Consider the following 60,948-nt stretch of genomic DNA (forward strand, 5'->3'; position numbering starts at 1 on the left):
AAAAACCTACAAAAAGTGTCATACACATTTAACTTTTGATACATTTGGTGTTAAATAGACAAGCAATTTAAAGTTAAATTACCCGACGGCTCGTCCCATAATATGTTTCCTTTGCAACCACATTTGGCCTTGAGCATACAGACCTCTATCATCTTTTGGATTGTTGTCTCCTGCAATGACATTATAACCAAATTATTTTAATCAACTCCACTTATTATTTAAAAAAAATGATATTGTTGAATTGATTTACCTTTTGTAAGGACATCAACTTCTCCATCTTCATGTTCATGAACCTGCAGAATTATATATTAGTGATTACACATTACTTTAATAATATCAGAGATGACCCGTTAGTCCATAGTTCAAATGATGAATGCAACATTTGTAACCGCGCAAGATAGACTGAAGTTATGGTTTTAACAATAGCAACAACATTGATTCAAATACAGTTTATTCCAGTTTATTCGAATACAGTTAATTCATGTTCTTGTTCATTCATTTAACTTTAACTGAACATAAACACGAATAGTAATCGGACAAATATTTTTGTTCATGTTCGTTTGTTTAAAAAATACACATGTTCGTGTTCGTTCGTTAAGAATCTAAACACACAGTTCACGAACATAAAGGAACATAAATGAAAATAGCTGAACGTACAATGAACATAAAATTACATAGTTGGTTAACATATTACATATCTAATTATTTTAAAATTTTATAAAATTTACATAGTTAATGAGTTAAACGAACGGGCATAAAAGAACGTAAATAAACGAACGAACAAAACATGTGTTCATGTTCGTTTTATCAAATAAATGAACATAAACGAACTTCCCGCCGAACGGTTCACGAATATTTCACTCAGCGTTCGGTTTGTTTACATGCCTAATCCGATTTGAATATAGAAAAAGCAAAAGAGAAGATAAACGCCTTCTGAAAAGCACATACCTTAATCACTCGATGAACGATTGGAATATCACGTCCCTGCATACAAACAACAAGAGCACAAATAAACAACGGGAAAGTTAATTCATATATCAAAAGATTGTGATGCTAACAAGCATTTAAAAAGCTTGGTAATAACAAAAGAGAAAAACATATTAAGAAGCATACCTTGACATTGAAGACCACGATTTCACCCGCACGAATTGGTTCCTTACTCGTGTGCAAAAATAAAATATCACCCTGCAAGTTATAACTTCAAATATAACTGTCAGTTTAACTAACTATAAAGTAAACGATAATTTAGACGGGTAGCCGTTCACTTGCCCGTTTAAAGCCAGGTTCCATACTTCCAGAGAGCACAACAACGACAGGTAATTCGCTACCAGTAATGCACATCAGTCCTTTCCATATTATTAATGCTGATGTCACAATCATACCTGTAAACATTATCATTTATCAAATGAGCAAGGTTCAATAATACCACCTTTATCCAAAAACTAAGATATATAAAGCCTGCACATAGTCTAAGTTAGGGGTGTAAATTAGACGAACCACTCATGAGCTACTCGAGATCAGCTCGGTAAAACGCGAATGAAGCCGAGCTTAAATGAGCTTGCGCCGGCTCATGAGCCTAACGGAGCTTTTATTTATATAACTATTATTTAAAATATGTATACAATAACTATTATTATATAAAACATATGATAAGAATAATTAACCAATATATATTATTATATATAAAAATCTTAATTATAAATATATGGAAATAATAATAAAATATATATAAATAAACAATTAATTAAATAATAAATGAGTCGAGCTCAAGCTTTAGAAATACAGCTCTAAACAGTCGATCTCGAGCTTGACAAACTACTCACGAGCATACTCAAGCTTCAGAGACACAGTTCTAAACGAGTCAAGCTCAAGCTTAAATACAGCTCTAAACGAGTTGAGTCGAGCTCGAGCTTGGTAAAATACTCCCGAGCTGAGCTCGAGCTTTAGAAATACAGCTCTAAACGAGTCAAGCTCAAGCTCGAGCCCTCTTAAACATACATAATGACTAAAATGGCGCGAATTCGAATACTTATACCGGGATTCTTATAATTCAGTTACGAAGAATCATATTCTAATCGAAATAACACATATTGAGATTGCATTTAACCAGTTAAGTGAATTATCGAGTAATTTAACGATTAAAACATAAAAATGTATGATGATCTAAAAGAGAATCAAGAACCGAGGGTAATGGCTTGAGTGACGAATTGTCTGAACTGCATTGATTTCAACGAATCGATTTGCTTTTCGATCAATCCCATTTTTTTTGGAGTGATTTTGTTTGTTGATTCATTCATTGTTCTGTTAAAGGTAATGAATGTTTTGTGAAAGTTGACTGGTAGGTAATAGACTTTTGACTTTTCAAAAGTTAGTTACAAAATCAGACCGTTGACTACGTGTTTCTAGAAGTCAAGTTTGAACTTTCCTGAGCAAGCAAGCAAGCATTCACATGAGACCCGGTACCGGTAACGGTACCAACCGGATATTTTTGGTAGCCATTCAGTACCGCTTTTAAAGGTTTTCGAGACCTGTAGGTACTTTACCGATTATTTCCCTTTAAACACCGTACTGTACCGGTACAAGAACTCATTTTTGGCGATTTTCGGGATTGGTACGGGTTTGGTACCGAGCTCATCCCTATTCATATGTTATTTTTGTAAGAAAATCCATAAGACTAAGCTTTTTTGCAAATCGACGCATCAGTTGACACATAAAATTTACTTTATTTAAAAATTAAAACATTAGATCTTTACAAACTCTATTATATATATTAAGATAATGTGTGTGTGTGTGTGTGAGAGGGGGTTTAACATGTAAATTTGAACAAGGTTTGTGAAATCCGTGAATTTGGATTTCAAATACAGACACATGCATGCCACAAACCAACTCCACATTGCATCTTGTCTGCCACATTGGAGTTTGTGGATTCGGACTTCCTCCATGAAGAGGCAGGTCCCAGCAGAGCCCAGTTGGACCCGCAAGACTCACCTTGAACAGGGACGTCTGCGCAACGACCAACTGCTCCCGCAGGACCCACCATGCTCAGGGAAAACCTTACGCGCAGTACGCCAGCTGTACCCGCAGGGAAAGCCTCCCAATGGTGAAGTACCCCGCCTGTTCCCACAGTTGCGGATACAAGCCATCAGGGAAGGCTACCCGCACTAACAGCAAAGCTACACGCACAAGGCACTAGCTACTTCAGTAGTCACATGAAGGAATGAGCAAGGCGGGAATACTCCCGCCTAAATGAGCCAGTCCGTATGCTTCTGGAAGATCTTTTGTACTATACCTACTAAGGTATTGGCAGAACAGACGATTTGACCAGAACAGCCCATGAACCAATCACAGGGTGACAGCTCACCGACAACAGTACGAGGAGGAGCACCCTCTAGTACTGTTTGTCACTATTAGCCGCTGCCTACTCACCAACCCTTACGATGGGACGTGCGCAGCCTACAGTTGGTGGAACAGTGCGTAGCCGGCAGTAAAGGAACAGTGTACAGCCGACCTTGTTACTGTCGGCCGTAGCCTATCCACCAACCAGCATGGCCTGTGCGTAGTCCACTGTTGGTGGAACAGGAATACTATTCAGCCGGCTGTACCTTCTAGGAAACCTACCTTCGGCTATAAATACTCCAACACCTTGGAATGGTAAGGACATCATCTAATATCTCATTATCTTATCTAGCAATCTCTTAATATACACTTATATTCAGAGCAATCTAGTCTGATTCTCACGCCGGAGGGTGGTCACAAGGAGGAACCCCCCCTTCTCAGTGACGAGCTTACGGTGTCTGTTTTGCAGGTCACCTGAAGAACAACCTTCTCTGCTGGACCTCATACTCGTGGGAAACATTACTTAACCCCCAGATTATCCGTAATCTGCCCCGGGTCACTTAGTGTTTCTTCACTCCACAAACTTAATGTGGTATGTAGTGGCGAAGGCGCGGAGCTAGGATGAAAACGCCCGAGGGAGGGGGAGGGTGGGTCCCTAGGTTTGGTTGGAAGTGGCCTAATTGGCCAATTTTACGTCTAATTATCTATAATTGGAATTAATTTCAAAATTCACTTTTTATTCTATATATTTATTAGCAATATTCAATTCTCATGTGTCTAGGAGTGGTTATAAATAAAAAGATAATAAATAAAGATACAAAGAAATATTATTGAACTTAATAAAAATTAATACGTGGAATGAAATGTGAATTCTTTTACATTCCTATAGTAGTGATAAATTTATAGATGGCTGCCACTAAACACAATGCAATATAAAATTACGGACCAAATAGCACGATTGTTATTAAAAAAAAAGTTTGCCTATGTTTGTATGTTTGTTCCTATTTAATTAATTGTTTTATTACGTAATAATTTATTTTTTAATGAATAGACTGATATCTATTAATATATAACTAGGGTATAGCCCGTGTTATACACGGGTGAAAAAATATGTCAATAAACATAATAAATTTAAACAAAAAATTCATGCAGCATAAAACTTCTTCAAACTTTTAGACCAAAATGTTAACCATTTACATTGTTTAGATATTAAAAGTAAAAAGTTACAATAAGTTAATGCACATCGAACAACCAAAAAACATCAATAAAAGACATAAACATGTTCTTTCATATTAAACCATTATCAACTTCTTCAAACATTCTATCAAAAGAAACTTATTTTGCTTCACCACCTGAAAATATAATATAAACAATAGCATCCAAATTAAATATACAATAAAACATATTTAGTAATGAGTAACATTTGAACATTAATAAAGTTGTTTTTATTAAATTGTTGTTTTTATTAAAACAAAATAACATATAACAACAAACAAAGTAAAATGACAACATAAAACATCTTTCTAACTTAAACCATTAAACCAAAAAGATATATCAATAAAAATCTTTTTTTGCCGTCATTTTCTAACTAACAAATTTGATACTATTTCAAAACAACCCGTTTTGAAATATTTTCAAAATAGTTACAAAATATAAAACATTGGAATTAGTCAACTTCAAAAAATTATGAAATTGTTTTTGATTTTTGATCAATCTTGTAACAAACTTTAAATCATTGACATTAATATGTTGTTAAATTTGCAAAACTGAAAAACGTTTTACAATAAATGAATTCTCAAATAACTTTGGAAAGATTAAAAAATTTTTATGTTGACTTCGAAAATAATTAAAGCTGAAAATATATGACTAATTAATTTAGAAATAATTACAAAAATGAAAATCAAATCGGTTAATTTGAAAACTTAAAAAAATTATAGAAAGATTTTGAAATGAGTTTAAAATTATGGAGAGTATTAAAAGGAGTTTAAATATGTTAATTAAATTTTGTAGCTTTTAGTTTAAATTTTGTCTTCCATGTAAAGATAGAAATAATTTGAAATATCTTAATTCATGGGAATAATAATATTAATAAATTATGAAAAGTTGTCATGTTTAATAATATTCACTAAATCATATGTGCTGAATAATATTTATAAATGATGATAAAACGGTTATTTAATTTATGATATATTAAGTATTAAATTATTAGAAATTATGTCAATTTGAATATTGTGTTCTAAAATAACGCGGTTATTATTTTAGTATAAATTAATAATTAATATTCAAGTAATTTAGGGTAAGATTACATTACAATTATGTATAGAAACTTTCTAAACATTTTTGAATATAATTAAAGCGGTTTATTGTAAATATTTTTTCCTAAAATAACATTATATTCAAAATGTATTATTAGAATGTATTATTATATTATAAATTTTATATTTCAATATTTAAGGTTAATTAAAATCAATTAATATTTAATAATAATGCGTAGCTTAATTTAGGAATGAAATAATGAAATAATAATAACAATAAAAAAACATAACTTTTTGCCTTAATTATCATTATTATAGTCAAACCTTTAAAACATAAATTATATTCAAAAAATCATCTCCAAAAATAAGCGACTGATTATAAAAAAAAGTATTATTAGAATGTATTATATAATAAGTTTTAATATTTCCATGTTTAAGGTTTTTCAAAAATCAATTTATATTTAATAATAATACATCGAAAATACTTTAGGATTGAAGAATTTTAACCCAATAAGTTTAGAATGTTGACCATAACATGACAGAATTCATATATATAAATTTGAAATATGTCTATAAAACACTTACCAGCTGTCATAATGAAAATCATAATTGTATTAAATTTATGGAAAGCTAAATTTTAGGTATATATATAACAACTTTTACCTAAGGTAAGTGAGATTATGGAATGTTTGACTATTTTTAAAAAATTAAAAATTACGTTACATCTTATAATTTTACAACTCTAAAATAAATACATAAATTGAATTCAAAGATAATTTCACGAAGGTAAATAAAAAACCATATTAAAATCTATTGACATAGTGATTACTGTGAATGTGAGATATATACTTTGGTATATGACATTTATTTTAGCTGCTTATTGGAGGTGAATATAAAAACCGGTTTGTGGACTTGGACCGAAAGCGATTGTGAAAACTAATTAAAATGAACCGAATCTCACCCTAATATTCAAAACATCACGATGTGTAACACATGGAGGTAAATCAAATATGAAAAATAAACAACATAAAATTCAATAAACAAAACTCAAAACATACTTGAATGATTTTGGAGAACGAAGTATTGTAGCCAATTCCTGCAAAAAGAATACCTTCCTCCCATCTTGAAATCTTCGAGCGGCTTCGTTTGGTCAATTGCTTATTAGAATTAGGGAAACGATATTAAAAATTATATCACAACATAATTCTTGAAATCAAAATTCGACTGAGAACATAAAGTTAGGGTTTTTCGTGGAGGAATTATGAATCAAACCTATGGATTATCTTGAGATCCTCAACGAAAAGAAATCCGATTGTGAAAAGATGATGTTTAGGGTATATCTTGGAGCGACGACAGAAAGATGTGAAGATGAAGTTGAATCTAGTCAGATTGCTTCTTAGGTCCGCGATTGATTTGAACAGATTAATTGTGAAGAAGATTTGATGTTGTTTGAAAGTGTTCGTCAAGAAACTGGTAGCAAAGGATGGTGGTTTGATTTTGAGAGGGTTTAAATGTGAATGTTATAATCTAATGAGAAATTGGCAAACGGGTCATAGGGTTATGAGCCACAAATCCGGGTCAGTGTTTTTCCTGGATTTTGTAAGATTTATTATTAAAAAAAGAGAGTTTATTATCTGGTAATTGTAAAAATGGTAATTGTCCACATGTCATCTAGGTAGCCTCCTATATGGATGCCCTAGTTGAATGACATGTGTACAATTGTATTGCCTTAATAGTATTTAAATATATAATCAAATAATAATCAATATATCGACCACTGGTGACATATATACATACAATTAACCGAATCTCAAACCTCGGATTGAATCCTACTCTCACGTGGCGCAATATTTGAAGTTAAATTCATCCCTTATTCACATTATTATTTAATTATTTATGTCCATATTTTTGGTGTTTTATCCAGTGATTGTTCGTCAAGAACTTCTGTTGACATGGCATCTAGAAAATTGTTTACTTAGATCTTTTTTAAATGATCAAGACATTTGTTAGGTTTTTTTTAATACGTATAGGGGTGTTCGGAATTCGAACGGACTCGAATAACTCAAAATTCGATTCGAAACGCATTCGAATTCGATAATTTAGAAATCGAATACGAATTTATGTTTTTGAATTCAATTCGATTCAAAATTCGAATTCAATACATTTTATTTTTTTTATATATAATTACTTATGAAAAGATAAAACCACATAAATCTTTTGAGTTTTGGATATTAAAAATGGAAGTTTATCAATTTGATCAATAATTAATGTAATTGGACATATATTTAAGATGTGATAACTTTAAATGATTTATGTATTTTATGTGGTTGTACTTTTGGTTCTTAAAACTCAAATTTGTAGTGGTTTTGAAACTTAAATAAATTTTTTAACTGAATTCGAATCAATTCGAATATCATTCTTGAATCGAAACGAATTTCGAATTAGCTTTTCTGAATTCGAATCGAATTCAATCCAACTTCAAAATTTCAAAATTCGAATAATTCAATTCATTGAACACCCCTAAATATGTGTACATACTACATAGTAACCTAGTAGTTGATCATGGATTCATATCTTGTCAAATTATTGCGTTCTTTGTTATAGGTCAACTATGGATACTATGTTCGTAAAACATAAGGTTTTATGGGTTGCATACAAGGTGAACGTTGGATATTTTCATACTTATGCCAAATGATGACATGCAATAATAACATATTTTGATTATAAATGCGTTGTATTATGTACTAGATATTTTTGTAAGTCATTTAACTTGTAAGAAATTTCCCATATAGGGTATCTAAACATGTATTATACCCAACAAAGTACAACACGTAATATATTTTAATTTACTTTTAAGAGCAGTAGTTTAATGTTCACAATTATATATTCAAGTTTCTAATTTGTATGCACTTCAAGATAGATTTCAACGTATTATTTTTTTAAAGATGTAAATTCATATAGACATTTTTCAAGTTTAATAAACATTAATATAGCTTATGCTTATGTGTGATCTTTACCGATGTGCATCTAGCCTAATAGTATCAAGGTGTTGGACGATGTTTTGTTTTTCCAAACAATGAGAATTTAAGTTTCGTAGTTGTCAAAAGATGTGTAATTTAGAAATAACGTTAGGGAGTGCGTGATTTATCGTTCTAAAATAACTGGTGACATCTAATAATAACGAGGAATTATTTATTGAAGTAATTAATAAATAGTTTGATCAATTTATATTTTCCCTAAATTAATTGTTAAAGAAATTGTCATAGACTTATAAATATACTTTAAAATTTTAATCAACAATCTTGAAAATTATAATCAAATACTTGAAAACCAACCATTCTATAACTAGGGATGAACATTTTTTCCCATACACGTACCTGTACCTGTTCAGTACATGTATCTGTACCCGCACATGTCTATTGGGTACAGGTACGGGTACCAAGATTTACTGATTTTAGGTACGGGTACTTTCGGGTACAGGTACGGGTATGGTCCCGAAACAGCACAATCACATAACATTTGGTTAAACATGTGACTTCAATCTCAAAAATCAATTGCGAGTGTCTAAGCGACTGAAAAACGGTAGCAAATCCATTTTTAGAGTGATAATTTATGCTCGAAAATGTAAAAAGATAAATTATCTTTTTAATAAATTGTATATATAGATGTTTTTTAATCAGAATTCACTTCTTTTTTGGGGGGTTCTTGTAATATTCTTTTCAATGGTATAAAACATGTCCAAGTAGATTGTGCAAAGGTGTTGAGTCAACACATCAATCATCAAAGAATATTGAATTCTAACTACAAACTTTGGTGAAGAAAACCAATCATTCTAAGCATCTTTAAAAATCTTTCAATTTGGCTCCATTTACATTTCATTCTAATACAAATACCTCTTTGGATCCTCCGTAACAATCACCACTTGTTTGATCATTCCAAAGCAAACCATGGCTAAAAGACTCACAAAACCCTCCCTCAAAATCTCAAAAAAAGAACACACCCATCAATTCAAAAGTCTCATAAAAGCCTTGAAGCCAAAGGTTTACATTACCAACTCGTCCGATTTCAAGACCTTGGTTCAAGAGCTTACGGGCAATGGTTCGCAATCTTTGGCACAATCCTCTTTCTCCCCTCCTCCTACGAGGTGTGCTGTATCACCAGAACCGGCTCATGTGGATAATATTAGTGATTTTAGTGTCATCAATCTAGATAATTACATGTTCATGCAGTCTGATGATAGTAATTGTTCTTCTGAAGAACTAGCGTTTCAATGGCCTCAGGATCAACTCATAGACTATGATAGCTCTAATCCTAGCCTTGGTTATAGTCCAGATCCAAGTTTAGATAACATGTTCACGCAGTTTGATCACTATAGTAATTGTTCGTCTGAAGAATCAGGGTTGCAATGGTCTCAAGATCGCGATGTGAATATTGAAATTGAGCTAAGGAACATTGAGTCATGGCTCCTAGACTTTGATTCATCGGCTTGTAGCCATGATGCACCATTTGTGCCCATGAGTACATACGAGTATGACTACAACTAGCCTCCGTCGATCATATGATTCATGAGCGTGTATAGATGTATATATCTATCTACTCATCATATTGTATATCTTATTTATTACTTGTATATGCATGGTTGTATATTCTTTCTCTAGTGTTATTCAATGTTATTTGTATTGTTTATTTGATACATAAATACAAATTTATAGATTCATGTCTATTATTAATACATATTTATTTCACTTGTTTGGCAGAAAAATATATACAAACATAATGGGGGTGATGATGCTGTGTAATTAGACTTGTAGCCATTGTTGTAACTATCCCACCTAGGTGTCGATTAATCGCTAGTCGGTACACCGCTGACTAGTTGCCGATTAATCCATATTTGGTCAAAAAATAAGTCAAAATTTAAAAATTCATATATAGAAAATTTGGTATACCTATGTATATTTGAATGATTACGTATAAATTCCAATCCGACTAATCGCTAGTCCCTACACCACCACATGACTAGCGCTTAGTGATTTCTACAACATTGTTTTTTGGTGTGTAGATGAAAAAGAGCGCGAATAAAAAAGTCTTAAGAGTGTTAGGATAACAATAAAATTTAAAAATAAACTCATATATCGGTTTGATTTTCAGTTGAGATATTTTTGATATACGAATTTAGTTTTTTTTTGGAACAATCACTGACGCACTCGATCATCTCCATTTCATCCGAAACAACCCGAAATCCCTTTTTTTGTTGTCACGAGTGAGACTTAAATCCAACAAATCCTACTTTATAAATTGAAGTCTTTGTGTGTCTCGTCTCAACCGGATCATTTTCATATTAGGTTTTGGTTATAAAATATTAATTGTTATTCTTGCAAAGAAAGCAACACGGTAAATGTCACTATACCAACGGCCCATTCACTTTGTTCATCGAATTTGCTAGGTTCCAACCACGTCACTCTTTGGCTTTTAGTTGTCTTGCAACTTTCATACTACAAAACGGCCCCGTTACGCTTTTAATTGCGGCTAAAAAAATTTAAAATACTCAAATTATTCTCTAATTTGGCTTATTTGATTATTACAAAATGGACTATTAATTTTCTGAAAAATATTTACCCAATTTCGTGTAAATGATGTGCACAATGTTAAGAAAATAATATATGTTTTACATGGAGTTTTGATTCTAAAAAATTAGTTGAATCATATGTAATATGTAGTATACTCATAATTGGAGAAAATATAGAATACAATAATTGTTTAACGTACATTAGGTACAAGAATACTATACTTATATTTATGAAATCGATCCATGAAATCACATCACAAGATCTCGAAATCGTCAATACATATCCAATTAATCATTGGTTCACCGAAATAAACAGTTTTGGATCGTTAATCGATCAATTTTTTACTTTTCTTCACGAAAACCATTTTTGAGCGTTTTAGGTTTTTGGCCGAGCGTTTTTAGTTTTTTGGCTGAGCGTTTTAGTATTTTTGCCTTTGAGCGTTTTGTTTTTTTGCCTTTGAGCGTGTCACGTACCTATCGTAAATTAAACAATTATTGTACAGTAACATCACCCCTCGTATTTGCACCCATATAAAAAATAGAGGAAAAATACCAAAATAGACAATATTGACTTTTTTTTACCACCATATTTTATCCTACACATTTGTAGACACTTTATTTCTATTTTAATGAAAAGTCCTTACGTCAGACTAGCTAGCTAAGGAGGCTTAGTCGACCTTTTTGGGGTCTAGAATTGATAAAATAATGTTAGTGGGACCCATTTTTCAACCAAGTAGGAGTTGACGCGTGTCACATGTAGCATAAGACTAGATTAGCCTACAAAAACATTTCCTTAGCCTTCTGTACCACGTCCACTTAAGTCCCCATTCGCGCATATGTACCGAGAGCCATCATAGTTGGGTGCAACAACGCAATTATCAGGGGACTAACTAAAATCAAGTCATCAAGATCGTCTTTTCCATTACGCTAATGCCTTAGTTGATTCTATAACTGATTTCAGTTTCAACCTATTGGTAGTTGATGAGATGACTTAACAACATTGGTATTGATAAATGACAACTTTTACACCATTAATATATGCATATATTTTGATTATTACCTATGTAACAATCATATACTTCGAATAATCATAAGTAGTGTGACCAATTATAGTTTAAAAATATGAAAACAACCGTCTAGAGTTTATGTAGAACTAAGTGAGCACCAAACTGAGGCTGCAGAGTGATGATGAGGTGTGGAGCATGAGAGTACGAAGGAGACAACTCAAAAGAGAAGCGTCGAAGAATCATAACGAGCGCCATTTTTGCTTCCATCATGGCAAAAGTTTGTCCAATACATATGCGCGGCCCCCCTCCAAATGGAACATATGAGGCTTGGCCATTGGTCGCCTTTGACACACCTTTAGCAAATCTCTCGGGCTTGAACTCCTTGGCGTCGACTCCCCATAGATCATAGTCATGATGTAAAAGAATGGTGTTTAATTGGATGTGTGTTCCGGCTGGTAATGTTATGTTCCCTAATTTTGTTTCTTCATGTATCATCCTTCCTAATGCCGCCCCAGGTGGATATAGTCGAAGAACCTCGTTTAAAATCATATTTACCTACAAAAATGTACTAACTTAGAGAAATCTATGCACATATACCATCATTAGAGAGGCATAAAGCTTATAAGTAAATGATAAGTAATCACAAGGGATTTGAAGAAATATATCTATTTATACACTTCAGAATAGAACATGCTTTCTTTTACACTGGTTATGTTTGAGTTACATATATATCTCGTACTTACCACCTTTAGACGACTCAGTCCATCGATATCCGGTTTTCTCTCTCCAAATACATCTAAAACTTCATTTCTAGCATTTGTTTGCCAATTCGTGTATTGACTTAATAAAATCATAGTCCAAACAAGCAAATTTGTGGTGGTCTCTTGACCTGCAAAGTAGAAAAGTTTACACTCTTCGATAACTTCCTCTATGCTTAGTCCAAAATAACTGTTCCCATTTTGTTTGATCTCTTTGTAGTTGGAATCCAATAGAATCCCCAAAAGGTCTTCATTATCAATGTACCCATCTTTCATCATGGTTACTCTCTTGTCGATTATACTTCGTATTGAAGCCCTTACTTCTCGTTCGATCTCATTAATCCTCACGTTGGATCGTGTCGGTAAAAATCTATTAAACCGATATACTTTATTAGATAGAATATATCAGCTAGGATTTATTTAATTATCTTTTTTGGAATACAATTTGATAAGATTTTCTTTGTGATTATTCAGGTTAATTATATTTCTACAAATAGTTGAACAATAATACATATTACGTTTATAGGGTTTGATTGGTCTTATTATAGGAAATTTACTCACCTGGATCCTGGAATGTAAACCGATTGTTCGGCCATTATGATAAGTTGTGCTTGTTCTTGTTGAAGTCGAGATATTCGTTTTCCTTCCTCAAAACTACCACCAAACGCTGTATGCGAAATCACATCGCTACTAAACGACTGAAGATGAGGCCATACATCCACTTCCCATGAACTTTGATCATTGGTTAACAATTCTTCCCATTTCTTGATCATCTCATTACATCTCACATAAAATGCATGTACCATGTGCTGCTACCAAATAATAATAAAATAAATATCTTAAAAACCATGTTTAATTTCAACTCAAAAAGAAAATCTAGACAATAACAAAAAATTAACCTTGAGCTTCTCAACATGGAATGCAGGATTAATGATTTTCCTATGTTTGACCCAACGATCAGCATCAGCGTCGATTAATCCTGTTGCTAGCAGTTTAGTTAAGGGATTATTTACACTTGGTTTTTGAAACTGATTATAGTTAGCCAATATCTCTCGTATCATAAGCGGTTCGGATATTTGCACAACCGGTTTGTTCCCCATCCATGTAAAACAAACTTTACCTATGCAAGTAAGACCAATATATGTTTGAACCTATTTTAGTATTTATACTCTTATATTTTGATAACTGCATTATATTAGATAACAAATTATTATTAAAACTATTACAAATGTAGCATCATGCTTATTTATGTACGAGTGGATCACTCTTTTATGTAATAATGCTCTACATCAAATATCCCATTAGAAACTACAAGCACTTGCAGATATTGCACATACCATGAGTAGCGACGGCCTTATGGACGAACGGCAAGACACGAGGAACTATATCATCGGTTACACCAATGGGTTTAGCTTTAGCTTCAAGTATCACTTTCACCATCTCTTTCAAATCTCCAAACAAAAACTTGTAAGAGTTACCATCAAGACCTTGTTCTCTTAAAAGCTTCTCCATTTTCTTAGGTTTGAACCACATCAAGTTCAAAAAACTCAATGCACATGAGACCAATATTACTACTATAAACATAGCATAACACATTGTGATAATAATTAACTAGTGGTTTTAGAATGATTTGGTGTTCTAATGGCATGTGGAGAATGATAATACTTATAGATATGCTACTAAAGATTGGGGGATTTAAGTTAATATGATTTCAAAGTTGAAGGGTTGGTGTGTAAATAACTTATAGTAGTTGGTGAAGAGAGTTCGATCTCCCAACTTATCAAGTAAAATATAAATATTCATTTACTAGAAAAGTTAAAAGTAGATATATTTTATCATCTTGTGATTCCTTCTTGTAGTAGTTTAACATGGTTTATTTATTTGATAAGTACCTTATATCTTACTGTACAATTATATTCTTATAGGTATACCAATATATAAAAATAACCATAATTTTATTAAAATCTTATTTTACTAAGAAATACAATAATGTTATGTGATATGGTGTGCAATTATATATATATATATATATATATATATATACATAAACATTAGAAGTGAATTTGATGCATATTATGCAACGTTATTAAAACCCGATCGTACAAGTTAGATGGACCAAAAACCAGTTAGGTGGTATGTGTTAAACTGGTACCGGTTGGACCTAGCGGATTTTTACAAGTGGTAGTGAAACCTGTGACCCGGTTGACTAGTTAAACCAATTTAAGTAAAACTATTATTTATTTATTTTGTAAAAGATAAGATTTGAGCTTGTGACCTCTTATAAACAACTGAAATGTTTGTGAACTAATTTATAAATGTTTGTATTTTTGGATAACTAATATCAATATTCCCTCATAAAAAAAGGTCTCCTATTTTTTTTTCTTTTTTTAATGTAACACATATATTTTTTATTAAATATAACCAACACAATGAATATAGTTTTTAAAGTTGCTTTTCGAAATATTGATATTTACTTGATATTTACGACCCACCAATTTATAGTGGATTTTATTACTTTTCTTAGGTTAGACTCTCAACCAAAGTTGGTAAGCTTTCCACCAAAAAAAAAAAGAAATCGATTGATCTACTTATTTTTCACCTACGGTGTTCGCTTATTTTTGTGTTGTTACGTTCTAAATGTCTAAAGCCACAAATATAAAGAAACTAGTTTGATCCTCCCGTGTTACGGGAGTTTATTCAAGTTTTGGTTTTAATCGTTTTGCTATTTTATGATGATTTATTTTATTTTTTAACATAGTTTAGTTTTAATTTAATACATACTTATTAGTTTGTTATTATATTTATTAGCGTTTGAGTTTTTTCAATTGAGATGTGTAAGTTTTTAAATTTTTAACGAACAAACATAAACGAACACGAGCATGTTGATTTTTCTAAATGAACAAACATGAACACAAATATTTGTCTAATGAAAAAGGGGATGTTAACGTAGTTGACAATGGTGGGTAGTATTGGAAGTTAACCGGTGATGAAGATGATAGACAAGCAACAGAGAATATGCAAAGGAGATAAATTAAATTAGGGTTTAATGAAAGTGTTTACCGATAAATGAGATCTTATAACTCATTTGAGGACTATTAGGGTTTTGTAAGACCCATAACTCGTGTAAATTATTCTTTGATGATGGGGTTATTTCACAAATAAATGAGATGTTATAACCCGTTTAGGAGTATCTGGGTTTGGTGAGACCCATGACCCGTCAAAATTATTGTTTGATTATGAAAGAGTTTCATAAATATATGAGATGTTATAACCCATTTAAAGACTATCCGGGTTTGGTAAGACCCATACCCGTGAATTCGGGTCAAATGCATGAGAAGCCTCCATTAAAAAATCAAACAATCTGGTGGCTCTAGAGAATTGAAGAAATAACCTGAGAGCAACAGATAGGATTTCATAGTAGACAATTACATAGATAGTTAGATTGATCGGTACTCGGTAGGCCCTGAAATATTGGGAGAGATAGTAAGCATTTTTTTTAAAAATAAAATAAAAGATAAATAAGATAATATTATTTTAATACTTGTTTTTTCAACTAAACAAAAATAAAATAAAATAAAAGATAAACAAGATAATATTATTTTAATACTTATTATTTAAACTAAACAACAATATAGTAAATAATTAAGCAACAATAAACATCTAAGTATCTAACCATGGTCATTTAAGTATGTACGAGCTGAGCTAGGGCAAGCTCGAGCCAACTTGACTTGGCTCGTTTGTTTTAGTGAGCTAAAAATTCAAGCTCAAGCTTGACTCATTAAAAGCTTGAGCTAGCTTTTGACTCATCTAGTCTGGTAGTTATATTATTCTATTATACAAATATTGATATACAGAAGACAAAATATATTAATGTTATTAACAAACACATAATTAATTTATAAATAAGAGAATTTGTAAAACTATGGGAAAATTCCCAAAATTGGCTTTTTTGACCAAGTTTTTCCAATTATAGCCCAAGACGTAACAACCACCAAAATTACGTTTCAAAAATGCCAACTTTTATTAGTTGAAGAGCCAAAATGTATTACCCAATATGGATAAGTGGAGTAACTATAAGGTATGCTCGTTTCTATAAAATGAACTCATGTATATTCAAAATATTATTGCTCGGGCATTTATTAGGAGAAATGATAATTTGAGTTATGTAATATATCTACTCGAACGTTTAAAATTTCCAAGCATCGTTAATAATTAGAGGTGAATGTACAACTAATATCATATTTATATGTATATATAGTTACTATTATAAATATAGGATACGTTTAATTTTATTAGAATTAATTGTTGTGTTATATACTATACAATTAATATATAGCTTATATATAAACTAAGTGTATGGTAAAATATGATGAGCCGCCTTATGTGAATATACTAAGCAAAAGAGAGAAGATATGGGGATTAACATCACAGCTTATATAGCCAAAAGAAATGCCACGCCAATATACATGCCACTAATATGAAAGTTATGAAGACATATGTGGATTTAGATATTTATTCAACACAATATATACATGAATCTTTATGGAACATTTCTCATAAAACCCAACTTTGATGATCAAATAATTGAGTGAGAGAAAGAGAGTTTTTGAGATCTTATTACTAAAGTATACTAATGAAAATCAATTAGTTATGACAAGATGACCAAAAGAATAAAGGAGTGGAGAGTACTTGTTTTAAACAATTGGGTGAAGTTACCAACGAGGCAGCAATAGGCGTAGCGATGAGTCACTTCCCGATGGAACGATAGGTTTATCGTCAATAGTCTCGTCGTGGCTAGACGAGCCCTCGGGCCTCAAATTTCGTGCCACGCTCCGACGATCCGACCCGCCCGTTGCATCGTAGTGCGTGCAAGTATAGAAGTTATTTCGGTTCATTCCCTCGATTATCTGACGATAAGTATGAGTGCTGCCCGCGTCAACCTAAGCATTTTTTATAAAATACCCGTGTAAGGTAAGGGTTCTGCCTAAGTCATTATTTTATTACTATATTACATGGCTTAGACCATAGTCAGGGGTATAGCCCAAACCTTGATCATAATTATGATTACATAAGCTTTTAAAATACAAAGGATTATAATAATGTTTCTTTACAATTAAGAAACACATGATTTTTCATTTATAAAGATATAGTCAGAATATAGTCTTCACGATTAAGAAACGTAGCATTTCATATACAAGGAATATAGCTAAAACATTGTTTCTTTATGATTAAGAAACATAAGATTTAACATTCAAAGCTAGCAGTCAATGAATGTTTCTTCTTGAAGAAGAAACGGATTATAGATGTTTCTTCATGAAGAAGAAACTCAGTATATGATTAGTAAATAAACCAAAAGACTACATATCTCAATATTTTATTCAAACAAGTGATCAATCAAGGTTTAAAGCTATCAAAACCAGACTAAAGGTCTGTAGCCGGATCAAAAGATGATCCGGATATTTATATAAACCTATTTTATTATAGGTCAATCATCAATCAATCAATCATTCATAGTCAAGGTTTCAAATGAGATCACCATATAATTCAAAACAGACAATCACAGGTGAACACGTTCAAACCTTTTATAACGTGAATACGTTAACCTTTTTAATCAATCAAAATATATTTATACTCGACAAAACATGAACGGGTGTTTGTCTTAACGAGCCGGTCAATGATTTCATGAGATTACATGATCTCTAAAACGTTATAATACAAAGTAGGGAATAAAATCAACTCAAACCGAATATGCATGTGTCTGGATCCAAACATAACTGTTAAAGTCCAATCAATCAATCAAGGCGAGGTAGCCGAGGACTGAAACGGTCATGACTAGTTCTCTGTTCAGGGCCCTGTGGCTCGGAGAATACCGTTATGTGTGTTGGGCAGTGGTACATATACCGGAAGTAGAGATACCTCCTCTGAGATTGTCGAGAAAACTATGTTTGTATTGTAATCGTCATTCAAAATGTTTTATTGAGTCATACGTGTTCACCAGCATATAACTGACGTATTTTTCCCCACATTTCAGGGAAACAGATTAGCACAGGTAGCAAGACATTATAGACATTCATGGAGTTAGATACTTGCAAGGTATTGATGGCTCAGTTTAAGTTATTAAAATATTGCAAACAGTATTTAAACAAGATTTATAATCAAACACCGGGTATTTATTATCCGAGAAGTTTTTCAAATAAATTAATATTTTATTCAATCAAAGTCTTCCGCTAAAATAAACCGTAACTCTGATGTATTTATAAAACAGGTACCAACTATTGGTCATACGCCTAGGCCCTAAGCCGGGGTGTGACACAAGACAAACGAAACTCCAAAAATAGCCTGACTATTTCGTTGGATCTGACGGAAACCGTTCCCGATCCGATGGAATTTGTGACCTATCAGGACGCGCCACGTAGTTGGATTATTCACCGGACCTGACGTTTTAATGCTCCGGCCGACCGTTTAGAAGGCGAACCGTCGGAGTAAAAGAAAGTCGTATCCGACGGTTCAAAGTATGTTTCCGTCAGATCTGACTGTCTTTTACTCCGACGGTTCGTCCTACTAAACGACCGTCCAAAACATTAAAACGTCGGGTCCGACTAATAATCATGCTACGTGACACGTCCAGATAGGTCACAAATTCCGTCAAATCAGGAATGGTTTCCATCAAATCTGACATAATAATTAGGCTATTGTTGGAATTTTGTTTTGACTTAGAGCTATAATTGAAAAAGCTTGGTAAACAAAATACCATTTTGAAAATTTTCCCTAAAACTATGTGTATTAACTTTATTTACACATTATACTTATTTTAAAGTTTTTGTTTAATTTAAACGAGCTCATGTGTCCAGTCAATTTTAGCTTGAGCTCGACTTGTTTATAAACAAAACCAAGTCTCCTTGGCTCGTTAAAATACGAGCTTTTTTCAAACGAACCAAGTGCGAGCATAAAAAGTTGATGTTTTGACACTTTAGAGTACAGTCCGTGGTTCGTCACTGTTGCCCAAACGGCTAACCAAAAGTCCGAAACTGAACCCACAATCTCCGTCCGGCGGTTCCTCCGGCGTCCGTATCTCCGATCACATTTCTTCAACACACACACACAGGTACATATACGTATATACATATATATACATTTGATCCAAATCTAACCCCAATTACTGTTATTAACCTTTAAGATTTAAACCCTAATACCTAAATTAATCAAAACCATGTACACCAACAAGAAGCATCGATTCACCATGTTTCGAACCAGCCGGTTACCACTACTAATCACAATCACAGCTCTAATATTTACAATATTAATATTATCAATCCACAGAAAGAAACCCAGTTCCCAATTAGCTTTAGCAAATCAAAAGGATGCCAATTTAGATAAACCCGCAACCCGGTTTGACCCGACAGTCGAAACTGTTAACGGGACCGAACTAATTTGGCAAATCCCGGGTTCAGCAAGATCAGTGTTGTTTCTTGCTCATGGGTGTAATGGTAAAGCTGCTAACTTTTGGGATAAGTCATTGAATTGTGAGCATTGTGTTGGTTTGCCCGAAGATAGAGCGATTGTTAGTGAAGCGTTTGAAAGGAAGTTTGCGGTTGTTGCGGTTACGAGTAAAGGAAAGTGTTGGTCAATGAAGGAGACAATGGCGGTTGAAAGAGTTATTAAATGGTGGGTCGAGAAGCGGAATCTTGAAAAGTTGCCGGTTGTGGCGTTAGGGGCTTCGTCGGGTGGGTATTTCGTTTCGATGTTAGCGAGTAAGATGAAGTTTAGTAGTATCGTTGTTATGATCGCGGAAGGGGTTTTTGATCGTATTGGTGTTACGAAAGACTACCCGCCTACGCTTTTTGTCCACATGCCGAAGGATAAGCGAAGGAAGAGGTTGATCGGTGCGAATCTTGAAGTTATGCGGAAACAAGGTGTAGATGTTGCGGAAGTTGAGTGTTTGGAGTTGCCGTTAACGCCTAGTTTTCTTGCGGAGAGAGTTCCGGGGCTTGGGTTAAAGGTTTCGGCGGAGTTGTTTGATTTGTTTAAGGAGAAGGGGTTTGTTGATGAGAAGGGATACTTGGTGCGTGACGGGCGGGCTTTACCATGGAAAGAAGCCGTGAGCGAGAGGAAGGTGAGTTTGCCTAATGAGGTTTTGGTTAGTTACATTCAGGAGGAGTTGAATCTTGCTTTTGCTTATCATGAAATGACTAGTTTGCAGTCTGAGCAAATGTTTAATTGGTTTGAATCTCATTTGAGATGATGGTAAGGTAATCTTAGTCTTTGTTGTATTATATGAATAAGATTTGTATTTTCTTGTTAGAGTGCTAACCTTTCTCTACATTTGAATTATTAGTGAATCATGACACTCTATGCTTTTGCAGAGTTGAAATTGTTGCTATGTAACCTTTTTTTTTATAAATATTATTCAAGAGCTCTTTTCCATGAACCTTTTATGGTATGATCTGACCCGAATCGACAACACTAAATAGTTGGGATTTTTATACTTAAAACCAGTCAACACTAAAAAGTTGAGATTTTTATACTTAAAACCGGTCTTAAAGACGAAATCTTCACAAGTTTGACATCTTTGTGTGTAGCAAATGAAACTTTTTGAAAGCAAACATTACTTTCTAAAACAATTTATTGGCTAGAAGTGGTAATATACACTGAACTTATACTCAATAATTTTGTTTACAAAACCACAAGGTGAAGCTTACTTTAGATACTTTATTTAATTATTCAAGAAAAAAAATCACTTTTTTAATTCTCCATCAACCAGACAACCACATGTTATAATATGACCCGCTGTAAACAGTGATTATGTCGGATATAATGAGTTTTCTACAGTAGATTTGATATTTAAATCATAAAGCATATGTCTGCAAAGGTTCATGTATGTGTGTTCACTAATAGTGATGAAGGTGCCATGTATATGCTATTGTTTTGCCTCGTTTCTCTTCTTAAATTGCTACTCAACCACTGCCCAGCCGCGCTTCGTTTACCTGACTGCAAATCTTTCCACAACATGGACCAACGATGAATCTTTACCCTCCGTTATTAATTTCACTTTCAGAAATGGCTCAAGGGTCCGAGTCATTCTACTTAGAGGACTAGCAGCCCCAGATTCGCCTATGGTTTCTCCTGCAATAGAACCTGCGCCTCTTACCTCTTTGCTGTCTTCATTGTTCAAACCAACAGTGCGAGTACTATCGTTCTACCAGCTATCAGGTTCCCTCAAGTTGTGTGATCCGCAAATCGAGACAATCCTGTCAGCTATGGTGCAATGCTGAATGTCACTGCAACTAGAGAGTTGGTCCTACATGATATTGATGGTAGCATAGTTTGGAATACCAGCACCACAGGGAAATCTGTAGCCGGTTTGAACTTAACCAATGATGGAAACCTGGTGTTGTTTGATGTCAATAGCTCGGTAGTTTGGCAATCTTTTGACTACCCAACAGACTGTTTAGTGCCGGGGTAAAGATTGTTTCAAGGACATCAGCTAATACCTAGTGTTTCATCAACCAACTGGACGGCCAAAAAGGTTTGTTTTCTCTTCAAGTCACGGGTAATGGAATGTTGGGTTATGTTGGATCAATCCCTTTTAGAGTGTAACATCTTTAAAAACACCATATTTACTTTTGGGTTAAAATGTCAACTTTGAAAATAGAAGGACCCAAAAAATAATTTAATAATAAACATGATAAAGAAATAATATATATGAATTATATTAAGTTAGAAGAATTCATATTAAAGAAATTGAGGAAATAATTCCATCCCACATGGAAACGAGGAAGAAAATGGAATTTCTTTCCATGGGTTTAAATAAAGAAGACAAATTACATCACTCATGGTAAGTGAGATAAATTTGGAAGCTTTTTATAAGAGATGAAGTTTCAGTTTCCACAGTAATATTCTTTTATGTTTAGCATGCAGCAAGTGGTCTTAGCGGAGGGTGCGGAGCACCCGACGCGCACGGGCTAGGACTTGGACGAGGACGAGGACGACGGTGTTGGGCGCTTTGATGGCGCACTTTGCACTTCGCCGCTTGAGAGTCGCCTTATTGTTTTTGGAAAGTGGAAGCGAGACCAAGAAGTGACAAGATATAAAAGTACAAGGACTAAAGTGAAAAGTTTTGATTTCAAGACCCATCGCGATACGCGATGAACGGAATAACCCATCGCGATACGCGATGGGTATATCACATTGCCCCAGGATGGGCAGTGTCGCGATACGCGATCGCCCAACCTTTTGGGTCATCGCGATACGCGATGACATGGCGAAGTAATCGTGACACGTGTCAACACGTGGCAGATCTACTAGGTGACCAATCAGGCCTAGAGGGCGGCGTCGCGATACGTGATGGCCGAACCTAAAGTTCCATCGCGATACGCGATGGATCCCTACGCGATGGGTCACAATCTCAGCCCTATAAATAGGGGTGTCGGGCTTGCTTTATGCATCCCAAAATCTCATTCCACATTCACTTGCCTTGAAATACGTGCTACGATCCCGCCGTCCCGACGATCCGTTCTCGAAGTACGTGCAAGTGTTGAAGCCTTGTTTGTTTGTATTCTCACTTAACCACCGACAAGTAGAAGTGGTGCCGAGTTAAGCTTAGGCATTTCTTATAAACTAGTCATACAAGGTAGGGGTACTGCCCGATTATTTTGTTATATATGGCTTAGACCCTAGTCGGGGTATAGTCTATATTTTGGTAAGATAAAAAGGTGAAATATAATTTTATAAGACAAGGGTATAGATAAAATATTATTTATTTATAATTACAAAGATTTTATAATGTTTCTTAACAAAGAAGAAACTTAGTATATACGTTTCTTCATGAAGAAAAAACGTAATGTTTTATGAATAAAGGTTTTGGACTAAAGATCCATGTATAAAGAAATATTTATCAAGGTAATGATTATGCCAATAGAATAAAAGTCTAAAGCTAGATCGTAGATCTAGTATTTATACTTGGTTATTCTCGTACTATAGGTCCGAGGTAACTTCAAAACAACATCAGTGAAAGCGCTGATCAATACAAAGGTGAATACACTCATATCTATAAAACTCTTTAATCGATTCATTTACCGATAAACCAAAGTTTACATGGGATAATGTATCCCTAAAACTTTAGTATCTGCTGGCAATTGGGCTAGTTATACTTGTGTTTGGATCCTTACATATGTGGGCAAATGGTAGGCATACCCCACCACACTTGGTACCAGGTCCCCGTATCGTTGAGCCAGTCTATAGGACTATGAGGGATGGACTAATGTCATATAATTGGTACTCCGGTCTAGAGGGCCGCTGATTGTTTTGAGTATGAACTAAATGTTTTCATAAATGTTTTAGCGTCAACATGTTCATCAGCATGTGTTTGTGTTGCTGACGTATTTTATAAACTGTTTTACAGGTAACCAAGAGTAGACGTTTGGAGTTGGAGTTTAGCCGTTAGACGATTTGATGGCTCATGAAGTTTTAATATTAAATATTGTAAATTATGGTTTTTAACTTCATTTCTTTTGTAACAAACTAACGGGTGTTTTAATTCCCGTCTTTTGGAATATATTAATATTTTAATCATAACTTCCGCTTTACAACCTTAAACTCTGATATATTTACGAGATATATTTACAAAACAGGTACCAACTATTGGTCACACGCCTATGCCCTAAGTTGGGGTGTTACATCGAGAGTATTACAGTAGTCTAGTCTGGACTTTAGCAAGGATGCAAATAGAGGAAGAAGATATATGAGGCCCTTGAATGGTAGTTTGTCTTTATTCATTTGTACTGTTGAGCCAAGTGAGCTAGATAATGCGATTGAGATACCTCAAGCATCATCGGCCCAATATATGAAACTGATGCCGGATGGACATTTGCAAGTGTTTGAATGGCAAGACAGGTGGTTGATGAACTTAAGCATTTTCTTGGACCATGTAATTACTCGTTGGCTTGTGGGAGAGACGCCCTTTGCTCGGGTAATCAACAGTGTAGTTGTCCAACGTTAAGCTTTCCCATGATAGACTATTTTAAAGGAGTGAATGATCGACAACCGAACCTCGGTTGCTATGAAGTTACTCCTCTGACATGTAATGACACCCAAGATCAAGTTCTTCTTGAACTCGAGAATGTTATGTACTTTAGCAGTTATAAGGGGTGGATATAGAGTCATGCAAACAAGCATGTTTAAACAATTGCTCATGCAAAACAGCTCTATTTCATTATGGTACAAATCCTACAATTGGGGGTTGTGATTTACCTTCAAAGCTCTTCACAATGATGAATATTGATCCATATGCAATTAATCATAATGCCTCAACTTTCATAAAAGTGCAAAATGTAAGATCATCTACTTCCGCTTCCACGTCTCAGTTAGCTCGATCGACTTTAGGAGTTATACTAACTTCCAGTATGGGAAGCGTCTTATTTTTGCTAGGGGTAATAACTTTAACTATTTACATAATCCGTAAGCGAAGACATGCTAAGAAAATGGAGGAAGAGTCGATATGGGTGGTAATAGGAATGCCGATTCGGTTTTCCTTTGAACAATTCAAAATTGCCACAGGGAATTTTAATCAAAAGCTTGGCGAAGGAGGATTCAGAGCTGTTTTCGAAGGGACTCTTGAAGATGACTCAAAGATTGCAGTTAATGCCTTGAAGTTCTTCGGCAGGTTAAGAAATCATTCCTAGCTGAGATTCAATCCATTGGAAGCATTCACCATGTAAATCTAGTTAGACACGTAGGATTTTGTGCATGGAAATCACAACGTTTTCTCGTGTATGAATTCATGATTAATATATCATTATATCGTTGGATCTACATGGGGTTCGAGAGAACGTACTCGAATGGGAATGCAGAAAGAAAATCATTCTTGACGTAGCGAAAGGTCTAGCGTATCTTCATGAAGAATGTAAGCATAAAATCATCCACCTAGATATTAAACCTCAAAACATATTGCTAGATAGTGATTTCAATGCCAAAGTATGTGATTTTGGGTTGTCAAATCTCATCGATAGAAATTGACGAAACATAAAACTAACCCCGGGGTAGGCTTAGCTTGATATCTCAACCGAGACTAAATAATCACCAATCTAACCTCTGGTGGGCTCAAATTAATGAATGTTCTCCGGTCTTCATGATGAACGAACTCACACCTCGATCTTCTTCTCCGACTTGCTCAAGACCTGTCATGGAAGGCGGGGAAAGTGGAGGTGACTACTAAGAGTTTTCTCTTGTTTACAGACACAAAAATATGTTGGAGGTCAATGTTCCCTTCAAAATGGAGATGAACATCCCTTATATAGGGAACCCCATGGCTACCATCATGAAACCCTAACCTTATTAGGCCAAGCCCGGTAAGGTGTTACCTCCACAACCCCCCAACCCATTGGGCTTTGGTTAGTATACAATAATAGTGTAATAAATACAACATGTAACGTAATAAGTGACGATCGTACCCGGGGTCTAGTACCCTACCTCCACAGAAATCAAACCGAAGTTATCACTACTATGAGAGGAACCCAGGATATTTGGCTCCAGAATGGTTGAGCTCAGGCATCACTGAAAAAGTTGATGTATATGGCTTCGGGATCATTCTCTTAGAGACATTGTGTGCAGGGGCGGACCCACATAGGTCCGATCGGGGTCCCGGGACACCGATGTTTTTTAAAAATTACTTAGAGACGGTATATTAAATTTTGTAAGGACCCCATAAAAATTAATACTTGGAACCCATACTATTAGGATTGAACTGGTACAGTGGAAAGTTCCTTGTTTTACTTGTGAGAGGTTGTAGATTCAAGCCCCACCATACTCCTTTTTTTTGTTGTTTTTTTAATATCCTAGTCTTAGTTATTCAGTTAGGGTATTTGTGTTTTTTGTTAGTTTCTCTCATATAGTCATTATCACCATGCAACATATATAATGTTATCATGGATTTTGCATATTCTTTTATTATTTACCTTGTGTATGTATATTATAATTAATCATTTATTTGTGTTAGAGTTAATTTTTTCATGTTTTGGTCAATTATGTAAGACCATATATATAGATTACGTTCATGTTTTTCGGGTATAAATTAAAAGTGTATGTTTCATCTAGTTTCTAATTTGTATTATTTCTACTTACTCGTTTCCAATGACACCATACTTCCGTGTTTTATTATGTTCCTCGCCTCGACCCGACCCGAATAACGACCGACCCGAAAAATTTTGTAAACCGAAAAAATTGGGACCCTATTGACAAAAAATCCTGGGTCCGCCACTGATTGTGTGGGAGGAAAAAATTTGATAGATCTTAGTTTGAAGAAAGCTGTCACATACTTGATGTGCTTCAATAATGTTGGGAACAAGGGATGCTGCAAGATATGGTTGACAAGTATAGTGAAGATATGCAGACACATTGTTTAGAAGTTGTAGAGACGATGAAAGTGGCTTCTTGGTGCTTACAATGTGATTCTACGAAAAGGCCATCAATGTCGATGGTGGTTAAGGTGTTAGAAGGCGTAATGACTGTTGAATCTAGCTTAGATTACAACTTCACATACCCTAGAATGCAAAACAGAGAAGTTGAAGTACATGACAAAGATATGACACCATTGATGGCTTATGTTCTATCTGGTCCTGGGTAAGTAACCATGAAGTTCTTATGGATGGCATACATGCACATTTGCAATGTTTCATGGGTTTTATTTGATTGTGTTTTTTTCATTTAAACTTTTTGTATGAATATTTTCTAGGTTGACCTTGATTGAATTTATCCAATATAATCAAGTTGATTACTAAATTTGTTGGGTGTGGTAGTTGTTGTATATAAGATAATATGTGCTCACACAATGAGTCATTTTATTTCACAGTTGAGAACATTGCAATGTGCCAAAGGTGTGGCAATTGAGGATCGTGGATTAGAGCATTCACATCCAATCGTCTATCTTTAAATCTAACATTACACTAAAAGTCATTACATTTTTTCTCTTTTTCAGTTAAATAATATTTTTATACCTTTATCAATATTTTTTCTCTTTCATTTACTCACCACCACTCTCAATAAATATTAAAAAATTTACAAGGTGCTACAGGGACTTAAAATATATAAAAAATCATTGTGATTTCTCTCTACCATTCACAACACCCTATACCACTCTCTAAATTATAAAAACCCTCATCACCAAATTTGATGGATTGAATGAGAATGCTCTTAGAGGTTTAATTATGATTGCGGTTTAACCAACCATTTTTGCCTATGTTACATATATAAGGTAGTCGAGTTTAACATATGATGTATGTTAAAGTGTCACGTCACTGTTGTAGCGATGTTAAAGTTTAACATATGGTGAAGCTGTAACTAACCAACCTTTCACTTTGACGTAGCAATGTTAACTAAAAGTTAAATTAAAGGAAAAAATTAAAAATAAAACGGTGTGATTGTGGAGATGGACCCACTTCTCACACCCCTCACCTCGGTTAAAGTTTTGGTTGAATCGCCTTTACTCCCCGACCCTGTTAACACCCGTTTATTTGCGATCTTAAAGTGTGACATGGCGTCTTTGGTGCCTCAACCATCCTCCACTACATATAGTCTTAGAATTGAATTTGTTGCTTGAAGTCAAAAGTTAACTTTTGAAATTAGAATTTTTTTCCGGTTTGTATTTAGAAGTCGGGTTTCTTCGATCAAAATAACTGAACCGAAACTGAAGTTTGTTAAATATGGGAACTGAGGACCAGCAAACCGAGAATATTTTGGTTCAGTTTTGATCTAAAAATCTGTCCCATCTCAGTCTTTTTATGGTAAACTCGAATTTTTCTCACCCCTACTTGTAAGTATTCCTTAACGCTCTCACTAGTAAAACCATAATTTACTTAAACATTATATTTTATCCTATATCAAAAGCAGGACTGTACGTTACATTTTTTGTTTGGATAGCTTATTATTACCGTATATCAAAAGGGATCATTAGTAAGTAGCAATGCCACACCATAATCATTGTATGCGGTCATGGCTCGCGGGAGATTAAGGTCAACGTGTCTCTGAATGGCTCGGAGAAATAGCATAAGGAGCTTTTGCAATATCACCAAAACTTGATCAAGATCAACAATGTAACCCTTTTGATATACGGTAATAATAAGCTAGCCAAACAAAAAATGGGTCGTTATATTCAAACACCATCCCATGGTGTGTTAACAACTCTATACGGTCCGTATAGGGGCTATACGAGTCGTATAGCCATCACATGACTAACTAATGTACGAATGACAACTTTTCCAGTCTATACGGGTCGTATAGTCCCTATACGAGTTGTATAAGCTTCAAACACCTGACACTCTCCAACACAAAAGAACAAAATTTTGCACCTATACGGCTCGTATAGCCTTTATACGAGCCGTATAGACGCATATGGTGTCCAAATAACCTATATGGTGTAAAACTTGGTGCAACACCAACTTGAAGGACCCGAATGAATAATACGAAAAGTATAAAGGTGGTACGGAAGATCTCAAGGGGCGGTTTGGTGGAGATCCAAAGTTTAGGTACCAAGTTGAATAACTTGGTGTCATAGTTATATTTTATTTATTACTAAATAAATTAGAAGTCTAGTATTATTATGTTTTCTAGTTTGAGTAAGCTTAGAATTGTGGGTGTTAAATAAACCCATCATAAGTTTCTTTTGTTAAGAAAGTAGAAAGAGTATAAAGTATTTGTTCTTGTTTCTTATTAATAGAAAAGAGTCGAATAAACGTTTTATGCAAAATCGTGTTTGGTGTTCTTGATTAACTTTTCTAAGGTTTAACATATGGTGTGGGCATACCCAATGTCTTTAACTTTTTATCTACCTTTTTTTTCTTCTTTTTCTCAATCTTTTTAATAGTACCCATATTTACAATTTTTATGTATTTGAGATTAAGTAATTGTACAGTGGGAAATGAATAAATGATGATGACTACCATGTGCACAGGACACGTTATTCTTATTACATTACAAGGAAATTTCTTCTCAAATAAGTCAACTATAGCATCATGGTGTTGACTTTTTATACAGTAGATCAGATATTTAAATCATAAAGAATTTATTGAGATGAAGTAATACACTTGTACCTATTTTTTTTCTTTTTAATTGGTTCCCTTACAATTCTCAAGACACGGTTTTATCTCAAATAAGTCAACTATAGCATAATGGAATTGACTTTCCAACAGTAGATATGATATTTAAATCACAAAGCTTATATCTTCATAGGCTCTTGTGTGTTCATTAATCCTTAGTGATGAGGATCTGTTATTGTTTTGCCTTGTTTCTCATCTTAAATTGCTACTCAACCACTGCCCAACCGCCCTTCGATTACCCTACCGCAAATCTTTCCACCGCATGGACCAACACTGAATCTCTACCGCATTCTGTTAACTTCACAGACGGCTCAAAGGTCCGAGCCATCCTCGTTAGAGGATCATTCGGACCCAAATTCGCCTGTGGGTTCTACTGCAATGGAACATGCACCTCTTACCTCTTTGCTGTCTTCATTGTTCAAACTAACAGTGTGAGCAATATCGTTGCACCGGCTATAGGGTTCCCTCAAGTGGTGTGGTCAGCAAACCGAGACTATCCGGTTAGCTATGGTGCAATACTCAATCTCACTGCTACGGGAGAATTGGTCCTACAAGATGCTGATGGAAGCATAGTGTGGACAACCAACACTACCGGGAAATCTGTTGTTGGTTTGAACTTAACCGATGATGGAAACCTGGTGTTGTTTGATGTCAATAGCTTGGTGGTTTGGAAATCTTTCGATTACCCAACGGACAGTTTAGTACTGGGACAGCGACTGTTTCAAGGACAGCAGTTGATACCTAGTGTTTCGGAAACCAATTGGACGGCCCAAAAAGGTTTGTTTTCTCTTCAAGTCACAGATAAAGGTCTATTTGCTTATGTTGGATCAAACCCACCTCAAGTCTATAACAGTTTTCCGGTCTCTGGAGAAGACAAAAATAAAGGAAGAAGATACGTTAGGTTCTTGAATGGCAGTTTCGCTTTGTTCGTGCTTTCTGTTGAGCCAAACGATCCCGATATGTGGATTCCCATACCTCAAGCATCATCCGCTCAGTATATGAAACTGATGCCGGATGGGCATTTGAAAGTGTTTGAATGGCAAAACAGATGGTTAGTGGTGGCTGATCTATTTACCGGTCTTCTTGGAGAGTGTGCATATCCTTTGGCTTGTGGAAGAAATGGCGTATGCTCCGGTAATCAACAATGTAGCTGTCCAGTATCACGCTCGCCCAGGATTGATTATTTCCGAGCAGTAGATGATCAACAACCGGACTTGGGTTGCTCTGAAATTACTCCTCTTACGTGTAATGCCACTGATGATCAAACTTTTATCGCGCTTGAGAATGTTACGCACTCCAGCTTTAGTGCCGACATGGAAATGGTGGATTCGGAGACTTGCAAACAAGCGTGTGTCAACAATTGCTCATGCAAAGCAGCTTTCTTTCAGTATGGTTTAAATGCTTCAAGTGGGGATTGTTATTTACCTTTCGAGCTTTACACAATGGCGAATGTTGATCCGGATGTAATTCATTATAATGCGTCGGCTTTCATAAAAGTGCAGAATGTAAGATCTCCTCCTCCTGCTTCCATTCCTCCGTCGTCTCGACCACCTCCTTCTGCTTCCACTCCTCCATCATCTCGGTCTACTTTAGGTGTTATATTAACTACCACTATTGGAAGTGTCTTGTTTCTGCTTGCGGTTATGGGTTTTCTTATTTACATAATTCGCAAGCGAAGACAAGCCGCTCAAATGGAGGAAGAGTCTATAGGCGATGTACCAGGAATGCCGACTCGGTTTTCCTATGAAGAATTGAAATCCGCCACAGATAATTTCAATAAAAAGCTTGGTGAAGGAGGATTTGGGGCAGTTTTTGAAGGGACGCTTGAAGACGGGTCAAAGATTGCAGTTAAATGTCTCGAGGGTCTTGGGCAGGTTAACAAATCGTTTCTAGCTGAGGTTCAATCCATTGGAAGCATTCACCATGTGAATCTGGTTACATTAAGAGGATTTTGTGCTTTGAAATCACAACGTTTTCTCGTGTATGAATTCATGAGTAACGGATCGTTAGAACGCTGGATTTACCACGGAGACCGAGAGCACGTGCTAGAATGGGAATGCAGAAAGAAAATCATTCTTGATGTAGCTAAGGGTCTAGCATATCTTCATGAAGACTGTAGGCAAAAAATCATCCACCTAGATATTAAACCTCAAAACATATTGCTAGACTGTAATTTCAATGCCAAAGTATCTGATTTCGGGTTGTCAAAACTCATAGACAGAAATCAAACACAAGTAATAACTACTATGAGGGGAACACCAGGATATCTGGCTCCAGAATGGTTGGGCTCGGTTATAACTGAAAAAGTGGATGTATACAGCTTTGGGATCGTTCTCTTAGAGATATTGTGTGGGAGAAAGAACTTCGACAAATCTCTGCCTGAAGAAAGCCGGCACTTACTTTGTGTCCTTCAAAAATGTTGGGAACAAGGGATGCTACTAGATATGGTTGACAAGCACAGTGAAGATATGCAGACACACAGTTCAGAAGTTGTGGAGATGATGAAAGTGGCTTCGTGGTGTTTACAATATGATTATACGAAAAGGCCTTCAATGTCGACGGTTGTTAAGGTGTTAGAAGGCGTAATGACTGTAGAATCTAGCTTGGATTACAACTTCACAGACCCTAGAATGCAAAATACAGCAGTTGAACATGACAAAGATTTGACACCATTGATGGCTTCTGTTCTATCCGGTCCTAGGTAAGTAACCATGAGCTAGGTTCTTGGGGTCGGCTTTCATGCACATTCATAATGTTTCGTGGTTAGCTGACCTTGTTTGAAAGAATTGGAATTTCTGGAAATAATCAAACACTTGTTCTGTATTCTGATTAAGTGTAATCATTTATTTTGCTAAAATGATGTTTAATTCGACACGAGTGTGAAGTTTTTTGTACGTAATGATTAGATTTAATGTGGAGTTTTGTATAAAACAAAATATTTTGCTAGATATACTGTATAATTTTGTTTAGTGAGCTATATTTAATCAAAGATGCATTTATTGAGGTTATACTATAACCATGATTAATCACTTTCTTGATACAAAACAAGGTTAGAGTGTTACTATTACTAATAAGCCTCTACTACTGTATATAAGTAAACTCTAGTTGACCCATTTTAGATGAAGTTTCGTTCTAATTTGATAAAGAAACCGTGTACTGAGAATGTGGTAGTCATCATCAGTATCCGACATGCACAGTTAATTAGCCAAACATAAATGTTGTAAATATGTGGGGACCAACTTAAAAGAAAGAAAAGGTGAGATGAAAAAAACAAAGCACAAAAAAAAAAAAAACATGACATCAACTATTTGTAATATATCTCCATAGATATCAACTACATAGTAATCACATCCATAGCTTGGTGTTTATGCTATGGAAAACAATAGTCATATATCTCCTTTGCCTCGCGTATTCTACTTTATTCCATCAATACCAAAGCCAACTAAAAATCATGCCTTACGCGAATAACTTCTCACATGTATTTCACCTTTTGTTCATGCGTATCAAAGCATAAGTTTAGCTAACAAAAATTCAACATACAAGTGAACACAGACTAGCGCAGTGCACGTTCTATATATAAGTCGGCCTAACTATTGATAATTATTATTTCGTATGTGAAATTTAGACATACATAAATATTGGTATGCATCGTTGGTATTTTGTTGATCGCGGCAGTTCAAAAATTTGCAAGTTAGAATTAAGATTACAAGATTATTTGATGTTTTTAGTTAATAACAAACAGAAAGATATTCATCGTTTGTATTTTGCTTTTGACATTTTGTAAAGAAAAAAGATGAGGTTATCAACAAAAGTCCTAGGGCCAAGCTCCAAGGGGTCTCTACGGCCCACCAATTTATAGTGGATTGATACTTTTACATTTTTAATGCTAAATGCAGGGCCGTCTTTGAGGCATGACAGGGTAGTCGACGGCCACAGGCCCGACACCCTGTTAGGCCTGAAATTTTTTTTTTCAAAAAAAATTATATGTACTTTTATCAAAAACGTGTGTATAATCAATGTATCAACACAATTACATAACCACTAGCTTGGTCTAATGGTAAAGGGGTATGACATCTAACCAAAAGGTTGTGAGTTCTAGTCTTATTTGAAATAATTTTAAGCTTATTTTTATATAAAAGTTTTTTACACAACTTAAAATCATAATTAAATAAGCCCATTTATAATTAAATTGTTTAAACCTAACAAAATGTTTCTTTTACTTGAAGCCCAAAATTAAGTTCGCCTTTGGCCCAAAAAATTTTTCTTCTTTTCGGAGCTGGCCCTGGCTAAATGGGGAATGTGATTATGCCATTCATTAATCAGGTTCTTCACTCAAGCTTTTTGAATCTTGTTGCTTGACATAAAAACTGTACGTGGTATAACGTATAGTATGAAATTATTAGGAGGTTGAAATTTTGATTCGGTATTTTGTATTGAATGAGTGTTCAACATGTTTCTTGAAGTGGTATGTAGTAGAATTACTAAGGATTCCTATATTTGTTACTTTCACTAGTCTACTATAACTATTATGGTTCTCTTAAAGGTGAATCCGGCTAGCTTTGTACTAATGCGTGTGTGATACATTCAGTGATGGACCTAGGAAATTTTCTCACATCGGCCGATATTTATTTTTCGATCCGGTTCGGCTGTCAAATTGGGTCAAGTCATATAAAAAATATTCAAATAAAATATCATATAACCATAAAAAAAATACGTGAAAACCCATTAAAAATGCATAACTAAAATACAATATATCTAATATGGACGAGTTTGGACGAGAGGAACGTACACCAGGACAGACAGAGGATGGGTGGGCGTCGGCCATTCGGCAACCAATAGGTCGTAGCATGAGCGATTGATCGGTGAGGCCAGAATGGTTGAAGGCTTATCCCTTCAAACAAGCTAGAATTTGGACCCCATTTATTTTTTTAATTAGCTTAAATGCGGATTGGGTAGGGTATTAAGCATAAAATGGGTAGGATTTGATGGAGTTGAGTATTGGACTTAATCCTTTCACATTAACAGAAAAATAGGAAAAATCATTCAAACAAATGATTAAATATAGCTTGGTCCTATAATCGTCATTGCGGTAGGTTACGAGGGGAGAAGAATCCTACAAATCATGCTATAGTTGTTAAACAGCCATGTTAATGGGTTGACGGGTTAAACATCACAAATTCAGAAATTTTACACCAAAGAGACGATTGTGTATGAATCTAAACTTAACATGTGTATTCAATATTCATAAGTTGACACACCCAAATTCGTTCAACATCTAAAAGTTTCATTGCATATTAATTAATACTTTAAATTTATAACAAAAATATAAATGAGTATAAAATAGTTCTCTCTTTTAACTTCTGAACTCTGACACACCATAAACAATTAAACACATTTAAAAATACGATAAAAATAAGTCAACACATGAACCCTCTAGGTTGACCCGGATTTATTTCCGGTTTAGCTTTTAGTTTTTCTTATAAAAATTTTATTATGTTATGTTTTGGGTTTACTCATTTAGGTGCACGAATTAAAACCAATACCAACCAAGTTTACGTTGGCTCACCGTCACAACGCTTGAGGTTTGTTTTTTTGTTGGCTCACTGCAAGTTTTGTTTTTTAAATATGTTATTTTAGTTTTTTTTAAATATGTTATTTTTTTTGTATTTGGGCGTTGGCGAAATCATTTTTTGGTTTAGTTTCATCGTCGTAACCCGATACCGACTGATTTGCGTCGGTTTGCCGCACCACATCGTGGGTGATTTGTTTAGGCAAAAATTCGATAAAATACTTATACTGATCCCGAATTTATTAATCCCAGTTTTCTTAAAAACTTGATTTCGGTACCAAAATGCTCGTTTTGGTACCGGTACCTGATGCCAACTGCTCATCCCTAGTGAGTAAACTTTTCACCTCGCTCGCAAAAAACTCGTATTTAAACACTACTAGAAAATTGAGCAATTACGACCAAAATTTGCCACCGAAAAAAACGGTAGCAATTTTAGCGACCGATTTAGCAAATTTGCTACCGAAATGCATAATTACTTAACACGGTAGCTAAGCGGTCGCAATTTTTTTGCAACCGGTGGTTAGGTGGTCGGAGTTTTTGCTACCGAGTGGCTAGGCAGTCGGAACTTTTGCAACCGCAACTAGGCGGTCGGAGTTTTTGCAACTGTTTTTGTTCGGTGGCTAAGCGGTCGGAGCTTTTGCAACCACTTATTTTAAGCGGTCGGAAGTTTTTGCAACCGGTGGTTAGGCAGTCGGAACTTTTGCAACCGCAACTAGGCGGTCGGAGTTTTTGCAACCGCTTTTGTTTGGTGGCTAAACGGTCGGAGTTTTTGCAACCACTTATTTAAAGCGGTCGGTGTTTTTGCAACCGGTGACAAAGCGGTCGGAGTTTTGAAGTTTTGAAGGTAGTTTTTATTTTAATTTGCAACCACCGTCCTAAGCTGTAGCAATAGGTAGTTAAGTTAATTACGAAAGACTGTTAATTTTAGTTAAAACTTAAAATTTCCACAAACCCATGAAATTCAAAGTTAAATTGTGTAACTATGACTTCTAAAAACAAATTTCTAATAAAAGTGCCCCGTAACCTTTTCCCCAATCCAAAACTTTTCACCCCTAAATTTCTTATCCCCATGCGTAGATTATCCAACAATTGAAGCCCTAACTCTGCAAACGATGATCTCAATTCTCCCTAATTCGAGCCCTAATAAGTTCAGTTTGGTGATACAAGAACCAGTTGAATCCGATTCACTGGTAGTTCACATTTCATCTCTCTCTTTCAATTAGCCCCAAAAACAGGCGAGTTAGGGTTTTCACGAAAGTAATCGTCAACGGAGAAGAGAGTGGAAAGTGATGAGATGAACAACGAGTATGATTCTTCATCCGAACGACAACAGCGCGAGCTTAAAGCTGGTTTAGATCCTCTCAAGGTAGTATTATTTATACTTACGCTTACGTACAGTTGTTGATTTGGTGTCTGTCTGCTACAGTTTGAAGTTTAAACATTAATTAATCAATTAGGTCATTTGCAATCGGAAGCTGTTAGTAATCAATTAGTCAGTCAGTTGGTTTATTTATTCGTTAGGTTTGCAGGTTTCTCTTCAATTTGATTTGTCAATTGAGCATCTTATTATTGTAATAAGAGTAACTCAACTGTCATATCTCTATATATTGTTTGATGTAGGGATGTGTATGATTCAGTTCGGTTATTAGCTTAAACCGGATTAACCTATCGGTTCGGTTTATTTGATTAGTTTGTTATAATAACCAAAATCAAACTTAGGCTAAAGTTTTTACTTAGAAGTACATGAATTGGATGCACATTATATACCTGAAATGAAGGTATAAATATATGAAATGGTGGTATAAGTACATGAGATACATGAAATGGAGGTATAAAAGCTAGAAATATATGAAAACATGAAATGGAGGTGCCAAAAAAACACCGATAACTGTTTTCGGTTACTTTCGGTTCGGTTAACGGTCTGGTTATTGTTCACTCCTAGTTTGATGACATATGATATACATTCTCACTTGTTAAGTATCTTATTGTGCTGGTCTTAGTTGTTTGAGAAAAAGTAATGTTTTCTTAAAACTTTTACTTCACAAGTTCCACTTAGATCTTTAGTTTGATTCAACGTGCTTACAAGGTATGCTTTTTTGGCTCAATTTAACCTCTGAATAAGATTATGAATATGTTTTTTTAATTTATTATTTTGTTATTAATTTTGGGTTCATTTTTTCGTAGAACAATGATACATGGAATACCAATAAGTTTACAGATGTTTCTCAATTTCCCATGGGTTCTTCATCTAACACGCGTGTCTGGGAGCTTCGGTTACTTTGCTGTGTTCCTGTAAGTCCAGTTAGGTTTATCATGTATGCATTTATGATGTAAAACTATTATTTACTTTATGTATTTTTTCTTCATTACAGGTTCCTGGTCAGAATTCATGCTACTTGATGGCCAGGTAAATATATACGCCTCGCCAACAAGCCGAGAGAAGCGACAGAGAGACGATTGCTCTGTTTATGATGAGGTGGAAATGCAAGCATGTTGGAATCTATTGTAAAAGTTTTTTTTATATTTGTATGTTTTTAATTAGGCATTACAAAAAAGTTTAAAGCTTTACATGTTTGACATAAGATGATGGTGAGCTAATGTCTTGTTTTCATATATCAATTTGATTACTTTGTATAAGATGATGTTATATTCTTTTAGATTTTAAATTAACTTGATGCAAATATTTATTCTTAACAGCGAGAATGTGGATCTGTTCTACCGGGCAGCATGACCGAGGGTACTGATTGTGGTATGATTATGGTGCTTGCTTTTGATAATAATGATTTTCCCTGTTTTGTAAAGGTAATTTTTTTTTCATTGATGTCAAAACATCATACTTTATATGAAGTTCTAAATCAGAATGTCTAATCAAGTGTTTAATGACTTATTCTGTAGATATATGACACACCAGAATCTGACTTGAAGCTAAATGATGTCTTTGAGTTTATTGGTGTCCTGACATTTGACACTGATGTTAAAATGATAACAATTATGAAAATGAACTGGAATATTGTTTTGACCAAGAGGAATTAGTCAACTTACCTCCTAGCAAGGTCAGCATCCATCTCTGTTAAAAAAATATATGAGTATTATTTATTATTAAACTTAATGGTTTAATACATTATTGTTAGTTGTATTTAGTTAGGGTTTTAGCTCATATAGTTGGCTAAAGCCCATGGGCCTTTTATGGGTTGATAGCTAGGGTTTATTTGTGTATAAATAGATGTAGTTTATGTATTTCTCACACCTTCAAGTAATAAACATTACTTCACTACAACCATCAAACCCTAGCCGCCATCTGATCCGAACCTAGTCTGACCAGCCCGCTACCAGATCTGAAACGAGCTTTAACCTCGTTATACCTACTGTTTTGTCACGAAATCTTTTTTTGAGACACCTCCTACCATCACCGCCGCCATCATTGTAACCAGCAACCTCCGAAACATCATCCGTCAAAAAATCGTCGCCTGACGCGCCGCCACGCGCCGCCCAGTCGCCGTCACTGTCTCCCACGCGCCGGCGCGTGTGGGCGCGTGACTGGGTTTCCGGTCACCGGATTTTTTCCAGATCTGTTGTTTTTTACTTCCGAAGCTTCCTGTGTTGTTAGTTTTTTGATACGACAACTTTTTCCGTCTGTCTCGGTTATTGTGTTCGAGTTTTGTTCAGACACTCCAGCTACCAGATCCAATGGAAGCCAAAAAGACCACTGAAAGTCAGATTACTCCAGGTATTATCAACTACTCTGCTGTCCTTCGCATTCCCGTTAAGCTTGACTCAAAAAATTGGGGTTTGTGGAGTCTCTTTGTCCAAAAGGGTCTTGAAAGTATGGACAAAGACGACCATCTCACTAAACCACCCCCGGACCCGATTACCAAAGAATGAAAAATTGATGATAGCGGAATCCTAATGGCCCTATGGAATGCTATGGATACACAAATCCTTACTATTGCTCAAAACTTTTCCACCGTAAAGGAAATGTGGGATCACCTCTCTTCATCCTTTTCGGCTAAGGAGTCTTATCTCTCATGCTTATTCTGTGGTTCAAGCCTATGGTCGGGCCGAGCAAGGTGATTCTACATTTACCGACTATTTCACACGATTCTGCAAACTCCGAGATGAGCTTCGCACTATGTTTCCACCCACTACTGATTTGAAGATTCAGGAGGAGCGAAACGCCAAGATGGATGTCATGACCTTCATTGCCGGGATATCACCTAAGTATTCAAGCGCCCGACCCCTACTGTTGAGCAACTCCGCTGCTACATCTTCAGTTGCATCAACCTTTCACCAATTACGGGAAATGTATGGTCCTGGTGCAACTCTACCTCCTACTGATACATCGGCTATGTATACATCTACTGGTCGGGGTACTGGTCGAGGTTCTCATATGACCCACAAAAAAAGGTATTGGATGGGGCGGTGGTCTTGTTTGTCACTATTGCAAGGAACCAGGTCATACGAAATGGGACTGCCCGAACCGCCCTGTTGGAAGTCAGCCACCTCCTCGTCCCAAAGCTCGTTTGGCTGCCGCTGGTGAGACTTCAGATCCAACCGCCACTCCCACCTACACAGTTAGCGAAGAAGACTATTGTCGTCTCCAGCAGCTTCTAGCCTCTCAGACTCCTGCTCCTGTTCCTGCTCCATGTGCCAATACGGCCGATTCAGGTACGCTTCCTAGTCCTTCATCTTGGATTATTGATTCGGGTGCCACTCATCACATGACTGTGAACTCGGGTATTCTGTCCAACCTTAATAAAGTCTCCCACCAACCTGTTCGACTGGCTGATGGGTCTTCCTGTCCTGTACTGGGGGTTGGATCCATTAACACCTCATCCAACTTAAACCTCTCGTCTATTCTATATGTTCCTAAATTTCCCGATAACCTTTGTTCGGTAAGCCAACTTACTAAACAACACAATTGCTCCGCTAAATTTTATCCTACTCACTGTATCTCGTCTGATTGGCACAGGTTTTGAATCTGGAGGCCTCTACCGCTTAATCTTCCCGTCAGGTCCTACATGTTCTACAGCAACTGCTTCAGTCAAGGAGGACCACTGTCGGTTAGGTCATCCCTCTACAGCGGTTATGAGGCAAATGCGTCCAGATTTACCACTTTCGTCTTTTAATTTTCATTGTGAGTCGTGTCAACTTGGTAAACATACCAGGCATCCCTATCCCCCTAGAGTGTCTAATCGAGTCAGTTTTTGTTTTGAACTTTTGCATTCTGATGTATGGGGGCCTTGCCCTACCAAATCTACTTTGGGTTTTGAATATTTTGTTAGCTTTATTGATGACTATTCTCGCACTACTTGGATTTATTTGATGAAATCTCGTAGTGAGGTTTTTTCCATATTTCAAGAATTTAATGCTTATGTTCAAAACCAATTTAACACCACCATTAAAACTTTCCGATCCGATAATGCTAAGGAATATTTTTCCACCGACTTTTCTTCGTACTTAAAAAACGGCATTATTCATGAATCATCATGTGCATATACATCTCAACAAAATGGTGTGTCCGAACGCAAAAATCGTCACCTATTGGATGTTGCTCGCACACTCATAATCTAATCACGTGTCCCTCATCGTTTTTGGGGAGATACCGTTCTCACAGCTGCATATCTGATTAACCGTATGTCCACACCCGTTCCGTTTTCTGTACTATGTCCCACCGGTATTCCTTTTCCTCTCGCACCTAAAGTCTTTGGTTGCGTTGCCTATGTTCATGACCATCGTCCGAAAACAATCAAACTTGATCCCCGAGCCCTTCGTTGTATCTATGTTGGGTTTTGAATATTTTGTTAGCTTTATTGATGACTATTCTCGCACTACTTGGATTTATTTGATGAAATCTCGTAGTGAGGTTTTTTCCATATTTCAAGAATTTAATGCTTATGTTCAAAACCAATTTAACACCACCATTAAAACTTTCCGATCCGATAATGCTAAGGAATATTTTTCCACCGACTTTTCTTCGTACTTAAAAAACGGCATTATTCATGAATCATCATGTGCATATACATCTCAACAAAATGGTGTGTCCGAACGCAAAAATCGTCACCTATTGGATGTTGCTCGCACACTCATAATCTAATCACGTGTCCCTCATCGTTTTTGGGGAGATACCGTTCTCACAGCTGCATATCTGATTAACCGTATGTCCACACCCGTTCCGTTTTCTGTACTATGTCCCACCGGTATTCCTTTTCCTCTCGCACCTAAAGTCTTTGGTTGCGTTGCCTATGTTCATGACCATCGTCCGAAAACAATCAAACTTGATCCCCGAGCCCTTCGTTGTATCTATGTTGGTTACTCACGGGTTCAAAAAGGGTATCGGTGCTATAGCCCATCTCTTCACCGATACTTTACTAGTGCCGATGTCACTTTTAATGAGTCATGTCCTTAATTTCCTGAGTGTTCCACTCCTGTTTCTGACCCATTTCCTGACCTTGATATACCCACATCTCCTTTCATCCCCACCATTCCTGTGTCAATTCCTCTGTCAATTCCTTCTACCGATCCAATCTCTACTGATTCTGACCCACCGACAGAATCTCCGCCACTGCTTTTCACATATGCTAGGCGAGGTAGGGGTCAAACATCAGCGACTCTTGATTCACACCCTGGCCACGACCCCGAAATACCCTCCGATACTCCGTCTACATCTAAGCAATCCACACCTCTTACTAATACATCCTTACCCGATCCAACAACCTCTGATACACCCGTTTATGATCCTCCTGGTGCCCCACTTCCCGATATACCTATTTCCTTTCGCAAGGAACCCCAAAAATGTACTCGTTACCCAATTCAGGGCTATGTTGCCTACACCCACCTATCTCTTGAATCTCATGCGTACACCACTACCCTTGATTCCTACCCGATTCCCAAAAATGTGACGAGCGCTCTCGCTCACCCAGGATGGAGACAGGCTATGGAAGATGAAATTGGGGCTCTAAAGTCCAATCATACATGGGATCTTGAAACACTTCCTAAAGGGAAGCGTATTGTTGGTTGTCGTTGGGTGTTTACGGTTAAACTACACCCGGATGGCTCCTTACACCGCTTAAAGGCTCGGTTGGTTGCAAAAGGGTATTCTCAGGCATATGGCATTGATTACGATGAAACCTTCTCTCCGGTTGCTAAAATGCCATCTGTCCGTATTTGTATCGCTCTTGCTGCCATTAATCATTGGCCGCTCCACCAGCTTGATATCAAGAACGCCTTTCTTAATGGTGTTCTTGAGGAGGAGGTATATATGGAGCAGCCCCCCGAGGTTCGTTGTTGAGGAGGCCTCGAAAGTTTGTAGACTACGTCGTTCTTTATATGGTCTTAAACAGTCTTCCAGGGCATGGTTTGGTCGATTCTCTAGTGTTATGGGACAGTTTGGGATGACTCGGAGTGCCTACGATCACTCTGTCTTCTTTAGACACCGGAAAGGAAAGAGGATTATCGTAGTTGTTTATGTGGATGACATTATAATCACAGGTGATGACGAGGTCGGGATTACCGAACTCAAGCAGTTTCTTCAGTCTCAGTTTCAGGCCAGCGACTTAGGTCGATTGAGGTATTTCCTTGGCATAGAAGTATCCCGCTCTCCACAAGGAATACTTCTCTCCCAACGAAAGTATGTTCTTGATACGTTAACTGAATGTGGCTTACTGGGTTGTAAACTTGTTGATACCCCAATGCTTCCTACAAAGAAACTCCTCCCAAAGGAAGGAGATCCAATGAACGATCCTGAGCGATACAGACGGTTGGTTGGTAAACTTAATTATTTAACCGTCACCCGACCGGATATCTCCTTTACTGTCAGTGTTCTGAGCCAATTTATGGCTACACCATACACCGGTCACTGGGATGCTGCCCTTCGTGTCTTAAGATATCTTAAGACCTCACCTGGCTTGGGTATATTATACTCCGATCAGGGTCATTGTCGTGTAGGTGCCTTCACGGAAGAAGGAGATGGTCGGATATTAGGGTTCTCAGATGCAGATTGGGCAGGTTGTCCGATTTCTCGACGATCTACCACCGGATATTGTGTGTTGGAGGAAATCTTGTATCATGGAAGAGTAAGAAGCAACACATGGTTTCCCGGTCGAGTGCCGAATCGGAGTATAGAGCCATGGCAGATGTAACATCAGAGATGACATGGGTTCGTCGTCTTCTCAGAGAGCTCGGGGTTGTTTCTAATGACTTGATGAGATTATACTGTGATAGTCAGTCAGCCATTCACATAGCCAAGAATCAAGTATTTCATGAGAGGACAAAACATATTGAGGTCGACTGCCACCTTATCAGAGATCGAGTAGTAGGCACACAAACTGATCCTCCTTCCATTCAACCAGTTCATGTGAAGACAAATTTTCAGCTAGCAGACATTCTAACTAAACCGCTCCGGAAAGCTCAGATAGATTTTATTTGTATCAAGTTGGGCATGATTAACATCTATGCTTCAACTTGAGGAGTGTTAGTTGTATTTAGTTAGGGTTTTAGCCCATATAGTTGGCTAAAGCCCATGGGTCTTTTATGGGTTGATAGCTAGGGTTTATTTGTGTATAAATAGATGTAGTTGTTTATGTATTTCTCACACCTTCAAGTAATAAACATTACTTCACTACAACCATCTTATTCTTTACAATTATAAATATGTTTTCAGGTTCCATGTCTTCATTGTCTTGTACACTGAAAGCTTTCACCTGATGATTTGATTATTAGACCACCAACAATGGAGGTAGAAGAAGTTAGTTATGATTTTGTTTATTCATTTCAATGTTTAATAATCAAATAAGTAATATTAATTCAAGCGTTGTCATCTTGCAGCCAAAACCTCATTTGATGAAAGAAATACGCCAGTCTCTTTTGCAGCATCTTACAGTAATTCTTGGTGGTGATGATTTAGCAGCTAATTTTATATTATTACATCTATTATCAAAGGTAATCAGTTATAACTTATTATATCTCTACATGTATATATATACACACACAATGGCACAATACACCTTGTTTTAACTTAACAAGAATTGTCGGTACAGGTTCATCTAAGGGTAGACTCGATTGCAGTGGAGAAATTATCACTTAATCTCACCGGTTTTGACAAGTCGAGTATATCGGTGTTCGGTAACCGAATTAACAATCCGTTGAAAAACCTTATACCTTTCAGTCAATGTATTCCTCTCACCGTGGAATATCTTAATACTGCTTCACTTTTCAAAGCATCTTTGATTTGTAAGTATTTTTATACTTGTCGCACGTTATATTCTAAAAAACAAATTATATAATATATTGTTTCCCATTTACTCAAGTGTAGGTCTGAAAAGGAATACAGTTATTAGTTTTTGAAATTGATGTTGCAATTTTTAGTTGATGGTAGTTTGGTCAACTTCTTATAGTTAAATTTCGGTACTCAAAGCAGATTACAAGTATTTAGAAATTTTTTTACGGGTCAAGGGCATTCTGAATAAAGGGCAGTTCTGTAATTTTTGTAAATTGTTGCAGCAAATGTAGTCAAAGGTTGATTGTTAACATACAAGTATACAACTTTACAAAGGGTAATCTAGATTTTTGGTTCAAACAAAAACTGGCTTCGGGGTCGATGCTTACAAGTTAACCATTACCATTACCATTATGTTTTGACCCATTTAACTCATTTTATTTATTCGAATAGGGTCCTTATTCGGACCAAATTTATGATTGATGAAAATGCATCCATGCTTGGGACATCAGGACCATGTAATCACTCTGTACGGCCTATAAACATGCTGTGAGTACTTCAAGCTTATGTTTTATTAAGCTATACTTATATTTCATGATGACATATAACTCTTGTATATTATAAATATATGGTGTTATGAAGGTGAGAACTTCGAAAAGGTTTATGGGAGTTACAACCGGAGCAATGCTTGAAGAGATACAAGGGTTATATATAAATAAAATCAACTATGTTTCTTATCTCTCTCCAGTGACGTTATAATGGTATCATTCACCCTCAAAATATATTAATCTTTAATCCAATATTATAAAAGTTGAGTATTAAAAATGCAATTATGTATGCAGATAGTTGAATCCGATTTATGTGGCTTGCAATGGGCTGATACTCAGAAGTATGTTATTTGTGGTTATTGATTTGTGTATAGCTAGAATAACATGTTTTTTATGTCGGTTTATAGAATTCGAATAACATTTTGATACATTAAACATCTTTGATAGAATATTTAGTTAACATTGTGTTTGCATCTCTATTTATATGATTTTGTATATATTTGTAAATAATAAATAATATCCATAGCAAGCCAGCAGTTTCATGTTGGTTGGAAAAAGTGGTGGTAGCTGCAGTGGTCGCAAGATTTTCGACTGCAATAGTGGTCGGAAGATTTGCGACCGCAACAGGGGTTGGAAAATTTGCGACCGCAACAAGGGTTGGAAATTTTGCAACAGGCAGAAATGATCGCAAGATTTGCGACGACATAAGTGGTTGCAAGGTTTGCGACCGCAACAGTGGAAATGGTCGCAACAGAGCAGTTGCGAACTGCGTTTTTCCAACAGCATTTTCGGTTGCAAAATGGTCGCAACAGTCCTATTGCAACTGCTTTCCGACCGAAAAGATCGTTGCAAATGCCTATTTTTCTAGTAGTGAAAGAAGCCAGGCTAACTTGGCTCAATATGTAATTTATATAATTATAATTGTAATAAATCACAGTTTAAATTTTATTATGACCAGTCACAAAGTCGTTCATGTAATTCCACAGTGGTCGTGCCAAATGTTCACATGGATCGATTGGGTTTTTTACACTATAATAATACTAAGGGGGTGTTTGTAATTCCTTATTTTTACCTTATACACCATGATCGACTATGTTATATAGGTTATACAAGCAAACAGCTGGTTAAACGAAAATTACTCACCAAGACTTTGGTGAGAGGCTTTGTAGTAACTGTACCATGCTCAAAACTTGTTTAGATGTTCGATAATGAATTATTTTCTGTATACATGATCTGAATATTCTATTTTATACAAAAATTCAAACTCAAATCTTATCATAATCAAAACTTTTATGATGGCTTGTTTTCTCTTTTCATACTCTATAATATAGTCATGTAATACATTATTACAAGGAAACTTCACATTCGTATAGACTTAAACATCATTTTAGCAAAATAAATGATTACACATAATATTAAGGCTTCAACAATTCTCTTGAAAATGTTTCTTTTTGACAGATCAGGGGCATAGAGACCAATAAGAAGTAAATACTTATGTTGTAAAGTCTCAACAGCTAAACATTAAGAATGTGCATCAAAGTCGTCCTCAAGAACCTCACCTAGGACCGGATAGAACAGAAGCCAACAATGGTGTCATATCTTTTTCAACTTCAACTGTTGTGTTTTGCATTCTAGGATCTGTGAAGTTATAATCCAGGCTAGGTTCAACAGTCATTACGCCTTCTAACACCTTAACCACTGTCGACATTGAAGGCCTTCTCATAAAATCATATTGTAAACACCATGAAGCCACTTTTATCATCTCCACGACTTCTGAACCATGTGCCTGCATATCTTCACTGTACTTGTCAACCATATCTTGCAGCGTCTCTTGTTCCCAACATTTTTGAAGGACATCAAGTAAGTTTCGGCTTTCTTCAGGCTGAGATAAGTCAAAATTCTTCCTCGCAAACAACATCTCTAAGAGAACGATCCCAAAGCCATATACGTCCACTTTTTCAGTAATAACCAAGCTCAGCCATTCTGGAGCTAGATATCCCAGGGTTCCTCTCATAGTAGTCATTACTTGCGTTTGATTTCTATCCATGAGTTTTGACAACCCAAAATCAGATACTTTGGCATTGAAATCACCGTCTAGCAATATATTTTGAGGTTTAATATCTAGGTGGATGATTTTTTGCCTACAGTCTTCATGAAGATATGCTAAACCCTTTGCTACATCAAGAATTATTTTCTTTCTGCATTCCCATTCTAGCACGTTCTCTCGGCATCCATGGTAGATCCAGCGATCTAATGATCCATTACTCATGAAATCATATACAAGAAAACGTTGTGATTTCCATGCACAAAATCCTCTAAGTCTAACTAGGTTCACATGGTGAATGCTTCCAATGGATTGAACCTCTGCTAGGAATGATTTGTTTACCTGCCCAAGACCCTCAAGACATTTTACTGCAATCTTTGAGCCATCTTCAAGAGTCCCTTCAAAAACTGCTCCAAATCCTCCTTCACCAAGCTTTTTATTAAAGTTCTCTGTGGTGGTTTTCAATTCTTCATAGGGGAACCGACTCGGCATTCCTGGTACCTCACCTATAGGATCTTCCTCCATTTGAATGGTCTGCCTTGGGTTACGGACGTTGTAAATAAGAAAACCTATAAGCCCTAGCGGAAACAAAAAACCTACCAAAGCGATAATTAATATAGCTTTTGTAGCTGATAGACGCAAATAACCATTTGTAACCTGCACTTTTATGAAAGCTAAAGCGTTGCGGGGAACTATATTAGAATCCACAATCATCATTGTGAAGAGCTCAGTAGGTAAAAAACAATCCCCACTTGAAGAGTTCGAGCCATACTGAAATATAGCTGCTTTGCATGAGCAATTGTTGACACATGCTTGTTTGCAAGTCTCAGCATCCACCTTCTCCATATCTGAAGTTATGTTGAAGTAGTTAACATTCTCAAGTGGAAACCAGTCTTGTCCTTTGGTAGTGCTACACCTGAGAGGATTTAATGCATAGCAACCCAGGTTCGGTTGTTGATCATCCACCGCAACGAAATGACCTGGACATCTACACTGTTGATTACCCAAGCAAAGGGCGTTTCTCCCACATGCCAAAGGATTTTTACACCCTTCAAGATAACTATTAAATGGATCTGCCACCACTAACCACGCAACTTTTTTCCAGTCAAACACTTTTAAATGCCCGTCCGGCATCAGTTTCATATACTGGACTGATGATGCTTGAGGTATTCTAATCACCTTATCAGGATCACTTGGCTTTTTAGAAAGAATGAATAAAGACAAACTACAATTCAAGTACCTGACATATCTTCTTCCTGTGTTTGAATAGTTGCCAATGACCTGATAACTGTAATACGCTTGAGGTGGGTTTGATCCAACGTAAGCAAACAAGCCTTTATCCGTCACTTGAAGAGAGAACAAACCTTTTTGGGCCGTCCAATTGGTTGATGAAACACTAGGTATTAACTGCTGTCCTTGAAGCAATCTTTGCCCCAGTACCAAACAGTCTGTTGGGTGATCGAAAGACTGCCAAACCAGTGATCTACTGGCATCAAACAAGATCAGGTTTCCATCATCGGTTAAGTTCAAAGCGGCAACAGATTTCCCGGTGGTGTTGGTACTCCAAACTGTGATTCCATCACCATCCTGGAGGACCAAGTCTCCTGTTGCAGTGAGATTCAGTGTTGCACCATAGCTAACCGGATGGTCTCAGTTAGCTGACCACACAACTTGCGGGAACCCACTATCTGGTCGAACGATGCCACCCGTACTGTTGGTTTGAACAATGAATACAGCGAAAAGGTAGGAGGTGCATGTTCCATTGCAGAAGAATCCACAAGCGAATTTGGGCCCAGATAATCCTCCGAGGAGGATCACTCGGACCCTTGAGCCATCTGAGAATGTTATGTACTTCAATTATATTGTAGATTTAGACAGTGTGGACATAGAGACTTGCAAACAAGCATGTGCCAACAATTGCTCATGCAAAGCAGCTCTATTTCAGTATGGTTCAAATTCTTCAAATGGTGATTGCTATTTACCTTTTGATCTCTTCACAATGATGAGCGTAGATCCAAATGTAGTTCGGCGCAATACTTCAGCTTTCATAAAAGTACAACATGTAAGATCACCTACTTCTGCTTCCACGCCTCGTTCACCTCGATCAACTTTAGGAGTTATACTAACTTCCACTATTGGAAGTGTTTTGTTTCTCCTTGGGGTTCTTGGTTTAATTATTTCCATAATCCGCAAGCGAAGATGAGCCACACAAATGGAGGAAGAGTTTACAGGCGAGGTACTAGGAATGCCTAATCGGTTTTCTTATGAAGAATTGAAAACCGCCACAATGGATTTTAACAAAAAGCTTGGTGAAGGAGGATTTGGAGAAGTTTATGAAGGGTCTCTTGAAGATGGCCCAAAGATTGCAATGTCTTGAGGGGCTTGGGCATGTTAACAAATCATTCCTTGCCGAGGTTCAATCCATTAGAAGCATTCACCATGTGAACCTAGTTACACTAAGAGGGTTTGGTGCTTGGAAATCACAACGTTTTCTTGTGTATGAATACATGAGTAATGGATCTTTAGATCGTTGGATCTACCATGGAGACCGAGAGCACGTGCTAGAATGGGAATGCAGAAAGAAAATCATCTTTGATGTTGCCAGGGGTCTAGCATATCTTCATGAAGAGTGTAGGCAAAAAATCATCCACCTAGATATTAAACCTCAAAACATATTGCTAGACAGTGATTTTAATGCCAAAGTATCGGATTTCGGGTTGTCAAAGCTCATTGACAGAAATCAAAGCCAAGTGATGACGACAATGAGAGGAACCCCAGGATATCTAGCTCCAGAATGGTTGAGCTCGGTTATCACTGAAAAAGTGGATGTATACAGCTTTGGGATCGTACTCTTAGAGACATTGTGTGGGAGGGAGAATTTTGACAAATCTCAGCCTGAAGAAAGCTGGCACTTACTTAGTGTCCTTCAAAAACGTTGGGAACAAGGAACGTTGCTAGATATGGTTGACAAGTACAGTGAAGACATGCAGATCCACGGTTTAGAAGTAGTGGAGATGATGAAAGTGGCTTCATGGTGTTTACAATATGATTATACGAAAAGACCATCCATGTCGACGGTGGTTAAGGTATTAGAAGGTGTTATGATTGTTGAATCTAACTTGGATAACAACTTCACACATCCGAAACTGCTAAACACGGTAGTTGAAAATGAAAAAGATATGACACCGTTGCTTACTTCTGTTTTATCTGGTCCTAGGTAAGGTTTGTTGGATGACTTTTATACACATTCTTAATGTTTCATGGTGTTCTCTTTCTTAATCTTTTGGTATACATGTTTTAATGAGTGCATGTGTACATATATTGTGTTTCTACACATCACTTTGAAGGAAGTATTAACTTGTAGTTTTGATTATTGTGCGAAGATCTTAAATTAAGTAATTTTTATATGAATAATGGTGTTTTAGAATCATTAAGCCATTTCATAAAATATCATTTTTGACGCAAGCCCACGTTCGGAATTCCTTTCCTTTCTCTCCTTAACTCAACTCGGGAACACAGCATTAGAAACACCTTATTAGCTACAATAAGGTTCATGTTACATGTTTACTGAAACTGAACCGTGACTCCACCGATCAACTAAACTTGGAGCACTGCACAAACTTAGACACCTAACATGACATGCGGTTTCATTTATATAATAATAATATAGTAACAAAAAGAATCATACATAGGCTTGCACCACTCACAATATAATTTCAATTCCTGATTTCCCTACAACATTTTTTTAAACAGATGGTGTTTCTTTCACGCAATCCAAGGCGTCCGAAAGAAGCCTCTCATTTACTGGCTTTAAACCCTTCTTCGACCACCGCTTCATAAGAGCTAGTTCAATTTTTCGCACCTGTAAACAACCAATTACAAAGTTCACTTATTTCATTAAATTAGTTTAGAATATGACCATTATACCCTTCTCTAAATCCTTATATAAGAGAAGGGTATTTATGTCAAAGAAATTGAAAACAGGTATCAGATATTAGTCGAGCATATATAGTATTACGCATGATGTACAAGTAAATAATGCACTTTTGTTTCTTATAAATTGAAAGCTGTTATTATCTTATTAAGATTTCATAAATATGATATATGAAAAAACGAACCTGCTTAACAGTGAACGGTTCTTCTGCAAGACTCAGAGGTGCGGTTAATATAGTAAGAAAACCATTTCTGTTACCATAAACAATGTCTGTGAAGGGGCGATCGCCCACCTGAAATTAAAAGTAGAGTATGGTTTTACTGTTATATTCAAATTTAAAACAAAAAAACAAAATGAAATTTCAAGAAAATATTTGGTACCATTATGAGTTTTGAACAATCGCATCCAAAGTGTCTTTCGATTTCTTCAGCCGAGCCAGCTGGTTTCTTCACCTCTACAGTCAAAACAAAATTACAAATTATATGATCACATAAAGTAATTTTGAAGTTTAAATATATATAAAAAGAGGATGTTTTCTTTTTTGACTGTTTATATTTTCTTGAAATTTCATTTTGTTTTTTTGTTTTAAATTTGAATATAACAGTAAAACCATACTCTACTTTTAATTTCAGGTGGGCGATCGCCCCTTCACAGACATTGTTTATGGTAACAGAAATGGTTTTCTTACTATATTAACCGCACCTCTGAGTCTTGCAGAAGAACCGTTCACTGTGAGCCCTGCTTGCGGTGCGCGCATATAATGAATATATGTGTGAACCCTCGGGTGGGCAAAAGTAAAATTGCACTAATTTTGACGTTATTTTACTAATCTTGTGAAAATAACGTTAAAAGTGGCGGAAGGTTAATCAGGCATCATGTGGTGGCGTTGATAGCCGAAAGACAAGGGCACATGCACCAATCAGCCGGTGTCCCGATGATTGAGTGCTATGTGCCTTATGTCCAAGGCTTGATGCAAAACTACTATCGAGCCGGGGGTCTCACCGGAAGCAGCCTCTCTATCCCTATGGGATAGAGGTAAGGCTGTCTACATCTTACCCTCCTCAGACCCTACCATAGCATTGCTATTGGTGGGATATACTGAGTACGATGATGATGATGATGATGATGATGATGATGATGACTGTTTATATATTGTAAAATATATGTTCCTGATGCAAGTAACAATTGATTTCACATTATAACAACTTTGGGTTTACAAAAGCTGTGTTTTATTTTTATGTTAAATGTTTAGGGTTTGAGAGGAACTTGAAATAATACTCCAGAAAATTCTTAATGCCCCAATTACACTTGTGCCTAAACTTAATCCCAATTAACTTAAATCACAAAAATTTCTAAATGACAAATAACATCTGAACTTTAATACCTAATGGGGATTTACATAATAACTCACGGAGTCACGGGCTTTCATTAGTCAGACACTAAACATCGAATCAAAAATAAATAAATAAAAGTCAAATAAAACCACTTCATTTGCTAGCTTAATTTGTGTTATGACTTACTAACTTAGTGCTTTAGGTTATGTTGGGAAAAACCACATGCAAGTTTTTATTTTGTCAATGATTACAAATTATAATTTTATATAAGACAAATGTGGTTTTTCCAAATCATAGCCTAAAGTCATAAATCAGTAAGTCGTAGCACAAATTAAGCTTTAGCAAGGTTCACATTGTACAATATTATACTCTACTATAAGTGGGATTATACTGTATAAGCTTGTTGTATACAGTACAATTATAGTAGGCTAAGACTATAAAACCAAGATAACCTAATACTATGTGTATATTAATACACCCGATAAGTCACATATTTATCTCCTAGCAAACTACTTATCAAGAATTACAAACTTCTCAGTACGGAAAACACAAGTTTCTTATCGGTCACAAATTCCAAAGCTCAAGTAGCAAGTTTCCTTTAGCGCCTATTTCTTGTTCATAATAAATTGTTAATAATCTCATCCTTCACATAAAGATTCATTTTAAAAGATATAAACTTTTTATCATAATTCTTAAAATCTTGTTTTACAACAGTAAAAAGATATCGATTTAGCGATACTTACTATGTCTAATTACTCGGATCCCAATCACAAACTCAAGAGCCCTAGCTTTCCTGCCATCCGGATCATACTCCTGCAGCCCTGATCCCATCGAAAACCGCAAACAAATCAATACATTAACACAAAAATAACACACGAAACAATCAACATTCTTCTCAAACTCAAATTACCAGCAGAGTTACTAAAAACCGCAATATTGTTCCCGAAAACCGACTTGCAGGCCTCCACAGACGGCGAAAGCGGGCCCCACAACGCCAACGAGTAGGGAACCGTAAGCGTATTATCCTTATCAAACACAACACCTTCAAACCCCTTTCGTTTCAACGCAGCCCAATCAATATACCTCACATCGGTCACCGACACATGAGGTATCACCCAATGCTTGTTCTTAGTAATCACCGACACCGAGAACAAAAGCCCCTCCACATTAATCCTCTGTCCCACAGCCGCCTTCAAGTCCGCCCACCACATGTTCGACGAAATGCCGCAACCAAATTCGGAGGTTTTTTTGTCCGGGTTTTGATGGGTTTTGTTTAGGTAAATGGGTGAAGAGTTGTAGAGGCGAATTCGGTGTGAACAATCGGCATCGGAATCGTCGTCTGGGTCTTGATTATGATGGTTTTGTTTGTTTTCTTGGTGTTTATCGATGGCGGAAAGAGAGTGAAAGATGCCGGTGGAGAAGTGGGTTGGGCGGAGTCTGTTGTTGGAAGGACGGTGATGGGGTTGAAGATGAAGATGTGATGAGTGAATTGGGTGAGTGAAGAGACTGCAATTGGGGGTTTGATATGTGAAAGTGAAGGTGTTGAGCATTTTATTATGAGGTTATATTGATTGATCCATATGGTGAGGAGGATAAGGAAAACATTTTTCTAATCTAAAGTTTTTTACTTTTATAGTTTTATTATAAACCCCAAATATGTGGAGGACTTGATACCAATGACAATGTGTTTTTGTGTTTGGGACATTGGGCCGACCTTGTTAGTTTCGGTTGTGGTTTCATGTTTAGGTACTATGTTTGTAGGTGTAAATAGTTAAATTTAGTGTTTAGTGATGGGTCTAAGTTAGGGATGAGATTTTTCTCCCAAATATCCGTACCGGTTCATGTATTGTATTTGTACTTGTAGGTCCCGAATCCGAAAACGAACGGATTTTGTTTTTGATAAGCGTTCGAGACGGGTGCAGTAAATCAAACGATCGAATAAAAATGTAAAGATAATAAGTATAGTGAAAAAACCGACCCCACCCAAGATGAGCCCCACCAAAGATGAGCTCCCCTTGGGTGGGTAATTTACACCATGAGAACATACATATATATATATGACAGATAAAGTTCTATTAATAGCAAAACGCAAATCTTCTAGAAGTTTTTTCCCCGTTGAAGCTAAATGTGTGCACCGAAGCTCTTGTCTCGGATCTAGAGTACACGCCCACTTTAATTATAAGTTTCACCACAAATATATTACGAGTTTCGTCATATTGATATCGCAGGTCACAAAGTATTGGTCTTACGGTACTTGTTGTCACACCCCCCGGCCGAAGGCGGAAACGCCGGGGCGTGCGTAGATTGAAATCATGCACATGGTATTAAATGTAAAACTCTTATTAAAATAAACCAACACAATATTTAAACCAAACATAATTCAAATAAGAAGCAAGACATAACACTTTATTTATTTAGACTTCTACTTCATGAATCTTCATAACTTAATTTCCTTCACCTGAAAAACATGCGAGAGTGTCAACTAAAAATAGTTGGTGAGAACATAGGTTTTTAAGTAGGAAAATATGTGTAACATCCCGAAAATTCTAGAATAATCTTTAATGTTATACCTGCGTCGGGTGAATTATTTGAGTTAGTGGGATAATATGATAATATGATAATAAAGCTTAAGGGGTAGCGGGCTTGGTTAATAGAATTAAAGATGGACCAAAAAGGAAAGATGGGCCTTAGGTCCATGGGCTTAAGGGAGTATAAATACCCCTTAAACCCTAATCCTTTCCATTTTTATCCAAATCTACACCATAGCCTACACCTTGATAAACACACACAAACACCATCCCATAACCCGAGCCAAGATTCGAAGGTGGAAACCCGAACCCGTTGGTGCTAGATCTTCGTGGAGAACCAAAACAACATCAAGGCTTAACCGTGTTCGTAAACCGACTCGTTTAAGGTACGTCTATATTTAGAAATCGTTCATATAGGTTCGGTTTGGTTTGGGAAATCATAGATCTGTTATAGTATGTTATAAACAAGTCCAAAGCAACAAATCTTATGGAAATCGATTAGCATTTGATGGGTTAATTGTTAGCCTAATAGAACCCGTATGTATATACATAAATCGCACCCTGTAAACTCATATATTTGAATGATTGGACCCTTGGGGTTTGTGCGCGCTGCATAGACGATTCCAATGATACCAAAATCATGATATTGCGTTAAGAATTGAAGGTTTAATTGCAGATCTAAGATATGTTGACTGTTATTGTTCTTGACGATTTTGACTTTGACCTTGAGTCAAAGTCTCGATAAGAACTAGATGATTCGTTATAATTAGGATAACGAATCAGGTAGTTGTTACTCGTCTATCAAGATAACGAATTAGCTACCCAGTTCGTCATGTCCAAATAACGAATCAAGCGGTTCGTTACTCACCATTCGTCATAATTCAGATTAACGAATTAGGCTGTGTCTGGGTAACGAATCAGATGAAGATAAGGTAACGAATCAGTTAGCGAGTCAGAATCAATTCGTTATAATTGAGGTAACGAACTAGGCCATTCGTGATAGCGAACGAAGGAGGATTTTGTAACAAATTAGACTGTGAATTGAAAACGAATTAGATCGTGATCTGATAACGGATTATGTGACAATCGTCAATTTCAGGTTAACTCCGTTAACTCAACTCCGTCAATTCAAACTTAAAGATCATTGAATCTATAACGCACACTTCATTGCATTTAAACTAGGGTTTAAATGACGCTTAACACTTACTACATGTGTAGTCTTTCGGGATTTGCACCGAAACGCAAACGAGTTGACGCAAACGATTGATAAATAAACGAAAAACGTCAAAACAGTAATTATGTGATAATTATGTGTTAGACTTATGTGTTATGTGATAACATGATTATAAACGTTAACTCAAGACGAAAACAAGTTAGTTAGGCTAGAAAAAGTAATACTTAGAAGTGGAGGGACTTGAGTGTAACTTGTGTGTTTATAAATATATCCTTAACACTTAACCCTAACTTATTATTATTAACCCCAAAGCTCCGATCGGCCTCCCTCCCTTGCTCTCCTTGGCTGCCGTCCACAAACACACACATATACACCATCAAATCAAGCTTGTGATTGAAGAACTAGGTGCTAGGAAGGTATATTTGATTATCCCTAACATTCTTGTTGCTTGATTTTGATGTTTGTTGGGTTAACCACAAACCCTAGGCTGCCGATTTTGAGTATGCATATAGTTAATATGATTGTTGTTATTTGGATAATGAATTGATAACTAGATTGATGTTGATACATGTTGATTGTTGTGTTTTTGATTTGAGTTCAAGCACAAACCCTAATCAAGTATGTAATATGTAATTGATGTGCATGGAGGGTGTTTATGGAGTCTAGAGGGTTATATGGATGCATGATAGTTCATAGATTGTTATTATGTTGAGTTTGGATGTAAACAGATTATGGACAGAATGTGTATACGATGTTTAAGTGACTGTAACGAAGTGTAAACATGAAAATTGGTTGAGATTGTGGGTACTGCAGTAAACTAGGTTGAGTCTAGTTTCTATAAAGTATAAGTTTGTAATTTTTGGACAAGTAGAAGTTTACTTTTATGATTTTATAAAAACGTTGTGCAAAGCTGAGCTGTTAGACCTGCTGTTAGGTTATGTTGTAAATGTTATATCTCATGAACCACGAGACCAATTGGGTTGGTTCCACTTCTGGAAGTTGACTCATTGAGTTAGGAACCAAACCCAAGTGGTCTTGCATTTATTGGATTTTTCGTTTAACGGGAATTGCAAATAACATTCTGTTGTGCATGAATCTGACTGTTATGAGTTTGCTGTAATGATTTGATGATTGTGAGAAAACTATGAGGAATAAAAATGTAATAAAATATGTTCTGGAAACCTAAGACATATGTGCTTCTGTGATGATTTTTGGTAAATTAATTGAGATGCTATGATCGGTGAAATAGTACAATCTTTCTAGTAGGATTTCTGTCTCGGTGAAACTAGCTGCTGAGTTGTGTAAAAATGCATGAAATATGATATTTGTTATATAATTGTTATGTCTTGACCAAAATACCCTTGCGGGGAATAGTTGCTAATTGATTGCCATGATTTGACCAAATTGCCCTTATGGGGAATAATGGCTAGTTAATTGTTATTTGTTGACCCCCCTTACGGGAAAAATTGCTAGTAATGTACATTATGAATACATGACACGTATATGATTGCTTACACATGTGATGTGTCACAAAAACACTTGTTAAAGTCACACACGATTCACGAGCGAAACACGAAACATGTTATGTGCATAGGTATTATGTGCCGGGTCTAGAGACTCGATAATATTCCGACACTTAGAAAAATCTCTTTGTTGTTTTAGAACGTTAGAGAGAGTTTTTCGGTGACGCGCATCTTGGTGATTATTTTGGGAAATTCTTCGCAAACAGTGAGTTTCACTTTCCCCTTTTTAAACTGTTTTAAACGCTTTTCTTTTGGGGGATAACATACTCCACAACGCATTTTTAAGATTTTGTTAGTAAATTATATATCACTTGTAAAGGCTAAGTGGCAAACGAAACAATTGAAGTCCTACACATCGAACCGGTTAATATTTTGAATAGCGAGTCACTGTTGAGTAGTACTACTGGGTTTGACAAACCTCACCCAACGCTAAACTCGACTGGAGGTCGAGCGGGTGTAATTTTGGCTAACACGTACCATGGTCTGGAGGACCTGGTGACAAGGCACTTACTAAACGAGTCAGCTTCGGTGTCGAACACTTAGTAATACTTGTTGTATAGACTAGCTACCTATCGATGTATAATTTGACATAACACTATCTGGTAACGCAAAACGCCGTAACGTGGTTACGCAAAACGCTTAAACGCCGTAACGTGGTTATGCAAAACACTTAACGCAAAACGCTTAAACGCCGTAACGTGGTTACGCAAAACGCTTAAACGCCGTAACGTGGTTACGCAAAACACTTAACGTAAAACGCTGAACGCAAACGCTAAACGATTTATTTTATATAACTTGTGAACTCACCAACCTTGTGTTGACACTTTTAGTATGTTATTCTCAGGTAGCCGAGGCGGGCGCGCGGTTTAGGAACATGCATTGTGTGATAAACTTTTAACTATGCAAACTTGTTTTAACTGTTATCCTTGGTTTTTAAATCGTCCTGCGTGACGTAACTTTGTTCTATGGTTTTACGCTTCCGCACTTATTTTCTTTTAAACGTTTTTATGGTTTGATTATAACTGATGATTCCGATCCTGTTAGTTCACACCCTCTGACGGTAAAACTCCGTTAGTGGATTTTGAGGGTGTGACAGATTGGTATCAGAGCCATTGGTTATAGCGAACTAGAAGCTGCATGCATACTAGACTATAACCGCGACGACCCATTAGTTATAATGATACGCACTGCATAGGTTTGTGTAGTCTTGTAATCTTATCTCTTTACCTCTTTCACTCATACGCGCGCGCATACACGGCTTACCTGTAGGAATGTCGACGCCACCCTCATCATCATCCGATTCGATGACGCATGCTCACGGGAAGGAACCGCAGTTACCTACCGCCTCACCACCCCGAGTAGTCCCGGAACTCGAAGCTCCCGCACCGAAGAGATACCGCCTATCCGGAGGCATTTACGAAAACGACGTTAGCTGGGATTGGTACCCTAACATGATCAGACGTATGGTCTATCGCGAACAAGTTCCCCCGTTACCTCACCCGAACCACCCTGCTTATCCCAACACCCTACCACCTATAACCGAACCTGTAGAGAGAGTTCTCGCAGCTGTTGTTTCATGCTTGGAGCGTGACGTGGGTTACATGCGCTATACGAGGGAGAACGTTTCCAGAATGTTAAAAGACGGAACCGAGACTAAGGAGGAGATTGCCCGCATGGCAGCGGCAATGAAAGATATGCAAGAGACTAGTGAGCAACAGATGAAGGTTATGATGAAGATGCAAGCTGAGGTGATAAACTTGAAAGAGCAACTCCAAGAAGCAAGGACCCGAACCGAGATAGCTCTAGAGCGTTGCGATGTCTTACAAATGCAACTTGCTCAGAATGCAGCCGAACCTGAGGCAGAGCCTGAGGCCGAGCCTGGGGCAGAGCCTGAAGTAGAACCTGAAGAAGATCCCAAAGAGGAGCCTGAGGAAGATCCCGAGGAAGATCCCGAGGAGGAACCCGAAGAAGAACCGGATGAAGAACCGGCTGAGGAGGAGGCACACTCAGAGGTGTCCTCAGATGACGACATCTAGTAATGATGACACTTAGATGGAGGGGTTGTCTCCATCCGAACTGTTATTTTTCTATGATTTTAAGGATTGATTGGAAATACTTTGTAGCGAATACAATGGTTTTAATCATGAATTTTTTTTTTAGACTAATATGTGGTTGTGATGTGATGTTGTTTCTTACTTTCTTTCTTACCTATCTTTTTATTACATCTATGGTGTGTTGTATATGAAAGAAAAATTCATGTTTAACATTTTATACTGTGATTCTAGGAAATGGCTGGAAGAAACGCTGGACGAGGACGTGGTAACATCAGCATGACTGCAGCTGAACTCCAAACTCTGCTGAACGACCATGTTGCGGCCGCTTTAGCCGCACACGTTCAGAATCAAACTGGAGGTCCGAGTGGAACGTGTACCTTCAAGAACTACCTTGACTGCAAGCCCAGTACGTTTAAGGGCACTGAGGGAGCTATAGGCTTCCTGCGTTGGGCTGAGAAGGCCGAGTCGGCCTTTGAGATGTGTAATTGTCCCCCTGCCAGTAGGGTCAAATTCGCTGCTGGGACACTTGAGGATTCCGCCCTCACTTGGTGGAATTCGAACGTCCAGATCCTTGGGTTGGGACTGGCTAACGCGATGAACTGGGAGGAGTTCAAAAACATGATGCGAGAGGAGTATTGTCCGAGAGAAGAGATTTCAAAGTTAGAATCAGAATTTTGGTCGTTGAAGATGGTGGGTTCGGAAATCGAAGCCTACACTACTCGTTCGCACGAGTTGGCTGTGATGTGTCCGCGGATGGTGGATCCGCCGAGCAAGAGGATAGAAATGTACATTGATGGATTAGCACCGCAGATTCAGGGCATGGTGACGTCTTCCAGGCCAGCCACGATCCAACAAGCGATCCGTTTAGCTCACAAACTGACGGATCAGGCTGTGACCCAAGGTGCGTTACCACCGAGGGGTTCGACCGTTAAAGCCCGTGACAACCAGAGTAACGACAATAACAGCAACAGCAACCCGAACAGCGGGAAGAGGAAGTTTGATAACACCAGATCTTCA

The 60,948-nt window shown here is 36.5% G+C and overlaps 6 protein-coding genes and 3 pseudogenes across 6 annotated transcripts in view; 5 read left to right on the forward strand and 4 right to left on the reverse strand.

The window, feature by feature from the left end:
- LOC143541078 (uncharacterized) overlaps positions 1-2,261 on the reverse strand; it is a 2,585-nt gene extending 324 nt beyond the window's left edge. Inside the window, exons 1-7 of the mRNA XM_077033989.1 lie at positions 2,183-2,261; positions 1,270-1,382; positions 1,114-1,185; positions 949-984; positions 251-293; positions 83-170; positions 1-6 (exon numbers count right to left, since the gene is read on the reverse strand). The exon at positions 1-6 is cut by the window's left edge and continues 52 nt beyond it. Coding sequence (XP_076890104.1) covers positions 1-6; positions 83-170; positions 251-293; positions 949-984; positions 1,114-1,185; positions 1,270-1,382; positions 2,183-2,261 — 437 coding nt within the window. The remainder of the gene's footprint in view (positions 7-82; positions 171-250; positions 294-948; positions 985-1,113; positions 1,186-1,269; positions 1,383-2,182) is intronic.
- Positions 2,262-12,192: 9,931 nt separating this feature from the next.
- LOC143541079 (cytochrome P450 CYP72A219-like) lies at positions 12,193-14,520 on the reverse strand. Its single transcript, XM_077033990.1, has 5 exons — positions 14,260-14,520; positions 13,822-14,042; positions 13,484-13,731; positions 12,908-13,292; positions 12,193-12,719 (listed from the first exon to the last, which is right to left on the reverse strand). Exons 1-5 carry the CDS (start codon positions 14,516-14,518, stop codon positions 12,294-12,296), a joined length of 1,539 nt encoding a protein of 512 aa, XP_076890105.1. The 5' UTR covers positions 14,519-14,520; the 3' UTR covers positions 12,193-12,293.
- Positions 14,521-19,971: 5,451 nt separating this feature from the next.
- On the forward strand, positions 19,972-21,267 carry LOC143541080 (uncharacterized). Its single transcript, XM_077033991.1, has one exon. The coding sequence runs from the start codon at positions 20,133-20,135 to the stop codon at positions 21,162-21,164; it is 1,032 nt and encodes a 343-aa protein (XP_076890106.1). The 5' UTR covers positions 19,972-20,132; the 3' UTR covers positions 21,165-21,267.
- A 552-nt stretch (positions 21,268-21,819) lies between these two features.
- LOC143541081 (G-type lectin S-receptor-like serine/threonine-protein kinase SD2-5) lies at positions 21,820-27,591 on the forward strand (annotated as a pseudogene).
- Positions 27,592-30,058: 2,467 nt separating this feature from the next.
- Positions 30,059-32,802, forward strand: LOC143541095 (G-type lectin S-receptor-like serine/threonine-protein kinase SD2-5). The gene has a single exon (XM_077034005.1). The coding sequence runs from the start codon at positions 30,171-30,173 to the stop codon at positions 32,712-32,714; it is 2,544 nt and encodes an 847-aa protein (XP_076890120.1). The 5' UTR covers positions 30,059-30,170; the 3' UTR covers positions 32,715-32,802.
- A 5,779-nt stretch (positions 32,803-38,581) lies between these two features.
- Positions 38,582-45,336, forward strand: LOC143541082 (mini-chromosome maintenance complex-binding protein-like). The gene is made up of 5 exons (XM_077033992.1): positions 38,582-38,631; positions 44,238-44,312; positions 44,402-44,515; positions 44,614-44,806; positions 45,246-45,336. The coding sequence occupies exons 2-5, from the start codon at positions 44,307-44,309 to the stop codon at positions 45,269-45,271; spliced, it is 339 nt and encodes a 112-aa protein (XP_076890107.1). The 5' UTR covers positions 38,582-38,631; positions 44,238-44,306; the 3' UTR covers positions 45,272-45,336.
- A 1,216-nt stretch (positions 45,337-46,552) lies between these two features.
- LOC143541066 (G-type lectin S-receptor-like serine/threonine-protein kinase SD2-5) lies at positions 46,553-49,568 on the reverse strand (annotated as a pseudogene).
- Positions 49,569-49,891: 323 nt separating this feature from the next.
- Positions 49,892-50,605, forward strand: LOC143541067 (G-type lectin S-receptor-like serine/threonine-protein kinase SD2-5 pseudogene; annotated as a pseudogene).
- Positions 50,606-50,982: 377 nt separating this feature from the next.
- LOC143541096 (phosphatidylglycerophosphate phosphatase 1, chloroplastic/mitochondrial-like) lies at positions 50,983-54,252 on the reverse strand. The gene is made up of 5 exons (XM_077034006.1): positions 53,563-54,252; positions 53,396-53,473; positions 51,699-51,772; positions 51,503-51,610; positions 50,983-51,246 (listed from the first exon to the last, which is right to left on the reverse strand). The coding sequence occupies exons 1-5, from the start codon at positions 54,200-54,202 to the stop codon at positions 51,130-51,132; spliced, it is 1,017 nt and encodes a 338-aa protein (XP_076890121.1). The 5' UTR covers positions 54,203-54,252; the 3' UTR covers positions 50,983-51,129.
- Between the last annotated feature and the right edge of the window lie 6,696 nt (positions 54,253-60,948).

The sequence above is a fragment of the Bidens hawaiensis genome, unplaced genomic scaffold (assembly GCF_021521415.1).
Source record: "Bidens hawaiensis isolate Kalapana, Puna unplaced genomic scaffold, B.hawaiensis_p1.1 tig00012467_1, whole genome shotgun sequence".
In the NCBI taxonomy this organism is placed as follows: domain Eukaryota; kingdom Viridiplantae; phylum Streptophyta; class Magnoliopsida; order Asterales; family Asteraceae; genus Bidens; species Bidens hawaiensis.

Coding starts and splice junctions, on each gene's coding strand:
- LOC143541079 (XM_077033990.1), bottom strand. CDS start 14,518: ATGTGTTATGCTATGTTTATAGTAGTAATATTGGTCTCATGTGCATTG. Junction 13,293..13,483: donor GTTTACATTCCAGGATCCAG/GTGAGTAAATTT, acceptor TCGGTTTAATAG/ATTTTTACCGACACGATCCA. Junction 12,720..12,907: donor GACTGAGTCGTCTAAAGGTG/GTAAGTACGAGA, acceptor ACATTTTTGTAG/GTAAATATGATTTTAAACGA.
- LOC143541096 (XM_077034006.1), bottom strand. CDS start 54,202: ATGCTCAACACCTTCACTTTCACATATCAAACCCCCAATTGCAGTCTC. Junction 51,611..51,698: donor ATTGTTCAAAACTCATAATG/GTACCAAATATT, acceptor TTTTAATTTCAG/GTGGGCGATCGCCCCTTCAC. Junction 51,247..51,502: donor AACCGTTCACTGTTAAGCAG/GTTCGTTTTTTC, acceptor GGTTGTTTACAG/GTGCGAAAAATTGAACTAGC.
- LOC143541082 (XM_077033992.1), top strand. Junction 44,516..44,613: donor TATTACATCTATTATCAAAG/GTAATCAGTTAT, acceptor TTGTCGGTACAG/GTTCATCTAAGGGTAGACTC. Junction 44,807..45,245: donor TTTCAAAGCATCTTTGATTT/GTAAGTATTTTT, acceptor TTATTCGAATAG/GGTCCTTATTCGGACCAAAT.
- LOC143541080 (XM_077033991.1), top strand. CDS start 20,133: ATGTACACCAACAAGAAGCATCGATTCACCATGTTTCGAACCAGCCGG.
- LOC143541095 (XM_077034005.1), top strand. CDS start 30,171: ATGAGGATCTGTTATTGTTTTGCCTTGTTTCTCATCTTAAATTGCTAC.